The sequence below is a fragment of the Alligator mississippiensis genome, chromosome 11, assembly GCF_030867095.1.
Source record: "Alligator mississippiensis isolate rAllMis1 chromosome 11, rAllMis1, whole genome shotgun sequence".
NCBI classification, from domain to species: domain Eukaryota; kingdom Metazoa; phylum Chordata; order Crocodylia; family Alligatoridae; genus Alligator; species Alligator mississippiensis.
This window is the reverse complement of record NC_081834.1, coordinates 66949151-67019158: the sequence shown is the minus strand read 5'-3', so window position 1 is coordinate 67019158 and position 70008 is coordinate 66949151. Positions and strand designations below refer to the sequence as shown.

Sequence of the window (70008 nt, the reverse complement as noted above, 5' to 3'; positions counted from 1 at the left end):
ATTCATTAGAACAAGGCGTGAAATATATTGAATCTCTCTGAAATGGTCCTTTCTTCTAGAACGCCCCAAAACCCCTGGGTCAGGACTCATTCATTTTCTACAGCGTTGATTCCTGTTATTCCCATCTTGCTTTAAGCTGCTAATAGAGTTCAGGAAAGGTTGTTTTCCTTGCCAATTCACAGACCCACAGACAACTTTTCTTACAGCCTCCTTGACTTCCTTGTTTCTCAGGCTGTAAATGAGAGGGTTGACCAATGGAGTCAGTACAGTGTAGGAGAGAGAGAATATTTTGTTCAGGTCTCTAAGGTTGTTGGTTCTTGGGAGCATATACACAGTGGCTAGGGTCCCATAGAACATTGTCACTACAGTAATATGGGAGGAACAGGTGGAAAAGGCCTTTTGTCTCCCAGTTGTGGAAGGGATTCTCATTATGGTGGTGATAATGCAGACGTAGGATATGAGAGTCAAAAGGAAAGGGGGCAAAACAAATATACAGGTAAGACTGTAGTCTAGAAGCTCAATCTCATAGGTGTCACTGCAGGAGAGTTTAATCACTTCAAGAAAGTCACAAAAGAAGTGGTCAAGTTGATTGGGTCCACAAAAGGTTAATCGTAACAAGAACAGGTATACAGTGGAGACAACTATAAAGCCAATGACCCATGAGCCAGTTGCGAGTTTGAAACTAAATCTGTCAGTCATAAGAGCTGCATAATGCAGTGGTTTACATATGGCTAAGTACCGATCATAAGACATCACAGATAACAGACAACACTCTGTAACTATCAAGATACCGAAGAAAAATAATTGGATGAAGCAGCCAGAGAATGAAATAGTTCTGTTTCCAGTGAGGAAGCTGGCCAGCATCCTGGGCAGGAGGGTGCAGGTATAGCAGGTCTCCAAGCAGGATAAGTTCCCCAGGAAGAAGTACATGGGGGTGTGCAGATGTCCAACAGCTATGATGAGTGCAATGATGAGGAGATTTCCAGCCACAGTTGCAATGTAGAGCATGAGAAAGAGGAGGAAAAGAGGTATTTGCAACTCTGGAACAATGTCAAATCCCAGGAGGATAAATTTAGTGATGGAAGTATGATTTCCTACTTCTGCATCTGCCATGGCATCAGAGAAATTCATACAGCTCTGCAAAATAATCTAAAGAGAACAGAAAATTCTGAATGCCAAGAAATAGTCCATCTCCTGAGTTTTCAAGAGACTAATCTTGCCTGAAAATGACCTATCCAGAGTAGGATTTCCAAAGATCCACCCAGGAGGGGAATCTTTCAGCATATTCATTTCTAGATCATCTTCAATGAAGCCATTTTCCCACCTATGTCATTATAAGAAAAGTAAGGGGGCAATTCTCTTTGATACACGTTAAAAAAAAACAGTTTTACAGGATGCCCAAACACTGCATCATGTAGCCTTCATCCTCACCTCCTAACACTATAGGGCCGAACTATGATTCTTCTAATCAGGCAAGCTTCAGTTTATACATTTTGAAATCTATCTTTTCATTAACACAACTGACACCTGGTTGTGATCCAAAAGCTGGTTGTGATCTAGAAGCTGGTTCTAAGGAAAGTAATCAAAGGTTTATAGGGTTTTTAGTTTATATTTCAGAAACCTGTTCAACATCTTCAAATCGCACTGTTCAACATCTTCATCAGTGACTTGGACAAGGGGGTGAAAAGCACCCTGTTCATATTCATAGATGACACTAAGATGTGGGGAGAGGTGGGCACAATATAAGGGAGGGACAGGCTACAACTTGATCTGGACAGGTTACAGGGGTGGGCAAATGAGACTAGGATGGGATTCAACACTGACAAGTGCGAGGTGCTGCACCTGGGCAGGAAGAACCAGCAGCAGACCTACAGCCTGGGGAACTCCCTTCTTGTCAGTGCAGAGGCAGAAAAGGATCTTGGAGTCATTACTGATTCCAAGATGAACATGGGCCACCAATGTGAGGACACGGTCAGGAAGGCTAACTGCACCTTGTCATGCATCCACAGATGCATCACGGACAGGTCCAAGGAGGTGATCCTCCCCCTCTATGCAACACTGGTCAGGCTGCAGGTGGATTACTGCATCCAGTTCTGGGCGCTGCACTTCATGAAGGATGTGGACAACATGGAGAGGGTCCAGAGGAGGCCACTCACATGATCGGGGGCAGCAGGGCAGGGCCTATGAGAAGGGGCTATGGGACCTGAACCTGTTCAGCCTCCACAAGAGAAGACTGAGAGGTGATCTGGTGGCCCTCTATAAAGTTACCGGGGGGACTAGCGGGGAACAGGGGAGTCCCTGTTCCCCCGAGCACTACCAGGAGTAACAAGGAATAACAGCCACAAGTTGATTGAGAGTAGATTCAGACTAGACATGAGGAGGTGCTACTTCACTGTCAAGGCGGCTAGGATCTGGAACCAACTTCCAAGAGAAGTGGTGCTCGCTCCTACCCTGGGGGTCTTCAAAAGGAGGCTGGATAACCACCTGGGATGAGAATATTCCTTCAGGTATCCTGTGCATCTCTGCAAGGCAGAGCCTTTTAAATTTTGCCCCTTATAAGAACGTGCCTGGTTTCCCCAGCATCCTTTTAGGAATCAGTAAGACACTCTTTATCTGGCTACCTGGCCTCTGTTTCCCTGCAGGACAATGCCTACAACGTGTGAAATCCTGATCCTGTCCTGTGAAGTGTCTGTTGCCCAACCCTGCTTGGTGTCATCTGCAGATATAATTAGTGCATATGGTTCAAGTAACCTGGAAAACTCTTAGCGAGTTCCTTGAAGTGGGATTCAAGAGAGACTAAGAATTTTACACGTATTAAAGCTCTAATCAAAGCCTATTGAAATGATCAGCAATCTCTCTACTGGCTCCAGTATACGTTATATCAAGACCTGTGTCTTTGGTGTGAGAGTAAATACAAATGTGTGTGGGATAGAGGGAGGGAGGACATGTAGGCGTAGCATTCCTGCATTTTGCAGGCAGTTGGATCACAACTTTTGAGGTCCCTCCCAATCCTGTGAGCATATCACATGCCCATCTTGATTAAGTGGAAATTTTATGAAGGCCATTTTCTGTTAGAAATTGATGAAATGGAGAAGCTTTCATCCAGCTCTTTTCAAAGTTCAGCATCTAAAAATCATTTGTACTATTATCGTCAATCCTGTACGTCTGACAGATCTCAGACTAAAGGGACTGAAGATGCACTAAGGAGACATAATTCAATATTGGAAGCCACACCGTGTCCAACAAGAGATCATTAGGATTATTCTAACGTTATCATGAGAGCTTGGTTTATTCTGAGTTGCTTTTTTTTCTTAACTCACATTTTAATCTAACGTGAAATATTTATTCCTTGAAACACTTAAAATGCTATCATATAATTATATTTCTTTTTCTGTCTGAGATTACATTTTTGACACACCTATATTCTTAAAAACTGTCATACCTTTGTAAGAGTTATTTATCCTGTATCGCATTTTACATGATTAAAGTGTTCTGAGTCTAAGAAACTGGTTTAAGAAAACAGAAATTGAAGGATGAATATTTTCATGCAGATAGAATACATCTGTAAGTTTTTTTATGTGCTTGTCTATATAGATATTTAAATAATTTATTTAATTTAGTCATCTTCTCTGAGTCCTGGGGTATGGGTTAAATTTGAAAAAAAAAATTGAAAAGATAAAAACGTTATATAATATGTACAAATGTCCAAATGCCTATGATAAATTTTAATACTGATTATATTTTGGTATAACAAAAGATAATCTAAAGATGCTGTAGCACAAAGAGCTATTCAGAATATTGTTTTTATGGAACAGGTTTGATTATAGGATTTCCATTCATGGGGGGTCAAATTAGTTGTATTTCTCTAGCTACCCATCTGTTTACATACCTATCCAGTGACCCATCCTGAATCTGGTATTATATTATTTGAAGAAAAGAAGAGAAAAATGGTTCTTTACCTTACGAAAGTGAAGGAAAGCCTAAATTATCTGATGTGATGCCTTCCCTCTTCATTCTGGGAACCAAAGAATTGCTTCTATAGTCAATCTACTCTCCTGATGCATTTCAGATGCATCATTTCTCCCAGCTGAGAGACCTACACGTTCTCAGAAAGAAGCTGTGTTGTCCATCTGTATGTTAGAGGCATTACACCATGTCAGGCTCTCCCTGGAATCACTATTTATCCTGCCCTTGACAAAGTGATAATACTCCAGACACTTCTGCAGGTGGGAACGTCAAATAATTATTGTACAGGCTAAGCCACAATTCTTACAAAGTACACACCCTCAAAAAAAAAAAAAAAAAAAAAGAGAGGGAGGGAGGGTTGGCAGCTTGAAATAGCAGGGTGAAATGAATAACAAATAAAAGGAAAAAAACCTCAAACAAACAAACCTCTATTCTCATTAAGACCAGCATAGTGTCACTGATTATGAAGTAATCATCACCTTTTCCAGACCCAGTTAACATCCCTTAAGGGCAGAAATCTCCCATGGGCTATTTTTACAGTTTCAGACTTGCTCAGGAAGGACAGTGGGAGAACTAACAAAGGCAAGGAATTAATACATTTTAACATACAAACACGCTTCATTTAATTAAATCTGAGACTAATTCACTGTTTTGGAAAGAACATCCCAAATGATCAAAGAATAATGCTGGGTATGGACAACTGTACACGTGAATCAATTAAATCCTCCTTTAAAATGAAGTGCTTTTGTACCATACACTCTCATCCCAACTGAAGAGCTTTGTCTTGTGCTGGAGGTAATGCTACTGAGGTGTTCCACAGATAAGGGTCCAGAAAGTAGGTATCCAAGTCCTCTTGACCACTATCCTCCAGAGGCTCACAGGGACCACTGAGTGGCAACATCATAGCAGGGGTGTAGGTTGTAGCCGTGTTGGTCTAAGGACATAGGTAGACAAGGTTCCTTGGGTGAATCTGATATCTTTTATATCAGATTCACCCAAGGAACCTCATCTGCCAACATTATAGCAGACGCTTAGAACAGGTTTTGGTCTGCTTGATTGTATTGAAGTCAGCAGATCCTAATGAGCTGCATCTCTGGATGCTGAAAAGTCGGAGAGGAAGGATTTGAGAGTCCTTGGCAATCATATCTCTGAAGTCGTGAGAGGCAGACAAGGTCCCAGAGGTCTAGAAAAGGGCTGACATAGTGCCCTCTTTAGAAAAGGCAACAAGTCAGGCAATGACTGCAAGGGCTTTCTCCACACACAGGTTATTGCTAGTATGGATAACACAAGTGTTATGTCATGATGTAGGCCAGACAGCTAATTAATGGCCTGGATAAATGTCTGGCCTGTGCATATCATTTCCAGCATGAATGAGAGAGCGCTCCTGAGGTCTGCATGTTCCTACCTGCTACCCCCTGTACTGGCCCTACATTTTGTGCAATGTTCCTCAGGCTATAAATAAAAATGGTGGACCAATGGAGTCAGCATTGTGTAGGAAAGAGAAAATGCTTTGTTTAGGGCTATAAGGGTGTGGGTTCTTGTGAGCATATACAAAATTGCTAGGATCCCAAAGAAAATTGTTAACACAATAATATAAGAGGAACAGGTGGAAAAGGCCTTTTGTTTCCCAGTAGTGGAAGGGATTCTCAGTCTGGTGGTTATCATGCAGATATAGGACATGAGAATCAAAAGGAATGGGGGCAAAAGGAATATGCTGCCAAGACTGAAAACTGCAAGTTCAACTTCATAGGTGGCACGGCAGGAGAGTTTAATCACTGGAACAGAGTCACAAAAGGAACGCTTGATATGATTGAGTCCACAGAAGGTTAATCATAACAAAAAGAGAGATGCAATGAAGCCAACTATAAATCCACTGACTCATGAGCCAGCTCTTGGGTTGAAACAGAATCTGTCACTCATAAGGGGTACATAACGTATGGCTAAGTAATGATTATAAGCCATCAAAGATAAGAGACAACATGCTATAATTAACAACATACCAAAGAAAAATAGTTGGATGAAGCAGCTGGAGAAAAAATGGCTCTGTCTCCAGTGAGGAAGCTAGACACCATGGTGGGCTGGATGGTGCAGGTATAGCAGGTCTGCAAGCAGGACGATGCTCCTGCTCTGGGGCCTCAGTCTGTGTGTTTCTTCTCCCAGGAGCACTGGATGCAACTACTGCATCCAGTGATCCTTACTCCATCTCTATCTCTCTGTCAAATAGTTTGCTTGTTTTTTGTAAATATGAGTTTCACTTACTGCACAGATGAAAATGTGTGAGTTTACACTGTGCCTGGTGAATGAATTAACACTATTGGAATATAATGGCTGCCTGCTTGCCTTCCACCCCCCTTCTGGCTTCTGGACCTTCCCCTGGAGAAACCTTGGTGCTTTCTCTGAAAAGACTTTCTTTTTTGAACTTTACCCTTCTTCCTGCCCCCACAAGGGCTGCTTGGGCATCCACCTGGGGACTCTTTGCTGCGCTCAAATCCCTCTTTTTGTATTCTTTCTTTCCTAGGATGACACTTCATCTCTGGGCATCATTGATTGGTTTGATTGTGGCCATTATACTGTCCACCTTCTGTCCTATCAGCATATTCCTTTTTCCACAAATCCATCACATGCATTTATCTTAATTTGGTTATATACAGAGACTCCTAACTGGTCTGTTCACAAAAACTGGAAATCCCACGGGCTGTGCAGTTGCGCACTGTCCTGGTGCCAATGCTACAGAGTGCCTGATCTCTGTTATGGAACAGTGTTCATGTCTTCAGTTTCCCAGCCTGTGTGTCTGCTGGCTTCAGACACAGTTGGCCTCGAAGGAAACTTTGTTGCAAGCAGGCTTGTAGAAATCAGCTAACCCTTACCATTTCCCTGGACCAGTTTGTAATGCAAAGTCTACTTTTCCTACAAGCCAATTTCCAAAAGCAAACCTCTAAATATCATATTCTAGCTATCATTCCCCCTTCTTCAGCATGTTGAAAAATTGCAGCCAGGACATGTTCCCATCGTTACCATGTCCCCTCTCCTGCTGCCATGTTCCAAAGTTCCATGAGGACAGATTGGGGCTGGGTCATACTCCCTCCATTATACCAGTTTTATTTATGAGACTCTCACCACACTAGATAAATCAGCTTCATAATTTCCCTGATTTGTTCAGCAGTATAATCCCCATGTTCACGCAGGGAAAACAAGGTACAGTCAGACAAAAAAATATATAAGACTAGTGTGTTATTCCTGGAAAGTGGTTACATGAGTTGTAATGTCCTAGCTGTCACTGTTTATTCCCAAGGCCTCCATTATGGTAGTTCTGTCTTTTGTTCACAAGGGCACAGTGCAAACTGGCACAGGTTCAGATCTGAATGATGTGAAACATATTTATAAATGAACTATTGGTCAGTGAGACAGAGGTAGATCAAGGTTCTTGTAGACTATGTTCAAGTGAGTTTGGGACATTTTTCTGACAAACTAAACTATTTGAGGGTTAAGATACAATCGTGTGAAGAATGGTTCAGAGGTTAGGTTTTTACTATATCAGCCACTCCTTGATACCTGCCTGTGCACATGAGCACTGTGTGCAACTTAATGGGAGATTTACATCTCTGCCTAAGTGTAGGAAGCCTCCAGCTGAATTGATTGCATATGGCAAAATCTATTCCATATTCTTTTTGGGAACAATTTTAAAATGCGTACCTTGGTGTCAGGACAGTATATTCATTTACACAGGGTACGAAATGTATTGAATCTCTCTAAAGTTTCTCTTTTTTCTCAAATTCCCTAAAATCCTTGTGCTAGAATCCAGACATTTTCAACAGCTTGGATTCCTGTTATGTCCAATTTTGTTTAGCCTGCTGATAGAGTTCAGGAATGATTGCATTCTTTTCCAGTTCAGAAACATGCAGACAACTTTCCTTACAGCCTCCTTTACTTCCTTGTTTCTCAGGCTGTAAATGAGAGGGTTTACCAATGGAGTCAGCACAGTGTAGGAAAGAGATAATATTTTGTTCGGTGATGTTAGGGTGTTGGATGTTGGGGACATATAGACTATAGTTATGGACCCATAAAATATGGTCACCACAATAATATGAGAGGAACAGGTGGAGAAGGCCTTTTGTCTCCCAGTAGTGGAAGGGATTCTCAGTATGGTCCTGATAATCCAAACATAGGACATGAGAGTCAAAAGGAATGGGGGCAAGAGGAATATACAGCCAAAACTGAAAGCTACAAGTTCAATCTCATAGGTGTCACTGCAGGAGAGTTTAATCACTTCAAGAAAATCACAAAAAAAATGTTCAATTTGATTGGGTCCACAGAAGGTTAATTGTAAGAGGAAGAGATACCCAATGGAGACAACTATAAATCCACTGATCCATGAGCCAGCTGCAAGGGTGAAACAAAATCTGTCAGTCATAAGGGCTGCATAATACAATGGTTTACATATGGCTAAGTACCGATCATAAGACATCACGGATAAGAGACAGCATTCTGTAACTATCAAGATACCAAAGAAAAAAAATTGGATGAAGCATCCAGAGAATGAAATTGTTCTGTCTCCAGTCAGGAAGCTGGCCAGCATCCTGGGCAGGAGGGTGCAGGTATAGCAGGTCTCCAAGCAGGACAAGTTCCCCAGGAAGATGTACATGGGGGTGTGCAGATGCTGAACAGCTATGATGAGCACAATGATGAGGACATTCCCAGCCACAGTTGCAATGTAGAATATAAGAACGAGGATGAAGAGCAGTATTTGAAACTCTGGAAGAATTTCAAATCCCAGGAGGATAAATTCAGTGACAGAAGTTTGATTTCCTACCTCTGCACCTGCCATGGCATCAGGGAAATTCAGTACAGCTCTGCAAAATAATCTGAAACAAACAGACACTTTTGAATGCCATGAAATCAGTCCATCTCTTAAGTTTTCAAATGACTAATTTTGCTGGAAAATGACTTATTCAGGTAGGTGGTCCAATGTTCCAACTAAGAGGTGAATAGCACTGTCTATTAATTTTTAGGCCCCCTTCATCTAAGTTATTGCCTTACCTATGCCATTACAAGAAAAGAAAAGGCAAAGTTCTTTGATAGTGTCACGGGATATAGGGGTTGAATCCTTTCTTACCTGTTGAGTTACTCCCTTGTGATGTCAGAGTGAGACCCCAAATGGAATCACCAGCCCATTTTGTCAATTGTTCTTGTTCTCCTGCCACGTCTTGTCGTTTTTACTGGGAGAGAGTCCATGCTGTTTTTTTTTTATGGGATCTTTTCCCTCTGATTTCTTCATGGGGCTTCAACCTCCTTTATACCCCACCCTCACCACAACCCTGGCCCAAATGGGTATCATTGTTAGGGAGCCCTTTATGGATGATCTCTTCTTATCCATGCCTCTCACTGACATAGGAGAGTTGCTCCCATTTCAGTGGCTCTTCTTAAGCCACCTGAGATCTCGGCCCCATGTTCTCATGTCTGTGCTCATCACAGTGTAGCCTTAACAACGTTCATTAAACGTTAACTGAAAAACTCAACAGAAAGTTCTACTATCCAACCTTCCCTGAGATGAACTCCAAGTTAATGTATTCTTATCCCGTGCTGTGGTCTAGGGTTTTGCCTCTTAGGGGGAATCATTTCCCTTAGCCGGTCTGCCTCCCCTCTCTGGTCATCCACTGGACTGCTTCCAGGTCTCATGCCATCCATCCTTGTGTTGCCTCCCGGCTCTTCAGTCCCGAGCGGTAACTCCAAGTCCCAGTGTTGCCAATTCTGGTCTGGCTTTGAACTCTTCCACTGTTCTCCACTGGAAAGCTCTGTCCCCTTTTGTGGTCCAATCTTTACTGAGGTGCTAAGCGGGTTCAGCTTCTAGAGCAAGTCACACATGTCTTCCCATCCCCACCTCTGCCCGTGCTTCTCTCTAGGGGGTCTGTTCACTGCCAGCTGTAGCTCTTCCCAGCTGTGTGCCATCCCCGTCCTCTCACCCCTTTCTCCTGGGGTGTGTCTCCAGCTCTGTCCTCCTGTGAGCCGCTCCGCTCTGCTTCCCAGCTTCCCACCTTCTCTCAAGGCTTCTCACTGCTTCTCCCTCTCTCCTCCTCCCCTGCCCTTCCTGTTGATTGCTCCCTGGCCCTGCCCCTCTTTCCCCCTGACCTTGACGGTTCAGCAGCTACAGAACTGCTGTGCCGGGGCCTGTCATGCTGGTGCCTTTCCACCTGCTGGGGGAGGAGACAGAAGGGAAAACCCCCATTTGTTGTCTCTTCCCCTCTCACACATCCCCCATCTCAAGACACCATTAGGCACTCTTGACTGATTGCCTGGGTCCAAGTGTGGGAATGTCCCTAGAATAGCAATGAGATAAGAAGTCAGCCACTATGTTAACCTTGCCTGGTTTGTATTCTATATTAAATTGAAAAGGTTGTAATGCCAAGGCCCAGTGGGTGAGGAGGGCATTATCTGTTTGGGAGGATTTGAGCCATTTTAAAGGGGAATGGTTGGTGATGACCATGAAAGCTTGACCTAGCAAATAGCCATGGAAATACTGGATGCTAGGGCTGTGCGAAATGGAAGCATTTTGTTTCAACCAGCGTCTAGACATTTCAACAGAACAGTGTTTCATTTCAACTTTTGTTTGAAGTCAAAACAGCTGTTCCCTTTTTTTCCGTCGATATGTTTTGCCATTTCAACCCTGTTTCGAAGTTTTGCCCATAAGATATAATGGGGAAGGTCAAAACAGGCTATACCTTTGTTATTTCCAGCCAGATTTGGATGAAACTTGCAGGACTGGTAGCCACTTCTGAGGGCATGACGTGTACTGTAACATAAATAATGAAGTCTCTATTTTAGTTAAGACAGCTGACAACATTGAAACACAAGGAAGCCTATGAATGTGATTAAATTGAGTTGTGCTCTAAAAGTTGGTTCTAAGAATGGCAATCAAAGGTTTATACGGTTTTCAGTTTACAGTGTAAGGATCCAAATTTTTATCTGGAGTTTCTGAAATATAAAATGAAAATGTATCCATTTCTATCATTGCTAATCATTTGAACTTATTCTGGTCTCTTAGTGTCCAGGAATCTTTCTGATTCAAGAATCAGTACATTGTGAAGAGTATTGACTACATTCTGAGTCAGAATATAATCCCACTCTCTTCCCATAGGCAGATGGACAGCACTATTTTCTTCTGTTCTGAGTATTTGGATGCTCTGCTACTGCATTAGAAAAAATGTCCCATCACAGGTGCTGGGAAAACATTTGTCAGGCTCCAAAAATCATGACTTTGGTTGAATTGAAAGGGCCTTTTCTGTAACAAAAGAAATAACTCTTTCCTCTCTATAAACTTGTTATTTTAAAGAAATGTAAGTGGCTTAGTTGCAAAATATATACATGCACTCCATTTCTGAAGTTCACTCCAGATACTTTGAACAATGCTGAGAATTGAATGTAAAACATTCATTACATTGGTGCTTAACACTGGTGTGAAAGACAGAGATGCTGCGGGACCCTTGAGTGTCCTGACTGGCAGTGGCACACGGGACAGTATCTGTGGCTTCTGCATTAATGGGGGGGGGGGGGGCGTGGGGGTTGACTGACAATGGGGTCATCTGTGACAGTGCACCCCCTGGTCCATCCCACAGGACAGAAGTAATTGTGCCAAAAGTACAAAGTCACATGATACACTGATGGCATTGACCTGTAGGGTCTTACCAAGTACCAAGCTAAAGTTAAAAAAAAAAAAAAAAAAAAAGGGGAGGGGGGTTCTGGGATATTTTGAAACACAACAATTTGGTTGGGCCACAAAGTTTTCAGTGCAACCCACAACAGCCCTCTTGCATGCATGGATAACAATCTGGCCAGGGGAATTCCAGGGCAATGAGAAAATAATTCTTGCCATGGCTATACAGCCCACCACTGTAGAGCACCCAAAGGGGAAGGAAAGAAAAAAGGGTTGGCAGATTAGATTTGTAGCCAAAGGAGAAGGGCTGCTCTAATGATAATTTTGATTCTTTTTAAGTTGGGGCTTAATATAACAATAGAAATCTGAAGCAGAAATGGCCTTTCATGAGCAGACCCTTTGGGTCCATGGCCAAGACACAGGCAGACTCCACTGGTGAGCTGCATGTTACATCAAGAGGCTACAAAAATTTGCTAGTGATTCTTTCTCCTCCTGGATTGAAGGCTTTCCCACAAAACAGCTCTGAAAACAACTCAGTAACTAGCATGTGTGCTCAGTAGGTGGGGCTGACTGATGTGTACAGACTCAGACAATTTAATTGGAAATGCAATGAAAGAGGTCGGAGTCCTAGGAATTGATCATCAATTTATTTCACATAAAGACACCTTAGCTAGAAATATTACAGATAGAACCATAGTCTGTCAGAGAAGCTCATTAGTGGAGTTTATGCTCAAGGAACGACCTGTGATGTGAGGGTCCCTTTAGTTCTCCTGTGCAAGGGAGAGACGCTTCACAATTCTTGCCCCGTATAAAACGGTACCTGATTGCCCAGCATCCTCTTGAGAATCAGTAACAAACTTTTTACTTGGTCACCTGACCCTAGCTGCCCTGCCTGAACAATGCCTGCAACATGTGAAATCCTGATCCTTCCCTGCGAAGTGTCTGCTCCTCAGCCCTTTAGGATTATCCATTTAGGATTATCCTAATGCTTCCATGAGAGCCTGAGTTGCTCTGAGTTGCTGTTTTCCTAACTCAGATTATAACTTAATGTGTCAAATGTATTCCTTTATACACTAAAAATGTTATCATGTAATTATATTTCTTTTACTGCTTGGCATTACATATTTTTTCTTTATATTCCATTATGCTTAATAAATGCTGCAGCTTTATAAGAAGTATTTAACCTTATATTTGATCTAAGCATGAATAAAATATTCTGACATTAAGAAACAGGCTTCAAGAAAATAGAATTTGAAGGATGAAAACTTTCATATAATGTTTTTTATAAAATACCTTTGTTTTTCTGAATGTACTATATATATTAATATAAAAATATTCTGGGTCTGATTTAAAATATGCAGCATGAAGAGCTATTCAGAATATTTCTATATGGAACAGGCTTCAGCATAGCATTTCCATTCATGAATGGATAAATTGGTTCTATTTCTCTATCTACACTTCTATATACCTACCTCCTCACCAATCCATCCTAAATCTGATATCATATTATTTGCGGACATACAGAGAGAAATGTTGCTTTACCTTACAAAGGTTGGGAATAGCTTGAATCTGTTGTGGTCCCTTCCATTTTCATTCTGGAAACCAAAAAATTGCTTCCGCAGTCAATCTTCTATCCCAATGTATTTCAGATACATGTCTCCCAGTTGACAGACCTACCTATTCTCAGAAAGATGTTGCCATTCTACACCCATTTAATTGTCCATCTGTACGTGATAAGCATTACAAATTTCTGGCCCTCCTTGGAATTATTATTTATCCTGTCTTTGAGAAGGTGGTAATACTCCAGACATTTGTGCTGATGGGCACGTCATATCATTACTGTGCAGATAAAGCCATAATAATAACAGAACAAAGTAAACAACTGCAAAAAAAGGGGGAGGGGAGGAGGAGGGGGAGGGAGATGGTAGCTTGAAATATTGGGATGAAATGAATGACAAAGAAAAGGAATGAGAAAAACCATGTACTCTCATTAGGGCTTCTATAATGTCACTGATTGTGATGCAATTATCAGCTCAACAATTACCAAAATTACAGACCCAGTCTAACATCTCCTGAGGGCTGAAATCCCCCATGGGGTATGTTTACAGTGTCCAGCTTGCTCACGAAGCAGAGAGGAAGAACTAAGACATGGAAGAATTGAATACCTTTTAACATTCATTTAGTTAAATCACAGACAAATGCACTGCTCTGGCAAAGAACATTCCAAATAATCAAACGATCAAGTTGGGTATGGACAACCGTTCATGTCAATTGTTGTACATCCTGCACCAATTTTAAGTGTTTTATTATGCCACAGGCCCTTCCCAATTGAAGCACTGTGTTTTGTTCTGGAGGGGATGCTACTTAGGTGTTCCACGGATAGGGAACTAGAGTGCAGGTAGCCCAGCATCAGTGCCTTCGGGGTATGTGACCCCACCTGGCTTCTCCTTAGTGATGCCTGCCCTGGAATGGCAGGACCACAGTTTTAAGCTAAGGAATAGCACATGCTGGCAGTAAGTCTTGGAGGCCTGAGGTGATGGGCAGTGGTACCAGAATTCAGTTACAATGGGGACACCTACATGGAGATCTGTCCCAAGCTAGTCCCATCACTTTAGAACCATGCCCCCAACATAAGTTTGCTGATAACTTCCCAATAGACTTTCATCCGTCACCAAAGTATTAGGAAGTCCATAACCAGATCAGCTCTGTGGGAGGTGAGCTGTGCCATGCAGAAGGTACGGGCACTGCATTTCCTCCAAAGGATCATACCTGGGATTGTTCAGATGAACTTTCTGATCTGAAATGGAGCCACGACTGGCACCCACCCTCCCATCCTGTGCCCAGATAATTGTAGCTCAGAGTACATCAGTTTCAAGCATTCATTCTCCATCCTGCTTCAGGGCTTAGCAGATGCCTGGTGACAGTGTAATGAACCTTGCCTGAACACACTGTGGTTTTCTGAGTGAATTAAGTTCTCTCATGAAGTTGGTGCTCTTGCTCATGTGGAAAGTGTTTGCCTCTCCTGGTACCAGCACAGAACTGGAAGTAGTGAATGTTTCCTCACATGCAACACATGCTTCTTGAATACCCAAAATATTCAAAATATTTGCTTCTTGAATACCCAAAATATCCTCCTGTGGCTCATGAAGTTCTATGGTAGACACCTGGAGTAATTCACCTATAATCTCAATGCCACTCTGTGAGCAGAAATTGCATGTTGGGCATCGCAAGGTGTAGTGGGGAGCACTGAAGGATACTCCTGGATGATCATGAGCACTTAAAACATATGTGAGACAAGGACAAAGAACTTCCTAGAGGATTGGGCTGTTAAGGCTCCCCACAGGCACCACAACCTAGACATCAAGGCTCTGGAGTATTGTGTTCTTGTGAGGAACAACAGGTATAGGCAGAAATGACAATTTTTGCCTGATCTGGCCACGGAAAGCCGTCCTATAACTGTGACCAAACACAAGTGCATGGTTGAAAACAGCTTTAAAATGGACAATCAGGTGAAAATCTGACTCCTCATTGCATGAGGTATCAGATACAGAAATTGCAAAATATCCCAGGTTGCACCCCTCGCCATTATGTGCAGTGCTGGGCCTATGTGGAGCCGCAAGCTGCTGGGCATCTGTGCCTGCACCAAGCATGCATGACCTGAACACTCCCACCTGCTGCTGAAGCACCATGGGGGGAGTGTAGGGGGGTTTCCACCCACCCAATGTCCCTCACACCACATAAACACCACACACCTGCACACTGCCCCCACAACTACCCATATAGATTCATAGATGCTAGGGGCGGAAGAAAAATCAACAGATCATTGAGTCTGACCCCCTACCATAGGCAGGAAAGAGTGCTGGGGTCAGATGACCCCAGCCAGATGCCTGTCCAGCCTTCTCTTGAAGATCGTCGAGGCAGGAGAGTGCACCACCTCCCTTGGAAGCCCATTCCAAATGTTGGCCACCCTTACCGTGAAGAAGTTTTTACTGATGTCTAGCCTAAATCTGCTTTCTGTCAGTTTGTGACCATTGCTTCTTGTTATGCCAGGAGGCACCCTGGTGAACAGAGAATCTTCAGTTCCTTGTTGTATCCCTATAATGAATTTGTAGGTGGCTACAAGATCACCTCTCAGCCTTCTCTTGTGGAGGCTGAAGTGGTCCAGGTCCCTTAGTCTCTCCTCATAGGGCTTGATTTGTAAACCCTTAACCATATGAGTGGCCCTGCTCTGGACCCTCCCACGGGTAACCACATCCTTCTTAAAGTATGGTGCCCAGAACTGGAGGTAGTACTCCAACTGTTGTTGGACCAGTGCCGCATACAGGGGAAGTATCACCTCTTTAACTATTTGTCATGTATCTGCAGGTGCTTGATAAAATGTGGTTAGCTTTGCTGATGATTTCATCACACTGATGACTCATGTTCATCTTAGAGTCCACTATGACTCTGAGATCCCTCTTTTCTTCTGTGCTGCTGCAAGGGTAATTCCCCAGCCAGTAGGTGTGCTAAATATTTTTGCACCCTAGGTGCAACACTGCATTTGTCCTTGTTGTACTGCATCCTATAGTATACCGCCCACTTTTCTAACCTGTCCAGGTCTGCCTGCAATCATTCCCTACCCTTCAGAGTGTGCACTTCTCCCCACAATTTAGTATCATCCACAGACTTGGACAGAGTACACTTCACGCCCATATCTAAGTCACCGATGAAGACATTGAAGAGTACAGGTCCAAGGACCAAGGCCTGCGGGTCCCCACTACCCACATCCTTCCTGGTCGATACCGACCCATCTACTACCACTCTTTGGGTGTGATCCCCAATCCAATTTGCCCTCCACTGAACCATGTAGGCATCTAAGTTACATCCCCTTAATTTATTTATGAGAATGGGATGAGATACTGTATCGAAGGTCTTCCTAAAAATCTAAGAAAATGACATCCACCTCCACTCCTTCATCTAAGTGTTTTGTGACCTGGTCATAAAATGAAACCAGATTAGTCAGGCATGATCTGCCTATTACAAATCCATGCTGGTTTCCCTGCTGCATTCCTCTTTTTTAACCCATAGGCTCCCCTGGATTTCTCTGTTTAGCCAAGGAAGTTTTTAGGCCCCTTTCCCCCTATTCCCTTGCACTGGGATCGTCTCCTGTCTCGCCAATACTCCTATTCTGCAGTGCTTCATTGACTAAACTCCTAAGCACACTGAAGTTAGCCTTCCTAAAGTCAAGCACTTCCACCCTACTAGTTATCTTACCCACTCTATGCTGTATTGTGAATTCTATTGACTGGTAGTCACTGTCTCCAAGGTGACCACAAATCTGCAGCTCCCCTACCGGGTCATCCCCCGTAGCCAGCATTAAGTCCAGTAGGGCATTCCCCCTAGGGGGACTGTATACCTCCTGCATTAGGTGAGAAGTAGTTGGCACTCATGTGTGGACTCACGTGATTGTTACATCACCATAGCACATCGGAGACCGATGAAGCACATTGCTACAGTGACATAGGGCAACATGTAGACACGCCTACAGAGAACTAGGAAGCACCAGCATGTCACGCCAATGATTTTATGATAAATCCCAGTCCTTGTTTTCTCATCATGCCATGTTGGGGCTCTTCCTGAAAGCTGGGACTTCTAAAGGCCTTTAAATTTGTTAAACATGAAAAGTCCAATAGAACTTGAGAGACATACTCTTAAAGGTGGGTTAAGATCTAAGTACAAATTTATTAGTCAAGGCTACAAAAAGAAAGCAAATAACACAGAGGATAATCACCATGGCTGCTAATGACCTCTTCCCAATTTTTAATGGATAGTTAGGCAGTCCCATCATTACCACGTTTCTTATGGGGATCTCAACACAACATCAGATAATTCTGATTCCTAAATTCCCCTATTTGTTTAGCAGTTTAATTCCCATGTTCAGGCAGGGAAGACAGGGTTTAGCCACAACAAAATATAAGACTAATATGTTATTCATTGAACAGCAATTACATCATTTACAAGTTCCTGATTTTCACTGTTTATACCTAAATCCTCTGTTCTCATAATTCTGTCATTTGTTCACCAGAGCACCGTGTAAAGCAACACAGGTTCATCTGTGAAGGGAAACACATATTTATAATGAAAATATTTGTCAGTGAGATAGAGATGGAGTAAAGTTTTTGTAGACTCTGTTCAAGTCTGTTCTGGACATTCACTGGATGAGCTAAACTGTTTGAGGGTTAGGATACAAGCATGCAAACAATGAGTCAAAGAGATTAGGATTTTACAAAATCAGCCCCTCCTTGATGACTGCCCATACACAGGCTCACTGGGCATGTCTACATAGGATATTTACTCTGCAGTAGATGAAAATAGCCATGCAGTAAATATTTTAGGGATACATGTGCCTCTATTAGGCTGGAGTAAAGTAATTTACTCCACAGCAGGATGGTACATATAAATACAAGTACTCTATCCCAGTCCTGCCTGAACACAAAACTGTCCTTGCTTTCTAATCACAAGTTGTTGGGACTCCCCCTGAAAGCTGGGACTTTTGGAGGCCCCTAAATTAGTTAGATATGAAAAGTCTGATAGGATTTGAGAACAACACACCTACGCCATGTCCACATGTGGTGTGGACATTTGTTTTTCCTGGGAACAACTAATGCGGGTGCATCTTGTGCCACTACTAGTTGTCTTTGGGGAATGCCCATGCCATGCATGCTTTGGCAGACAGTAAGTTAACTTGGATAGGGTAGGGGAGGCTGGGGCTGGGACTGGGCTGGTCCCAGAAGCCTTACCTGGGGCCCTGGGGGCCTCCCAGGGCTGCAGCCATGGCAATTCTAGCATGAGAAACATGGCTGGCAGCCACAGCGTGACTCTGGGAGGCCCGCCTCTACTTTTGAGTGGTACATGCTGCTCCTATAAGTGCTACTCAGCTTTTTTTTTCCATGAGTTTTTTGGCCCTTGGATATCCAGGGGTCCTCTGCTGCTGCCTTGCAGCATGGAGAACAACTGCATGTACAACATGTGGTGCTGCAGATGTGTCTATGGCACCACATACCGCATGTCCGCACTTGTCTGGACACGGCCCTAGAGGTGAGTTAAGATCTAACTACAAATTTATTAGTCAAGGCTACAAAAAGCAAGCAGATAACACAGAGGAGATTCACCATGCCTGCCAATGACCTCTTCCTAATGCCCAGTTAGGCATTTCCATCATTACCACTTTTCTTGTGAGGACCTCAATGCTACATAACATAATTCAGCTTCCTACATTCCACTTTTTGTTCAGCAGTATAATTCCCATGTTTGAGTAGGGAAGACACGGTTCAGCAAAAATGTATATAAGACTAGCATGTTATCCATGGAGCAGCAGTGACATCAGTTAGCAGTTTCAGTTGTCACTGTTTATACCCAAAGTCTCCCTTCTGCTAATTCTGGCATTCATTCACCAGGGCATAGTGTGAATTGACACAGGTTCATCTGTGAAGTAAGTGAAACACATATTTACACTCAAAGGATTTGTCAGTGAGATAGAGATGGAGTAAGGTACTTTAAACTCTGTTCAAGTGTGTTCCAAAATTGTCCTGGAAAAAAAACAAAACAAAACTGTTTGAGAGTTAGCATACAAGCATATGAACAATAAGTAAAAGGCGTTAGGTTTTTCAACCTCAGCCTCTCCTCAATAACAGCCCATGCACATGCTCACTGTGTGCAACCTGGGCCTAAGTGTAGGAAGCCTCCAGTTGAAGAAAATGGGTGTATACTGGCTTGAAGCACAAGAGTTCATTTGTCAAAACCCATTCAGTATTCTTAGTGGGAACAATTTTAAAATGAACACTGTGGTGTCAGGACAATCTGTTCATTAGAACAGGGTGTGAAATATATTGAATCGCTCTAAAGCTTCTCTTTCTTCTAGAATTCCCCAAAACACCTGGGCCAGGACCCATTCGTTTTCTACAGCTCAGATTTCTGTTATTTCCATTTTGCTTTAACCTGCTAATGAAGTCTGAGAATATTTAAACTTTTTTCAGATCTATAAAGACAGACAACTTTTCTTACAGCCTCCTTGACTTCCTTGTTTCTCAGGCTGTAAATAAGAGGGTTGGCCAAAGGAGTCAGCGCGGTGTAGGAAAGAGAGAATATTTTATTTAGTACTCTAAGGGTGTTGGTTTGTGGGAACATATAGACTATAGTTATGGACCCATAGTAAATTGTCAACACAATAATATGAGAGGAACACGTGGAAAAGGCCTTTCATCTCCCAGTAGTGGAAGAGATTCTCAGTATGGTGGTGATAATGTAGACATAGGACGTTAGAGTCAAAAGGAATGGGGGCAAAAGGAAAATAAAGCTAAGACTAAAAACTGTAAGATCAATCTCATAAGTGTCACTGCAGGAGAGTTTAATCAATGGAATGTAGTCACAAAAGAAATGATCAACTTGATTGGGCCCACAGAAGGTTAATTGTAACAACAAGAGAGATAAAATGGAGGCAACTATAAATCCACTGATCCATGAGCCAGCAGCAAGGCTGAAACAAAATCTGTCACTCATTAGGGCTGCATAATGCAATAGTCTCCATTGGTTTACAATGGTTTACATCTCTCTGTTAGAGAGACAGCATGCCAGTTTTGTTCCTGTGTAAGCTTAATCATTGTGGAGGGTGTTGAGTTAAGATGTGAACCTGCCGCTCTGTCTCTTGTATGACCAGTGGTTTGGGTTGGGATAAAAGGGCAGGACAAGGTCCCAGTGTTGCCCAGAGCAGGGGGGAGACTGGGCCCAGTACAGAACAGGGCAGAGATGGAGGCCAAAGAGGGACACAGACCAGAGGCTGGGGGTCCACGGCACTAAAGGACGAGACAGGGCTTGTGTCCTAAGGTTGGGAAGGACAAGGCAAGGGCTGGTGCCCAAATAAGCCAAGGTCCGGTGCAATGGACCTGAGCAAAAGGGGCCAGGTAGAGTGGTGGGGATCCCAACTAGGGAAAAGGACCGAACAGTAACACCTGGGCGGCATGGACATGGCTGTAGAGGCAGTTCGAGGCCATGGACGCAGCCTGCTGCTCTGGAGATCTCCCAGAGGCTCCTGGCACTGGCATCTGATCTCTCGTCTGATCTGCAGCCAATCTCCTGGTCACATCTGTCATGGCAGGGCCAAACCCACTGTGCTCAGCAATAACCTCACCCATTAAAAGAGCCAGTTCCTGCCTTGAGGAGCTGGCATGGTGGGGGGCTTTTGGCAAGGAAGGGTCTTTGGAGCTGCGCAGGGTATGAGAGAGTAGTGGGAGGGTTGTGAGAGGGGAAGGGCAAGAGGGAGTAGTCATCCTTGTCCCTTGTTGGCTCCAACCAGGTACTTGGAGCTAATCTAAGGAAGCCATGTCTCCAAGAGATGCCTGCCCTGCCCTGCTGCTCCTCCTGCTGACCCTGCGGTCAGCCTGGCCAGCTGTGGACAGCAGGGAAACACCAAACCAGAAGTTTGAGAGGCAGCACGTCGACCCGTTTACTAGGCAGCCGTATAATGATGCCTACTGCAATCGGAGGATGAAGGCTCAGGGAATGACCTTGGGCACCTGCAAGAGCAAGAACACCTTCATCCATGCGCCTTCATCATTAATAAATAGCATCTGCACTGGGGCTGGGAGAAACAAACCACGAACCAATTATTACTATAGCAACAACAGCTTCCTTTTCACTGAGTGCACATTTGTAAGCGGCTCCCCACCGAATGGCTGTAAGTACAAGGCTAGGTCCTATAACCAGAAGATTTGCATTGCCTGCACTGGCAACTTGCCTGTGCGCTACAGCCCAGTGAGAGACTGCTTGCCATGAATCCCGCACTGCTCCACAGCTTTTGCTCGCAGCGGGTCCCCAGGGCCAAAGCCTCTCAGCCTGGCCTTCTCCCTGCTCCCTTCTGCACCATGAAGCCAGATCATTTGGTGCCAAATCTTAGTGTCCCCATTCCAGCTCTTCTGCTGCCATCAGGGTCTGTTGTGCGCTACACCCACCCCTTCCACCTCCTGCACCCACAGGAGGGGCCGGATCCTGGTGCAGAGCAAGTGCCCTCCTGCTGCTGAGTCCTCAGTGCTGTTACTGAGCTGAATTTCTTGCTGCTTTCTGCAATAAACTTTGGCAACTGCAAACTGACCCAGAGTGTTTGTGGGGGCTCGGGGCAGAACTAATACCCACTTGGTCTCCAGGAGCTTGTGGGGAGCATGAATCATGGGGTAGTATCAGGGCCCTTTCCTATTCAGCATGGCATTCCCCTTCCCTGCTGCCCCAAGGGGAAGGAGGGGAAGAAGGAAGATCTCTTCTTGTCTTGGGAGCCATCTCCACAGGCATCTTTCTCTTCTTCTGCATGGAGCCTAGGCCCTGGGCAGATGCAGCATTTGCTTCAAAAGCAACAAATGCTTCAAAAGGTGATTAAGCAGACAGCAAGCCCTAAGAAGCCCTCCAGAAAGGGCCACAGTGCTCCAGAAAATGAGCCCGGCTCAAGAAACTATTGTTAGCCTTTGGTTGTTGAAGCACTTCCAGTCATATCTGCATGCTGCACAAGGCGCGCTGGGAGGTTGCTCAGGTCTCGGGCATCCCACAGAGAGTGGCTCTCCCCAACCTCCGCAGGGCAGTGGGGCAGGATAGGGGGAAGACTGGGGTGGGCAGCAAAGCAGGGCACTCCAGGGTGCCTGGCAGTTTTGCAGCTGGAGAGCAGGAATAGCTACGTGCATCTCTGACTTGGGTCCCTGGCCCCCCAGGGTGGGGTGCTCAATAATCCCCAGGGTTTTCTGACCTGACACTTCTGCTTCATCACACTTGGAAGGCAGCTCCTAGGTCCACGGTAAAGCCCCGATAGCTCTCAGCCCACAGCTTTGCCTATGGCAGGGGAGGGGGCTTTGGGAGTTTGGTGGCATGATGCCGTTGCCTTGTAGTTGTGCAACAAGGTTCATTGTGTAATTTTTGGAATATGTTAGCTAAGGAGTTACATATAAGGGGTGCAGTACTGCCCACCGCAGTAGGTAAGGGGGGAAGAGGAAGGAGAATGGGGGTGCAGATCAAGGCCCCCATGCTGAGGGTGGGTGTGGAGCAGAGAAAGGGGTGGGCGCTGGGATGAATGGTGTCCCCGGGGCAGGTCGCGGGATGCTCGAAGCCCGGGAGGTTTGCCCAGGGGTGCAGGGGGCGCACACCTCAGCACAGCCCCGGGGGGGCACGTGCCCCCAGATCTGTGCACGGGGCAGAGACAGGCTGCTGCTGCGGGCTGTACAGGACTTCAGTTAGATCAGTCTTGTCAGGCCTGATCTGTTAACCTTATTTGTGTTGTGGGCTAACTTTGGTCTATAAATGGGCAACCTGATCCACCAAACTTCCTGAACTTCTGTAAAGTTCATACTTAGATCCCTAGTTGGGTCAATCAAGTTGAAGGTCCGCACCCGAGTGAACTAAGTTAGATTGGGTGGCCATTTTTAACCCGATCTAACCTCCCTGAACATCTGTACCTAGCCTGTGTGTCTGGGAGAGCCCCAGCTCCTGGTTAACACGTGGTAGCACCTATGCCCTGACTTCAGCAGCAATGCCCACCTCACTGCCCACACAACCCCCCCAAAAGGCAGGACGCCCCAACCAAGCAGACACACACTCCCCAAGCTACCAGGCTTCGCCCCCCCTCTCTCTCTGCCCTGTTCAGGGCAGAAGCCACAACAGCCAGAGGAACCAGGAACAGAATTTATTTACAGAAATCGTGCGTTTGCACACACATGCACATGTAGCAGCTTGCTCTCAGTTTGTGCCGGGCCTCAGGCACCCAAAGCAAAATATAGAAAATATACGGGGCAGAGTACGCCCATGGGTTGCGTCTGGAGATTGTAACCTTCCCCAAGGGCTTTTCGAGATTGCCTCCAGGACCTGGGTGGCCACGACTTGGACTGGTGGTGATGAGTCCTTTTCCAGAGACCTCAGAGCTGGAAGGAGAGAGGAGACATTCATGAACAGACCACTCACGCTAGCAGCGCCACAGGCAGGTCATCCCTGGGCATTGGGGCTCAGAAGTGATGTGGGGTGGGCAGTGCACAATGCATGCAGACGTGCGGTCTCTCAGGGTCCTGCAGCCTCTCGGCTCCTTCTGGGCTCCAGAAGGGAAGGGCAGGGGCTGGATTTCTGACTTACAGCTCTGCAAGTGGGCGATGTTCAGCCACCTGGTAGTCCCTGGGCTGCTGTACTCCAGCATGATGCCTAAACACACAGCAGGGACAACCGATCAGCTTCCCCCGGTCAGGGTGCAAGGAGAACTCAGCCCCGAGGCAGGTCGCTGGTTCCCCTGTGCCGTGTGCAGTTACGACCAACACACTCCCTGCACGCTGCGGCCCAGTAGGTCCCTGCCCCATCCCATTTGCCTCCCCTATGAAGTGGTGCCGAGCAATCCTCAGCCGTGCCAGGTGACCACGTCCCAGACACATCTCCATCACTCAGGATGACTGAACCACGGCCCAGGGCTTCTCTGCCATCACCCCCAGCCCTGCTGTCTGGTTCAGTCCCCCTTCACACCAGCCGTGCAACACTGGGAGCATCATGCTTTCCCAATGCTTTCTGGGGAGCCTGAGGCACGGGCTGATTTGCAGCTTGACCATTCCTCGTGGGGGTGGGGGAAACGCACAGGGACCAGGCATCCTCTCTCACCGGTAAATTTTATTGCCGCTGCCCGGATCTCTGGCCAGGAGCTGGTGTAGTACCTCCTGGTCCTGTAGCACAGACCCTCCAGGAGTGCCGTTTTTTCTTTGACCTGGAGGGACCAAGGACACGTGAGCTCCCGGTGGTGAGAAGACCTCCCGCACCACATGCTGGTGCAGATCAGGAGGAAACAGGAGCACCAAGGAGCAATCTTGGCCTGTCCCATGCCCTGTGGTCCTGGACCTGGACCTTGCAGGCATTGGCACTGCGCCCCGGTTCCCCCCCTCCATCCTACAAAGAGCCCTCCCCTCCCTCACCTCCTGCTGCTCACAAACTCACTCACCAAGTGCCTGCAAAGGTCTCGCAGCAGGGCGTTGACCCGCACCTCTCCTGACCCCTGCACATAAAAGGCCAGGACTCCCTGAACCCTCCTGAGCCCCAGGTAAGGGCAGCAGGGGCCCACAGCTCTTCTGCACTCCTGAAAAACACGGTCATACCAGGTTTGGACTCCCTGCTGACTGCTGAGCAGAGCCCAAGGTTTGCCTCTTGACCCACGACTGTGCCCAGGCCAGGAAAACAAGGGGCTGGCCAGGAGGAGCCTGGCACGAGGCACAGAGGAGAGGCGGTGGGCAAAGGGAGGACTTCTCCTGCCTTTCAGGTGCCACCTGCAGCTGACCCCCATCTCCCGCTCAGTAAACCATGCGGGGAGACTTCCTGCATGCACAGGGGGTCGGATGTGCAACCTGCCCTGGACCTGGGAGGCAGCCCCAAGCTCAAGGAGGTGCCTGCATGGAGCCGCCCCAGTGGGAAGGGGATGGCCACCACAGGATGCAGGAATGGCAGAGCTGCCCTGGGGCTGGACGGGGGAGACCTGGGGGGGCTGAGGACACCAGTGTCACCAGTCCTTACCTTGGCCACCTCCTTGTTTGGGTCCTGCAGGTGCAGCAGCAGCGCTGCCCAGCTCTGCCTCACCTGGGTTTTATACCAAGTGTGCCATCTTTTTCTTAGGCACAACTGCCAAGGTGGTGAACAGGGCAAATGAGGCTTTGCGCAGGGCATCATCCTTCTGTGGACAAGAAACCCCAGTGGGGTCACAACCAAACCTCTATCTCATGGGCTTGCTTTTCTTCCTGAGAACTCATTTCTTCCACAACAGTTAAAATCTTCCAGTTTGGACTGGAGCAAGGGGCAGCAAGTGCATCCCTTCCCCGACAGGGCCCACAACGAAGAACATTCGAATGGGGATGGGGAATGGTGCTCACTCACGTGGTCGAAAAAGGCCCTGACGTGCGTCCCCACAGCCAAAATGACGGGCCCTGTACTGGTCCCTAACTGGCTGAGGACCTTGGCCAGAGATATCATGCCCTTTGTCATTAGCTTATCTGAAGCTGGCACGAAGGAGGCTTGGACCAGGGTGTCCAGGATGAGGGTCCGGTGGTGTTTCAGCTGGACAAACAGAAGACGTGACACACGGATCAGTGCCTACGCTCCTCACCTCTGGGGGCCCCATTATTCCCAGAGCATTCAGGACTTCATCTGTCCAAGCAAGCCCCCGCGGCTACATTCCCGTATGCCTGTGAGATGCAAAGCACCCACTTCTGCACCAAAAGTACACTCGTCACCCCAACGGTCCCTAGAGACACCGTAGGGGCGAGAGAACAACACTGGATATATGTCGGGGAGTTGTGCACCCTTTCAGCCCTGCCTCATTGTCCAGTCTCTACGGTAAAGCTCCAGTCCAGAGAGGGCAGAGGGATTTTGACCTCACCTGCTCAGGGGCACCATGTGCCACTTTCCCAAGGCCCTGGCTGCCATCTGCCGAACGGCATAATTGCCGTCCTTGGCTCGTTCCGCCAGCAGAAGAAGGGCTGGGTTCAGCAGCTCCTCATCCTGGATGGACGGGTCACTCATAAGCTAAAAGAAACCAATACATGCATTAGATCCAGCACAGTCATTGCAAGAGCCCAGCCCTGCAGCAGAAAGGTATCCCGTGCCAGAGCAGAGTCCCACAAAACACCACGAGGAAGAGCCTTAGCCCGTGGTGCTCTCCTGTTGGATGTGGGCATGCTTGTCTGCTTAGATCCAGGGCAAGCATCAAGACAGGGGCCTAGTGTGAGCGGGAGAGGTGGTGCAGATGCGAGTAGATGGGGGCACTGCTTGGTTGAGAGCAGCATCTTCCTGGGATGCTGGGTGCTTATAGAGGATGCACTAGTTAGGACCAAGCTCGGAGCTGCTGGCTAGAATGAGGGCTCGGTAAGGAAATCCCTCTCCTTGTCACGTGGCAGAAGTGGTGAGGCATGGGCAAGGGCAGAAGAGAAACCTCTCAAGTTATTCCAGTGATCCTCCCTCCTAGGAAGGGGCTGGGGCACTGCCCAGGGAAAGAGCACAGCAACCAGCGACCTTTCCATCGAACTGCTCATTCTCTACGGGGCCTTACCTGACTGAGGAAAGCTGTCCCTGTGAGCCTCAGCTTTGGTGACGCAGCCCGCACCCATTTGAGGATCTCCTTGATGAAATTTGGCGTTACCATGCCCGACGGCAGCAGAGCCCTGCAAGAGAAGACCCCTGGCTGTGGGACCGGCTGGGCACTGCCAGCGCTCGGTTGCTCGGAGGAGGCAGCTCTCATCTCTTGGGGCACAAGCTCCCTGTCCCCAGCCCCACGCGACCCTGCAGCTTCAGCACGGAAAGTGCCCCCTCCGCTGCTCTCCCCTCTGCCTAGAGCACAGATGCAAGGCAGCCTGCCTCTTACCTGGCCAGCTGGCACACCCCCTCGTGGTGTGTCTCTGGGCACTCGAGCAAGGGCCACGTTCCCTCCTTGCACAGGGATGCAGCCACACTTTCCCCTATGCCCTTCGAAATGGCGCAGGCCAGGGCCTCCATGGAAAGCCTGGGGAAAGAGAAGGTCACGAGGACAGGCTGTAAGGAGGTGCTGCAGCCGGAGCAGGACCAAAACTCCCTGTCACTCGGGAGGTGCGTTACTCAGACACTTATACACACCCAGCCAAGTGCGGTGTGATACCCATGTGCCTGGCCCCCCAAAGGGAGAAAAGGCCCTGTCTGCCCACAGCTGCAGCTGTAGGGATGACAAAGGTCTCCAAACTGGTTGCTACTTCTGCTCTCCAAGCCTTCCCGATGGCTAAGGCAAACAGCTCAGATCAAACCGATGCTGCCATTGTTTCTCATGCCTTTGTCCCCTGGCAGGGACAGGGCGGGCTGGGCTTTGTACACATCAATGCTGGAAGCCAGAAGGCAAGCATGGAGGCTCTCCCAAGCCCAGAGGAGGTCAGATGGGAGGATCAAACAGCCGTAACATGTCAGACTCGGCCCTTGGCAGACAAGCCCTTGTCTTTCAGCTGCCAGGACCAAGACAGCTCAGCACAGCCCTTGGCAAAGAGGCATCACCCTGCAGGCAGCGGGCCTGAATTGAAGCCAAACCTGTGACAGCAGTCTGAGCCTGCCCCTCACCTGCAAGGGTTGCCCACTACGTGGACTTGGCCCTCCGTTATGCCGCTCAGGCTCCCGCTGGGCGCTGGCATTTTTTGCCCCACGGTGTGGCTTGTTTGCTCCACAAGAGCACGCAGCATGGCTGGGAGCATGTCCCTCAGCACTTGGCCACACTGCAGGGTGCTGATGATTTCCAAAGCAGCACAGGTTGCCTGAAGGGAGAGAGAGGACCAGAGTCAGCCCGGGGAAGACATCTGGAAATCCACAACTCCAAGTCCAAAGGTCTCTTCCTCACATCCAGGAGAGTGCAGGACAGCCCGGGGAGCACCTCCCTTAGCAATTAGCTCTCCTCCCAGTCACATCCCTTCCCAGTCAATCCCTTCCCAGTCACATCCGTGCACACCTGGGGCTGGGCTCTCACTTACTGCCAGTGGCTCAAATGCTGCGGTGAGTGAGCTGCTCTCTGTCTCAGCCCAATGGTCCAGCTTGGCGAGGAGCAAATGCAGCACGTGGATGGAGAAATCATCGCCTCCACCCATCGCCCACCACAATTCAGAGGTGTCACTGCAAGTTAATCCGAATTACATATGAGCTGTGGATACTCTGGTGATGTCATGAAGCAATAGGGCATTGGAGCACAGGCCAAAGGCGCTGCTGGGGTAGGACAGGGTTGGGTCGCAGTGATTCCTCTGCCAATGCCATTAGGCACAAGCCTGGCATTTCCTACACAAACCCACCAGGACATGGCTCTCCAGAAGTCATCCCAAGGGATCTGCACCTGGCTTGACCCTCTACAGGCTTTTCCAGGCTGTGGGATCTGTGTGTCCCTCGGTACAGGAGGTGGGGAGTGGCAAGTACCTGTCCATGGGCAGAGGTCTACAAAGCAGGCTGCTGGTGACGGCCTCTACGTGGAAGCCTGCTAGACTGGCCACAGCTTCCAGCAGGCAGCTCTTCATGCACCCTTCCTGCATAGCGGGCATGTGCATCATTATGGTGCCCAGGATGTCCGGCACCTGCAGGGAAAAGAAGAACAAGGGCCCTTGCTCACTCACCAGCACAAGACAAACCAATCCCTCCCACGCTTGGAAAGCACCAACAAGCACCACCAACTTCACACCCCCTGATTCGCTCATCCCCATCTCAGGCTAGCAAAGGAAATGGCCCTTGCTTCATGCCCAGGGATCAGCGGTAAGATCACTGTCCACATCGTATGAAAGCAGCATTTGAAAAGCATGAAGCAAATGCAGAAATCCTCCTCAGCTTCAACTTTACCTCCTCCAGCAGGGCCTCTCCATGCTCCTCGATGATTCTGAGGAGCCAATGTCCTCCTGCTGTGGCACATGTGGGGCTGGCTCTCAGCATGCCATTCAGCAGGGTCTCCATAAACTCATGGGTCTGGCTTGATGGAAAATATTTTCCAAGGACCTGGAGACAAATTGAAAGAAGGGAAACTGCGCTGAAGTTCTTCTCCAGGTGAGACAACTGGAGAAGACCTAAGAGCTGCTGAACAACGGTTCATGAGCAGGTGCTGCAGGAGGGATCTAGCTCCTCATTGGGAATGGCAGCTACCCCAGAGCTCAAGGCTGATGTTAAAGAGTCGTGCTGTGCAGAAGCCTCTGCCCTATGGTGGCATGGTGTACATGCAAGAGGCAAACTCTGTGCTTGAATGTTGCTTCCGTCTTCAATGGAGAGAGCCTCATTTGACAACACCAAATGATCCCAGCCAAGCTGCGCCCCAGGATATGTCGAAGCAGACACTGAAGGTGACCGAGTCCTGGTTATAGCTCTCATTTGGGTGCTGTACTGACACAGGTTTCTTCTTGTGTGCAAGGACAGAAGTATCTATAAAACTTTCTAATCTAGCTCTGACTTCTTCTTTCTACCATGCACATGGGGAAACAGCAGCAGGCAGTGGATGAACAATAATTGCCCCCAATGCCTCGCCCATGCACTCCACAGAAAGAGGTAAACCATGTGTGAGCAAAGGAGTGGACAGTGAAGGACGCCCAGTCCCCAGAATCCCCACACCAGCCTCTTGAGACACTCACCTTGGCCATGCGGGAGGATGCTGCAAGCACAACCTCAGGGGTGGAGGCTTTCAGCTCCTCCCTGATACCCCTCAGCTCCTCCTCCGCTGCATCCATGCCCATGGACTGATCTGGAATAAAAATAAGGAGGAAAGAGGGCCGTAATGACGTCTGATACAGTACCTTGGCTCCATGGAGGACCCACGTGCAATGTCATGGGCAGTGCGGTCCAAGGGTGACGTCTGAGGTCTGAGCGGCTTCAGGGGAGTGGAGGTGCGGTGGGATCAGAGCTGCTACAAGCCTCTCCCCACGCAACTCTTCTCTCCCAGGAGGTCATCCCAGGGCCAGTCATGGGGCTTTTGAGATATCTTTAAACTAGCAGGGAGTGGACAGAGGAGAGGAGCAGCATTTCCAGAGGGAGAAAAGGGGCAGAGTTACTTGCACCTACTCCGAGTGCCCTCACCTTGTATGGGGAGGAGGCAGGCAATGCAGTCAGCAGCCCACAGCCGGGATGTGCCCAGAGAGGCGCAGGTGTAGGGCGCCAGCAGCCCCAGCAGGAACCCGGTTTTCCTGAAGGGCTCTTGCAGCTGAGAAAGGAGGAGAAAGACCTGAATGAAATGTGCCTGGGTCTGCCTGGAGTGACATTCAAGTTTCTGGTCCTGGGAAGGTGAGAACAGGAATGCATCCCTGTCTGCTAGGCAAGGTGTCTGGGTCTTGGGGGCAGGCTGCCACAACGACACCAAGGCAAGAGAGAGTTAGCCCATACTTACTCTGCAGTAGACAGCATCTCGACAGGCGGCAAGCAGCTGGGCACTGCCCTGCAAGGCCCTGTCCCTCTCCCACTCCTTGTCAACTGAAAGCCATGGCTCAAGAAGCTGTTGGGAGAGCAGACTACTGTCAGAGGCACCTCCAAAACAGCTCAGATGAACCATTTCAACCACAGACATCACCATCGCCCCTGACATCCCTCCAAGCAACCTGATCCTTTCACCCTCTGGACACATCCCAGGGGGACCGTCATTGCCCTGAAGTCGCAGGACCTGTGCAGTGACCCTGGCACATCATGGGGCAGCTATGAGGCATGTCAATGGCATGCCAGCCCATACCCCCAAGGACACCTCTCATTTGCCCTGCTGAAGGAAACCTTCCTCCCTGTCTCTTGGGCCCATCCCCGCCTTCCCCAGAAAAGAGAGCTCTGCATGCTCCTGCTAGCTACTCACATGGAACATCTCCATGCACCAGCTCTCAGCGGGGTCTTCTTCAAGGAGGCCCCTCATGAGCTCGCCCGAGGCCTGCATGGACAATTCGTGCAATGACTGCAAGCGGGAGACAGAAGAGGGAAGCTGGAGCGTGTTCACAAACCCCAGACCCATTTGGGGAGGTCGGGGGTGACTGCCAGGCCCAGGGCCGGCTGGGGATCATGCTGGTGGTCCCAGCAGGTGATGCCACAAATCGGCTCTTTAGGTGTACCTGTATTTGCAACGAGTCCTGAGCTGTCTCCCCCTCCTGTCTCAGGTGCTGCACAGCTGGGAGAGGTACCAGGCACCTGAGGCAGGTTTCAAGCAGGCTTCTGTTTGCATCCCGATTCAGGGAGGGTTTCACCTTGCTGGCAGGAGACAGAGAGGAAGAAAAGCCCTCCGTCACACTGGAAAGTGGGTCTAGTGCTCAGATACGATCTGAACCTGGAACCCGAAATCCAGACACCCCTGGGCATGGCGGCTGAGAAGCTCTTGCACTGCCCACCACTCCTACTTGTCCCACCACCACCTCCAGGTCTTTCCATCCAACTCCCCAAGCGGACCAAACACATTGCAACCCCCCTGAACCCCGCTGCAGGCAGGGCCGCCTGTGTCCGGAGCCCTGCATGTGTCTCTCAGCTCCACATCTGGCAGGAAGAGCACCCCAGGGTGAAGCAAGGAGCTCATCTCTGAGCAGGGCATCCCAGCGCCGAGAGCCAGGGCACGAATCGCCTACCTCAGGTGCTTAATGGCAAGCATGGCCGTGAGGCGAACAGGAGAGGCCAGGGAATCCATCGGTTCCTCTTTTATGAAGTCCTAAAAGGCATTAGCAGAGATGTGACTCAGGGGAAGACGGATGTGGAAAGCAGTCTGCCCCCACAAAAGAGCCACTCCCAGGAAAACCAGTCCCGCTACGTTCCCCCCAGGTCCTTTGCAGTTTGGGCCCCCGGCCTCCTCCCCACTCACCAGCATGTACCCCAGCAGCTCCTCTTTGTACGTGAACTGGAAGCTCTGGGAGCCGTCAGCGTCCTGGATGGCACGGCTGATCTCAGTGACTGACCGGATGAGGGTCAGCTTTAAGTCCAGGTCCTGAATTTCATGGGGGAACGACAAAGAGATGGGGATGAGGAGCGGAGAAGAACCGAGGTCCAGAAGGCAGCCTCCTTTGCACCCCTGAGAGATGTCTACAAGCCCCAGAAAGCCCCAGATCCACCCCCGTCTCAGACAAGGTGCATGGCAGTGTTGGGGCTTCTGCCTGGGGTAGGTGATCGTGCCTCAGTGACGCAGGGAGTTAGGGGCTGGGCAGTGCATGAGCAGAGGTGGGCTCGTTGAACATTTACCTTATTGAGGATGGTGATGCCAAGCACCTGGGAAATAAAATGCAAAACTACCGTCAGCGCCTGGGATGGCCCCAGAGCGCAGCACACTGCTGGGTCCAAACAGCAGCCGGGCTGGTGAGCGCAGAGCAGCGCAGGGGCATGAATGCACAACCCCTGCCGGAGCAGGATGAGAGGAGCATCTAGCCCAGCACTCTCCATACATGGGTCCCTCCCACTGCCCATCGCCCCAGGAGCATGAACGCGGATGCTCCTCACAGGCAGGAGTTCAGGGTCATCAGAGCATCCGAGCCGTCCAGGCATCCCGGTGCAGAGCAGACCTCAGTGCCACGGCAGGCCTGTTCCCACCACGCTGCACTCCCAGGCTCCTACCTGGCAGCTGCTCATGTAGTGCTGCAGGACCCTCCTGGTGATGTCACGCTCCACGCGGGGGAGCAGCTGTGTTTGGGGGGCATGCACAGCAATTTGGCTGTAGGCCAAGATCAAGGCCCTGTGGGTCCTGCCTCTTCTCCCCTGGTGAAAGTCCTGCAGGGGTGACACGACACTCACACCATGCCCTCTGCCCCCAAGCAGGAATCCCTGCTGACCAAGGAGCTGCCCCAGCAGCGATACCAGCTCTCCTTGCCAGCCCCACAAGACCCGCAGCTCTCACAGCACCATCCCCAGCGCTTTGTTTCAGATGCTCCCAAGCCTCATCATGTCCGTCCTGCACCTGGGCGGCTTGGCAGAGAGAGCTGCCGTGCCACACTGAGCCACGGAGGTGCGGACAGGGGCAGGCGAGAGTTGGGGACCTCCAGGAACTGGGGCAGCAGGCCTGGCGGTGGGGCAGGGGGTGGGAGTGCAGTCCTGGGTCCCAGCCCCTGCTCCAGGGCCGCCTCGGGCATTTGGCCATAACGAGTCCCTGCACACAATGCATTGGGAGGGCCGGTGTGGAGGAGGTGGCCCTGCCTGCTGTGCTCGGTGCAGAAGCTGAGCCCCATTTTCCAGCAAGCACGTAGGTGCCTTTCGGCTCCCCAGCACCTGCCCAGGGAGCTGGGTGTGCACGCGGACTATGCACTTGGAGCTGGTACTTTCAGGCTGGGCAGTAGGGCTTGTGTCTCCTCTCCCACAGCTAACGGAAAGAGGTGAAAACTACACAATCTCTTTCTCTGGGTGAACAAGAGATGTAGTTGCCTCCAGGCCCAAAAGGGGCTCTTTGAATGCTGACACATTAACCTGAGGCATAAAAAGTGTGACTAGTGCAAACTGCACTACAATGCGCACCCGACCTGGAGCAAGCGAGGGGGCTGTGCGAGGGGAAGGCCAAGGGAAAGCCGTGTAGCAAACCGGCAAGAGAGAGGTGAGGACACGAGGGGAGTCAGGGAAGACCTGGCCGTGTCTGGACAGAACAGGGCCCTCACCTCTTTCTCCGAAGCGTCCGTGTAATCTGTGTCCTTCAGAAATTTCTGGAGCTGGGATTTCACGTAGGCAACATCCTGGCAAGAGGCCAGCGTGGTACCAAGTGCCTTATATAGGAAAGTCTGAAAGAAGGAGACCAACATCACCAAAGAGCTGGGAACACAGCAGCCTGCTACTTGGGACAAGAGCAGCCCAGAAACACCCCGTCCCCAGGAAGGACCAAGAGAGCCCAGCCCCAGCACCCACGCACCCAGCAACTGCCCCACTCTGTGCAGGGAACTGGCAACTAAAGGCAGGGACAGCCCCTCTGAGCAGCTCCCTTTGGGGCAGTCAAGTGGGTAGAGAACCAAGGACCATGCCTTGGATCAAGAAAATAGATTGGAAAAGCACAAACTCTGGAGAGAAAGTTTCTGCAGCCTTCTTGCCCCAGCACTGCGAAATAGGTGCAGCAACCCAGGCTTCGCCAAGAGCACGCACCTTCTCCGGGGAGGAGCAGGCATAGCTGGCTGTCTGCAGCTGCAGCTCCAGGATCAGCTCTCTGCTCCAGGCATCGTCGTCAATGGTCTGCAGTGTCCTGTTCAGGAACTGAGGGCCCGAGTGAAGGAAAGCAAAGGGACGGGTGCATGGGCTGAGTCATCGTCCTCCTCCTCTGCTGTGCCCTTTCTAACACCCAAGAGGCCCCGAGCAAGGCCTCATCCCCTTCCACTTGAGCTCAAAGACACTATGGAAAGGCTGGACGATCCCAAATGACAACTCTGGACGTCAAGCCAGACTCAAGGAGACTGGCAAACCTTCCAAGTTGGACTCCTCCTGCCTTATTAACACTCAGCACCTCATTTCCCTGAGGTTTGAGGGAACACCCCCTTCCCAGACAGCCCTCCGCGGTTTGCCTGGCTGCCGTAACAGCTCTGTGAGCTGTCCTGTACCTTCAGCAGCAGGTGCTCCCACCACACGTTGTCCTGGCAGGTCTGAGCAGTTCCTGAAAGTGGGAGGCAAACAAGAAGGATGTCACTGCTGTCGGCACTGAAGAAGAGTCCCAGGTGCCTCCCTGGGCATCCCTTCTGTGGAAGCTCCTGCATCCACACCCTGGCACCTCCTGGGTCCCAAAGTCACGGGCCTTGCCCCCCATGCTCAATGGGTCCAGCACACATCATGCTGACAGGCCTGGGAGTTGTGCACAGCCAGACCCTGCAGAAGTGGCCGTAAGAGGAATGGAGGGTGCTCAGCACCTGGCGGACATGCTCAGAACAGCTCGGCACAGGGCTGGGATTTGCAGAAGGGCAAAGCGCACAGAGTTTGCACTGGGGGAGCCCTTCAAGGGCAAAACCTCCCCTGAGTCCCATCAGCCTCAATGCTGTCTGGCCCCTGGGTTCATCCCCTGCGACAAAGAGCAGAAGCTTTCAAGCATGTGGTGCTGTGGCAGGGGAATGACACCACGGGGCGCTCCACCCGGGACGTTACCTTCCAGAGTCATGAGCAGGATGGGGATCTTGATCCTCCACTGCTCCCCAACAGCAGGGTGGATCGTGCGGTGCAGAGCCCACAGTCCCCGCAGCGCACGATGCGCACGGGTCCTGTCGCCCAGGGCTGAGGCGACCACCTGACAGCAAGAGAGAAACGGGCTCAGCTCTGGAGCGGGGCTGCACGCCTTTCCTTAGCAGGGAAACCGGCCTCCGGCACACATGGCCAGAGCCTTCAGCCATCAGACACAGGCCTCGTGCTGTGCTTGGCCTCTCCACAGGCTGCAAGGCGGGGGCCAAGCCTGGCTGTGCTCCGCGAAGGGCAGGGAGCTCTGCCGGCAAAGGGCAGCTCGCGTGCGGGAAGAGGCAGAGCGTGCTCCTCCAGCCAAGGCGACGGACATGTGTCTCCCACCCCACTGCCCTTCCCCACTCCTCTGGCAGGGACCTTTCCAGGGTACTCACCAGGAGTCGTGCCAGCAGCCCCTGGGCACTGGGAAGTTTGGCTGGAGAGAGAAAGAGGGCATGGCCATGCGTGACTGCTTTGCAACAGGGTGATGCTGCTACAACCCCGTGCATCCCCAATGTGCCCACCCATGTACGCTCTGGGCCGTGGGCACATCTGGCACTTCCATGGCACCGCCCGTGTCTAGATTGCAAGCAACTTGCCCAGGGAGCTTGCCCCCTGCCCCTCTGTGAGACAGGCGCTGCTCAGGCACCCCTGGATGAGTGGGGAAGCTGAGGCAGAAATGCCCTGGGATTCCCCTATGGCACAGCATACGTCTGGGGTAGCCCTGGGTTTGGGGGACCCACACCTCCCGGGTTGTAATGACCCAACTGAGAGCCCCAACGTTGGGCCTCGCATTATGGACACAAGAGGTCAAGAGGCCCTTGGAGCTGGTTGAATGCACAGGGATCCGGATTGTAAACCTCCTTTGCTGGGGGGTGTGCCAGGCGCCGCTTCTCCCTCCCACTGCTGCTGTTCGGCCAGGTCCCCAAGGCATCGGCACAGCGGGCTCAGAGTGCAGCTGTACTGAGCCGGCACGATGTACTCCAGCAGCCGGGGCCATAAGACCTGGAGAGAAGAGCCAGACAGCTCCGACTCAGCTCCCACTTCTCCTGCACCCGGGAGATGCCTTGATAATGCAAGGGCACCAACTGGTCACCTACTTGGCTCATGCCACGCACTGAGACATCCACATTTTCCAGCAGCTCTACACAGGTGGCGCGGACGCTGTGTTCCTCCTCAGCATCCGGACTGCAAAGGTTTGTGGACGACTGCACAAGACACAGAGAGAAAGCTCAGGAGTAGTGCAGAGACACTAGCAGGGCACTCAGTCTCCATCTCTTCTGCAGCCAGCGTGGGTTACGTCTTGACAACTGCCACATTTGTCCTTCCCTTGTCCGCCCAAGAAAACCTTTCACATTCAGTGCAGCGCACACCAATGTGCAGGCGTCACCCCTCCGCTCCGTCTGCCCCGGGGGCCAGCCAGCTCAATCCTCTGTGTCCCCTCAATGTGACTGTCACTAGCCAAGCCACGTCCTGGGCACCGAGACAGGTCCTCGGGGTCTATTTTTACTCGAGAGCATTTCTGTTCTCAAGTGACTCTGCCTGGCTGCCCTGGGGCGCCCCGTGCTCCTGCTCCAGCCAGTGCCAGGCTTCCCCCTGCTCGGACATCAGCACCAAGCGCCCACCCTTCATTTCTCTTACCATTTGGTTGCTAGATGAGCTGGCCTGCTTGAAAATATAGGCCACCAGCTCCCAGACCCACTCCTCCAGGCCGTGCACAGTAAGCACTGTCCTGCTGAAATGGAGCACAGCCTTCTTCACCTGGGAGGGAGGAGAGGACAGGTGGGAATGAGGACCGCCCTTGTGCCCAAAGGGTGGAGCAGCCGGCCATGGCATGAGCCCTCCCTCAGCCCTTGCACAGGGTGGCAGGGAGGAAGGAGGGTCCTCAGACCTCCAATTTGACTTCAAGGTTTATAAAGAGGAGCCCACTCACACGGGCAAGACAGCAATGTGTCCTTGCCTTGCAACAGCCCCATTATGGCTGCTCAGGGAAAGCAGATGCCCTCCCCACCCACCAGCAATGAGAGGGATAACACTTCCCTGGCCCCCGGCTCTCCCCAACTATGGATGCAGAGGGGCAAACTCCCTGCAATGCTTGCCCTGGAGATGCTGGGAGGGAGGAAAGGTTTTCCCTACACGAGATGCAAGGATCTGGGGTGGGAATATTGTGCCAGGCCCACGTGCCATCCCTGGCACAGCCACTGCTCACACACCACCTCACCTCAATGCTCTCATCACTGAGCATGCCCCTCATGGCCTGCACCATGTCACATTTTTTCTCCCGCATCTCCGGCACTGGAAGGAGAAGGAGGGCATGGTGTGGGCTTCCTTTGGGCACCCACCTCCACAGTGGGATGCACCCCGGTTTCAGAAGACCTGCTTGTGGCGACCCGCACGGCCCCCTGTCTCTACTCTGCAACCAGCTCTTGGGCCAGAACAAGGTCTCATTCAACCTCTTCACTTGGGAGTGTGGCCAGGAAAGGTGCCCCAGCAGGATTTGGCCCCAGCACTCCTGCATCATCCTGCAGGACGCAGGGTGCTCCCGGCCCTCTGAGACCGAGCAGCAGAGAACGGAGGTCTGGCTCTAGCTCTCGGCAGCCAGCGCTCTTGCGCGCAGCTGGAGCGGGACAGGTTATTAGTCCTGGCCAGTCCTAACGCAGGGCCTGACGGGTCAGCCGAGACGGCAGCCGACACGTTTGCTCTGCTCATACTTACGGTCAGCAGCAAGGATGCCACTGAAGATGGAGAGGGATGCCACACGGCTTGCCTCCTTGTCGGCCTGGAGCCAGGAGCCCACAAAGGAAATAAATTGGTCTGGGGAGAGACAGGCTGTGGGGAGAAGAGCACAACCCTGGTGAGCTCAGCGCTCCTCGTTCCCGTTCCCCCCCAGGGTTCGGCCCGGTGCAGGGAGATCTGAAGGAAACCCCCGTGGCACCTGGACTCTCTCATCCTTACCAAGCAGACCAAGACAGTACAACACCTTGGCGTGGTTCTCTGGTCTCGGCAGCTGTGCGTGATCACACACCTGTGGGAGGAAGGGAAGGGAAGGGAAGGGAAGGGAAGGGAAGGGAAGGGAAGGGATGCTCCACAGTCCCATCTGCATGGGGATGAAAGTGTGGCATGGATCCGCAAGTCCCACTTTCCATGACTTGAACCACGGTCTTCCTGAGCCCCAGGAGACATCACTGCCACCACAGCAAGAGCCAACAACACAAAGGTCCAGACCATAAACCAGAGGGGATCCTGGCTTCCAAGTCCCTTCAGCAGCACGGCTGCTCTTGGCTGGACTCGTGCCACGGGGGGATCGTTCTGGGTCTGACTCGCAAGGAAAAGGGATTTGCATGCACCTGCTCCAGGGATTTGAACCGGACTGAGGGGAGACTAGGAGGCCACAGCCTGTTTTCTTGGGCAAGCAGAGAGCTCACCAGCAGAGTGGGGCTTTGCACGGCCATCAGCTGGCTCTATCGGGTTCACGGGACTTGGACCTGCTGAACCCAGGATGAGCGGTACAGGACCGGCCGTGCCTTACCTGGTCGTGCAGGGCGAGGCAGACGATCCCGAGTGTCCCATCAGGGAGAGGGACCTGAAAATCATAGGCCACCTCCAAGACCTGGCTCAGACTCTGCAGCAGAAGGTGGCCGTCAAAGGGAGGGTCAGCGAGGGCAACCAAGGACCTCTCCTCACCCCCACCCATACCCGTGCAGACCGGCACAGGCCAGGGCTGCTTTCCCAGGTGGTGTCTCACCACAGTGACATGAAGGTTGTCAACCCCTGCCCCGTACTGCTGCAGGAGACAGGGCAGGCTCTCAAAAACAGTATCACGATGCCCCTCGTGATGGAGGAAGAGACCCATGGCAGGTCCCAGCGCCTGGACCGCAGCCTGCTGCAGCTGCAGAGAGGGAAGGCAGGACTGAGTCCCTCGCACAGACTTGCTGGGAGGTTGCCCTGGACCAGGCTAGTGTGCAGAGGAAGCAAACTCCTCCTTGCTGCCACCCCCTGGACACCACAAGACACACCTGGAAGGCCCTGCCCCTACCCCAGTGCTCACTGCCACCCATTAGCGCACACAACTGCACGCCGCCTGCGGGCAGAGCATTTCTCACGCACGTGGGATCACCCCGGACACGGGGTGTCCCTGGCACGACTGCACAGACATGCACGCATAGTGACACATGACGGATGTGCTGCAGGTTTAGAAAGACAGCAGCTCTCACCTCTGGGTCCTCGCTGCTCAGCCAGCTGCTGCTCATGAGACTGAAAAAAGGGAGCATGTGGAAACAGTAGTCGGCCACCTGATTGATGGGGAACGGGACCTCGTCCCTGACCCGGAACTTCATGTTGGCAGCGTGAGCAAAGCCTTGCACCACTGCGGAGGGGAGGAAAGACAGGGTGTTTGTAGTGGAGGTCCCCTGGCCAGTGCGGCACGCTCCGGCGGGGTCCAGGCTCGAGGTTCGGCCCTGGGTGCCTACCGGGGCACCTGCAGGAGGGACTTGCACTCACCTGCACACAGTGCCTGCTTCATCTGGCTGGTCTCCACCAGCCACAGCACGCAACGCAGTTTGCTGAGCGTCAGCACCAGAAAGGGCTCAGACTTCAGGGCTGCAGAAGGGATGGGAGGACACACTGTGCTGTTGGAGACGTTCCTGTCCACCTTCATCCCTCACACTCAGCACCGGGGCTGGGCTGGGCTGGGCTGGGCTGGGCTGGGCTGCCTGCTGTGGCCTCCCCAGCCTGGCCAGCACACAGGGGCTTTGTGGATGTCCAGGAAACCCCCCAGCGACCTCCCCTACATAGGGCAATTCAGTGTCTGCTGCCCCGGCCATGCCCAGATGCAGGAGAGGAGCAGGGGTGCAGGGGCATGTTGGGGAATGGCACCTGGTCTCCACTCCTTCCCATCCCAAATGCTTTTCCAGCTGTGATGGGAGTTAGTGCCATCCCCTTAGAGCCAGGAGGCAGACTCCTTGGGCCCCAAATCCAGGTCAGCTGTGGTGGCCCCATTGGGCAGAGGTGGTATTCATCCCCTCCCTCCGCAATCCCTGAGCAGAGCCCGGAAGTGAGGGAACAATGCTGTACCATAGGCTGAGACCAGGTCACCCAGCGTGATCAGGAAGGACAGGGGTGGGAGCTCCATGATGTCCACGTGTCTCTGCAGCTCGTGCATCACCTCATTGTAAAAGGTGTCAGCAAGTGCCACGAGGGTTTTTCCTGCCGCCAACTGCACTTCCTCACTTTCTTGCTAGAATAAAAACAGAAAACTGAAGCAGGCGCCTGGCGCACACTTGATACCGCCCTAAGTCAGGCTGGGGATCAAGATCCCTCCTCTGAAAGGGAGGCAGAGCGGTGCATTAGCCTCAGTATCTCCACTGTCTGCCCACTCCCTTAAGCCCGTGTCATCCTTGGCTCCAAGCAAACTGCCTCCCCCACCACCTACCAGCCACACACTGGCAAAGCTGCTCCTGAATTCACCAAATCCCCCTAATAACTCCTTGCATGAGAGCCCTCACCCATGAACGCCAATGGAAACCCTTGGGTGAACAATATTTCGGCTCTAGTTGTCTGCTCAAGTGCAGAATTCACCTGGGCTGCAGCGCGCAGCTCCAGCATGGACCAGGATATGTCTTGGGCAATGCATGCTGGTGCTGTCCCCAGTAAAGCACCTCTGCGCTCTGGGCTGTCCCAGCACCGGAGCTGGCCCAGGTTTCAGAGGAGCTCAGCACTGGGCTGGATCCTGTCTGTGCTGTGCAGAAACATCTGGAGATCGGTCTTGAGCGAGGCTGCAGCCTCTAACCAGGGTCCGTGCAGGAGACGCACCGTCGGCTCAGGCTGCACCGGACCAAACAAACTGGGCACAGACTAAGGCTTTGCGTGGAGCAACTGGGCCGAGCTCACTCACCTGGGTCTCCCTCAAGTCTTTGGAGGCCAAGTGAATGATCCTCCCAACAAGGCTCCTATCCAGGCCCTTGATGTCCCCCTGCAAGACTTGCTCCAGGCTGGAGTAAACGTTTACTCTTGTCTCCTGGGAACACAACAAGAGAGAGAACCACGAATGGGGTAGGCTTTGCTTTGGGACCAGCGCCTGACCATCCAGGACTATCGTGTTGAACATCAGCCACCCAGGATCACAGCAGCTTTGACGGGGAACTTGCTCCCTGGACAGGAACACAACCCCGGCCCTGGCATGCAGATGTTGACAGCTGGCACTAGCAAGGGAGGCGTGTCAGGCACTGGGAGGGCAGGATGCACCAGGGTGGTGGGAGACGCAGAAATACAATCAGAAAAGCAGCCAGATGCATCACAGGCACCGTCCCCCGCGTGCACTGGGGAGGTGTCCCTGACTGACACATGTTTCCTTCAGGCAGGGGCACACTTGGGGAGTAATAAGGGGCTGCCGGGTGACCCCAAGCAGCAAATTTAGCATTGGGTTGCCAAGCAAATTGCTGCCTTAAACCATTGTGTGATTGGGTGTTTTGCTGAATGCAGAAAGGAGCGGAAATACTTGTGTGCTTGGTTCCCCTGACACAGTGGGGTCATCCGTGGATGAGAGCACATGAGGTGGGGCAGGGGTGCTGCCGGGGTCTAGACAGAGACTCAGCACCCTTGGCTGGATGCCCAACTCTTTTCCTGACTTGCTGTGGGCCATGGGCACCCCACTTCACCTCCCGGGACACAACGCTGAGGCTTTCCAGGCTCACGAGGTTGCTGGGAAACTATAGTTTATGTCAGCTCAATGCTGCACGATACTTGGAGGAAGACGCTCAAGAGGCTCACGGCATTATGTGCAGGGTGAGGGCTTGTCTGAATGTGGCTTATACCACACCCACCATGCACTGGGAGCGGGGAGATGATGCCCATGTGAGCGTGCCCTGATGTCATAGTGACATCACAATAGACCGAGGGCATGTTGTATTGGGACCTTGTTTTGGGGGAGAAGGAATGGGAAAGACACAGCGGATGGAATGGGCAAGGACCAGCCCTACCTCCTCCCGCTGGAGTCTCTCCAGCACAAGGCTCACAGCAATGGCCAGCTCCACGTCCGATGCCTGGCCGGACCCTCTCCCTGCAGAGGCATCACTGGTGGAAAGACCTGAAATGGAGGGAAAGGTCTCTGCTGATCTCCATGTGAGATGTCACATTGGTCTCTCTCTTCACCCCCCGCTAGCAGCTCTGCCAGAGCCGAACCCTGTGGCTTGGCTCCAAAGCAAAAATTTCCTAGCACAGCATCCACAGGACAGCTCTCCAGGCCGCCCTCCTGGGGCACTTTCCTTACAGCAACTTAGTTCTGCCAAAAAGCCCCTCGTTGTCAGTGGATGGAGATGATGCTCTGGCGTTGGCCAGCTTCAAAGTGTTACAAGCTATAATCATCAGTCCCGTGTGCGATGGCCATGGCTGGACCAGCCACAGGGACCTGGTCAGGGAGAGGAAGATGCATCTTCCCCTTGCTCCTCTTCCGACTCTGTTATGCTGGAAGATTTGCTTGCAATGTTTTGGCACTTGAATACCCAGGCACTTGAAAGGGGAAATTACAATTTTCCCCTTTGCAAAATATTGCTTGCAATATTTTGGCACGGCAATACCCAGGCACTTGAAAGGGGAAATTACTGTGCCATTTGTTTTCAGGAAAATAAGGGCCATCATGTAGACAGTGACAAGTCTTTTCTCCTTGGCAATTAGTTGGAGAATTGGGAGCACACCCCATGATTGCTTAGGGCCAAAGTTTTCAAAAGTTAAGGTGCCTCTACACGTTCTGGTGGTGCGGAGGGGCTGTTTAAGTTAGAGTGGTTCCTCAACAGCCACTCGAATGAAAACGGCTCATCCTCACATGTATTAAGTCTTCCACATTTTAAAATGGCCACGAGATCCCTTGCAATCAAGCTTATTCAATACGCTTTAGTGAAAGGACCTGATGTAGCTGATCAGGCTATATGAGGCACGGAGAACAGCCCGGGCATCTTACCGCTGCCGTGTAGGGTCAGGCCCATGTCTTCCATTATTCAGAAATGGCTTCAGCAAGCTTTCTGTCTCTCGCTCGCTGAGCAACTCCTATCGCGAAGGCATCCGGAGCCACTCAAGCGCCAGGTCCAGGACGCAGGGAAGAGGTGAGCCAACAGCCTTTGTGATGTAAGCACCACCATGACAACGAGGTGACCATGTCTGACCTCATAGAGGGCTGCTGACCAATGAGGGGCTGCGTATCGTGTCAGCTCTCACGTGGCTGCACAAGGCTCCACATCCAAGTATCCCCCGAGGAGGCTCAGTTTGTTTAATGTAGGAGATCCCCGGCCCTGAGATCACCTGGGAGTTCTTCTGTCGTCTCAAGCAGCGCGGTACCGTCCAACACCGAGTTAGTATTTCGATCTGCCCACGGTTGGATTTGTAAGAGATAAAAACAGGGCAGGACTGGGAGAAGCTTCCTCTGAGCTGCTACTTGCTTGGCCTCCTTTGGTTTGTCATCTTGTTGTCCAAAAGGGCTTGTTGAAGCCCTCAGATGCTACAGGACTGGGCTGCAACCGTCTTGTCCAGACTGAGGTTTGGTGCAGTTCATGTTGAAGTTATGTGTACTCATCATGGCCAAGGCCCACAGTGCGTCTGAATGATTAAGTGTCCTTCTTTAGCGTGACTGGGGGACATGATTTAGGGGGAAAGACTGAGGGAAATGGGCTTATTTAGTCTGGAGAAGAGGAGACAGAGGGGGATTTGATAGCAGTCTTCAGCTACCTGATTTGGGTTTGGATAGAAGAGGGAGCTAGACTGCTCTCAGTGGTGGCAGGTGACAGCACAAGGAGCAACGGGCTCAACATGCAGCAATGGAGGTTTAGATTAGATATTAAGAAGCCTTTTCTCACCAGGAGGGTAGTAAAACACGGGAACAGGTTACCCAGAGATACGGTGGCAGCTTCATCCTTCATCCTGCCCTCCCTCCTGGGGAAGTCTCCCCTGCACCCTTTCTTCCCTCCCCTCTCCTGCCTCAGCACCCATCCCAAACATGCACGTGCTCTTGTAAGCAACCACTTTCTGCAACTTTTGGCAAACTTTCTCACTCCGCCGTTGCAGGTATCCTGAGCCCTGCTGCAAATCCACACCAGGTACGCCTAGATTATTGCTGCCCAGAGCAGGGAGGAGTTGGACTCCATGAACCTCAGGGTCCCTTCCAGACCTAATGTCTACAATTTCTATGACCAGGGGTTGTCCAACCCCTTTTGAACACCTCTAGTGATGGAGAGTCCGCAACTCCCCTAGGCAGCCTATCCCACTGCCTCCCTGTCCTAACCATGAGGAAGGCTTTCGTGCTATGCAATCACAACCTACTTGGCTGAAGCATCAAGGCATTGGTCCATGTCCTACTTTCCACAGCAAGAGAGAAAAGGTGTTTTCCCTCTCCTTCATAACAGCCTTCATTTCTTTGAAGACTGTGTTCCTGTTCCCCTTGAAGTGCCTTTTCTGCCAGCTGAACATGCCTGTTTCCTTCAGCCTCTCCTTGCATGACTTGCCTTGCAAGCCCTTTCCTCGTGTCTGTCACCCAAGTACATTGAATCCCTCGGGAAATGAAGGCTCATTTCCACTGGCCCTGCTGCTAGAGTGACCAAAACCCATTTCCAACATCACAAGTGGAAAATACATTTTTCTCACGGGTCATCTTTTCACTCAAATCCTGATATGAGGCTATGATAGGCGCTAATAAGGGTATGCATTTATTAAGAACTCTGAGATCCAGCACGAATCTCCAAGAATTTCTTAATAATTCCCTGTTTTTTCCCCAAATCCATTGTGATCTTCCCACCACTCCTGCTCCATGGACTATCTCTCCATCCTCCCAACCTCGACCGCCCACAGCTGAGCAGGGAGCAAGCGGCACAGCTGTCCATAGCTCCATGCTCCCTCCACGTCCTGGTTTCTGACTCAGTTTGGCTCTGTTCCTGACCGCTGACTTACGAGCTGTCCCCTTGGATGTAATAACCTAGTAGCTGACTCCTGAACCCTAACCCTGCCTGTGTTTTGGGCTCTGCCTCTGGATTTGATGAACTGGTCTCTAACTCCTGGCCCCTGGTGCAGCCTATGGTTTGACTTCTGCCCTCCTGCAGTTGTAGCCTAACTGCCAGGCAAGGTCACCTGCCACCCAGTCCCTGACATTAGGCCCCAGTCTGGAGCAAGGTGGTCATAGAGCTGGGGTATTTATGGGGATGGAGGTTTGGCGTGAAGCCTGCTAAGCGGAGTTGCCTCCTGGTCTCCCAGTGGCAGCAGGTAACACTGGAGTCATCCTTCCTCAACGTCTTCAGGGAAGCTGAAACCTATAATGATACAAAGCCAACCATTTCCATCCCTGGAGCAGGGAAAAAGAATAAAACAAGTTATTATGTACAACGGGCCCTTTCCCTCCCTCTGCCCCTCCTCCTCGCCTCCATTCCCTGGTTAGAGCAACACACACACAGTCCCAGACAGTTTGCACTTGCAGCTGTTCATCGCACAAAGCAGGGGGTTGTGGTGCTGGAAGTGCTCAAGTGCATGGTGGACAGCCCCAAGGTTACAAGTTGGAGGCCACAGCAAAAGTGCTCGTGGTGCGGCCCCACCAGATTCCAAGAAACATGTGAATTCTGCTAAATACCTCGTCACCACGACATGTAAAAGGAAAGGAAATGCAAACAGCAGCAAGAAGGCTCCTCTCCACACCTATCCTGTATAATGGTTAAGTGGATTTTGAACTGAGATGGGGCCGCAGTGCTCGAGCCAAGGTGCAGTTTTGTGGTGGGGCATAGTGCGCTGGCATATTTCTAATACAAGCAATGCAAATCTGCCCTCTCCTGACACATCTAGTGTATTGACAATCACTTTGTCACAGGGCACCTCAGTGCCTGCTCCTAGGGAGTAGAAACTGCCAGGGAGAAAGAGAGAGAGCCCTGGCAGCACATAACCACAGCTGCAGGGTGCTGGGGCAGCTAAGGAGAGCCAGCTGCCTGTAGGAGGCAGGGCCTGGCCCTTATAAAGTCCAGGGCTGAGGCCGGGCTGGCAGTCCCCTGCCAGCAGCCGGAGAGGCAGGAGCTCCTGGAGCTAGGAGGCAAGCAATGCAGGAACCGCTCTAGCTGAGGGAAGGAGGGCAGCTCTGAGAGGATTGAGCACTATGGTTTAGCCAGGTGGCTTGGAGTTACGTTGTTACAGCCAGAGAGCGTTATGTTTGAGTTATAGCCAGGAGGCTCGAGCTTGTGTTCAGACTTTGATATTACACCGGTGGTTTGGGTGAGGCTATAGGGGTTGGAGGAGGCCCAGTGGGTTGCGGGCGGGGAACATAGACCCTGGGTTGTGTGTTGGGTATGCAGACCCCAGCCCCAGAGAGGGGCAGCTCTGAGATGCCCTAGCACGGGCACGATGAGCCCCAGAAAGGGGGCGATATTATTAGGAAGCCCAGTGCGGGCACGGTGAGCCTCTGCAGAAGGGCTAGTGCTGCGGAAAACCCCAGAGCAGGGTGAAGTGCTGCGGTTGCCCCCGGCGAGAGGGGGTAGTGGTGCGGTGAGCCCTGGGAGAAGGGGCAGCAGCGCGGTGGGCCCGAGAGTCAGGAGGCATCGCTGAGAAGTCCCCAGAGGGGGCGCAGAGACCCCAGAGAGCGGGCGATATTATTGAGAAGCCCAGCGCGGGCATGCAAGGTCCCAGAGAAGGGGGACTATTGAGAAGCCCGAGACGGGCGTAGCGAGCCCAGCTGTAGGCTAGTGCAGCAACACCCCTCGGGCAGAGGCAAGGTGCTGTGGTTGTCCCTGAGGAGAGGGGATAGCAGTGCGGTGAGCCAGGATCAGAGAGGGTAGCTGTGCGGTTGGCCTAAAGGACTGGAGACCCACCAGAGGGTCCCTGAGCGGGACAACACTTTTAGAGAAGGCCCAGCGTGGGCTCAACAAGAGTCCCAGTGAGGGGCTGTGTATTAGAGAGCCCAGAGTGGGCTAGACCATAGAGGAGGCCCCAGAGAGCGGGCGAGAGTACATAGAGGAGGCCCGAGAGACGGGCTGTGTACATGGGATAGACGCTGGTATGTCTCTCTCTATCAGCAAGGCTTGGGGCATGGTATTAGGGGTTGGTAGGAGCCACGCGTAGCCCATAAGGCTGGGGTGCCCCAAGGCACCCATGGGTGCAGGATAAGACCCGCGAGGGGTCCAGGAGTTTACGTGCCCAAGGAGACACAAGGCAGCCTCCCAACTATACATAAACATCAAAGATGTGGCGGGCGAGAATTTGAGGGTGCCCTTGGGCCGACTTGGCACGGGGAGGGGGTCGTAAGGAGATCACGGCCCTCCTATAGGACCCCGCCGTGACAGGTTCCTACCCTGGAGCGGCAGGAACAGTGGTTTAAACTGAGGAAAAGCAACTGGTGAACATGGATAGTGCTGGAGGCCTGGGGTGAGTTGTGGGACTTGGGGTCTCAAGCAGAGTGGAGTATATGCAATATTAATTTCCTAGGTCTAATTAGACAGCAAGAGATGAAAGAGGAATTGGTTCTTCTTTGTGTCCTGGTGAAAGCAAGGTTTTTCCTCATGGCTGAAATGAGTAGAAGCTATTAGTTTCCTAGGAATAAGGTCAGCAAAAAGCAGCTGCCACAGGGAAGCTCCAAAATTATGCATATGACTTGATCTGGCCAGGACTTCATGGTTGTATTTATTCTTCTGTGACCATGGGGTGAAATCAGATGAAGGCATGGTTGTATTTCCAGAGTGCTGTAGTTGTCTGCCCTGGGGTCTGCCAACAGAAAAGAGGGGTGTGCTATTAAAGAGAAGCTGTGAGTGACACAGTCTCACTTTTTTTGGCTAATAGGACTTCATGTCATAGGCTGTGTCCAAGAGAGACCGAGTCTGTAGCCTGATGGTTTGAGCACTCCCATCAGCCTTAATAGAGGATAAAGATTTGATTTGGCAACTTTGGCAGAACCACATCTGGATTAGTAAACAGCTGTAAACACTGTAACTAACACCATACAAGAGAAAAAAAATTGGATGAAGCAGTCAGAGAACGAGATGGTTCTGTCTGCAGTGAGGAAGCTGGCCAGCATCCAGGGCAGGAGGGTGCAGGTGTAGCAGGTGTCTAAGCAGGACAAGTTTCCCAAGAAGAAGTACATGGGGGTGTGCAGATGATGAACAGCTATAATGAGTACAGTGATGAGGACATTCCCAGCCACGGTTGCAATGTAGAGTAGGAGAAACATCAGGAAGAAAAGTATTTGTAACTCTGGAAGAATTTCAAAGCCCATGAGGATAAATTCAGTGATGGAAGTTTGATTTCCTACTTCTGCATCTGCCATGGCATCAGAGAAATTCCATACAGCTCTGCAAAATAATCCAAAGGAAACAAACACCTTTGAATGCTATTGAATCAGTCCATATCCTGACTTTTCAAGAGACTAATCTTGCTTGAACGTGACGGATCCAGGGAGGTGTTCCAAAGCTCCACTCTGCAGGTGAATACTGCTGCATATTCATTTCTACAACACCTTCATGTAAGCCAGTGCCTCACGTGTACCATTATGAGATAAGAAAGGGCAATATTTGGTAGATATGCAAGAACTGTTTTACAAAGATGTCTAATCACTGCACCATGTAGCCTTCACCCTCACGTCCTAACTTCATAGGGCAGAACAAAGATTCTTCTAATCTGAGAAACTTCAGGTTACAAAATCTGCAATGCAAAAAGAAAATGGACAAATATTGCATGTTCTATATTTGGCTGCTTTGTAACATGAATTATGACTTCCATCTTTTAATTAAGACAGCTGACATCATAAATCCTACTCATACTACTCTTCCTTGTGTTTCAAATATACCTGTGCTCCAAAACCTGGTTCTAGGAATAGCAGTCAAAGCTTTATAGGTTTTACAGTTAATATTTCTCAAATTCCAGATAAATATTCTGTTCTGTCCTTACATTATAAAATGGAAGAATAGGTACATTCATGAAGAACAATGAAAATCTATTTTCAGTCAGAAAATCCCCCACTGCCTTTCCATAGGCAGATGGATGGCATGATTTTCTTCTGTCCTGATTGTTAAGATGCTCTGTTACCGCATTAGAAAATAGTGCCACTTGCAAGTGTTGGGAAGACATTTGTCAGGCTCCAAAAGCATGAGCTTGGTTTGACTGAGAACGTGTTGCATGTGACAAAAGAAATTACTTCTTTTCCTCTCCACAAACACATGATATTAAAAAATGTAAGTGATTGAGATGCCATATATGTCCATGTGTCACTACTGAAAATCACCCTAGATGCTTAGGAACAATTCTAAGAATGGAGTGTAGAGCATTGATTGCATTGCTTCTTCACACTAGTGTAAACAGCAGAGATGGCAGTGGCATCCTGAATGGCTGTGACACACGGGGCACTATCAGTGGCTGTTGCTTCAATGGTAAAGTGGATTGAGAATGGGTTTTCAATTCTGTTTTCACCCCTTATGAGAGAGAAAGTTGCCCAAAAAGAACAAAAACATATGATACACTGATGGCATTCCCCAGTAGGCTGTTACCAAGTGCCAAGCTAAAGTGATTAAAGGTTACTGGGCTACCTTGAAATACCACTGTTTAGTTGAACCAAAATGTTTATAGTAAAACCATGACAGCCCTTTAGCATGCACAGGTAATTATATGGTTGGGGCAATTCCCAGAGTAATGAGAAAATAATTCTTGTCATGGGTACCCAATCCACAACTGTACAGCACCCAAAGCTGAAGGAAAGGAAGAAGGGATGGTGAATGAGACTTGTAGCCAAAGGGGACAATGGTCTTAAAATTAATTTTGATTCTTTTAATTTGGGATTAAACATAACCCTAAAAATATGAAGCAGGAATGTTCTCTCGTGAGATGGAGCCTCTGGGCCTCTGGAAAATTAACCAGTGGGGACTTATCTCTAATCTCAAGAGGTTCTGAACATATCCTCATAGTTGTAGATAGTTTCTCCTCCTGGGTTGAAGCCTTTCCCACAAAATATCTCAGAAAACAACTCAGTAACTAATAATTATACTTGGTAGATGGGAATTCTGAAGGTTACAGACTCAGACAGAGGTGGCCATTTCACTGGAGATGGGGTGAAGGCAGTCTGTAGACTAGGAATTAACTAGCAATTATTGTAACATAAAGACACCTAACCTAGACATATTACCAACAGGAACATAGTTTATCACAGAAGCACATTACTGGAGTTAATGCACTAGGAACCACCTGGGATGGGAGTGTTCCCTCAGGTTTCTTGTGTGTGTGTGCAAGGGAGAGCCTCTTAACCAGTTTGCCCCATATAAGATACTTTGCCTGGTTGCACAGCATCCTTTCAGATTCAAAGTTCAGTCTCTAAAAATCATTTGCGCTATTATTGCCAATCCTGTAAGTCTGACAGACCTACAACTTAGGCAACTGAAGATGTTCTATGGAGATTTAATTCAATATTTGAATCCGCAACATGCCCAAAAAGAGATCATTAGAATCATTTCAACATTAATTCAGAATAAAACAAGCTTTCATGATACTTTTTTCTTAGATCTGATATTACCATAATGTGTAAAATTTATTCTTTTATTTCTTTAAACACTTAAAATGCTATTACCCTTTGTTTTTCTAATTTCTACCTATTTATATTTTCACTGACATCCTGTCACACTTTTAGCTTCTCTCATTCCTGTTTTCCTGACCTCCAACTCTCTTTTATAACAGACAGCCTCTTTTCTACCTTGTTTCTTATCATTTCATGTCTCCCTTTCACCATTTTTCCCACCTGCCTTTCCCTCCCCCTGCTTTACCTTCTGTCTTTCTAATTTCTACCTACTGTATTTACATTCGTGCTGACATCCTGCCACACTTTTAGCTTCTCTCTGTCCTTGGAGTCTTAGACCGGCAGAGACTGAAGAAGGGTGACTGTGCCTGAAACCTTGCCAAGAACTTTTTTCCAACTACTCAGTTGGTCTAATCAAAGATATCAAATCTACTCAAAGAACCTTGCCTGCCATGACATAATTATATTTCTTTTATTGCCTAGAATTACGTATCTATCTTGACATTTTTGTGTACTTAATAAATGTCACACTTTTATAAGCATTATTTAACCTTATATTTCATATTAACCTGGCTAAAATGTTTGCAGCTAAGAAATAGACTTCAGAAAGTAGAAACTGAAGGATGAGTACGTCCATGTAGACAGAAAATGTCTGTGTTTTTTGTATGTACAACTCTATATTAATATGGAAATATTCAGGTTATTTCACTTATTCATCTTCTCTGAGTTTTGGAATAAGGGCCAGATTGGGAAAAAAAAAAATCTTTATCTGTTCAAATAAATAATGTATATAAACATGTCTGAATACCTATGTTATATTTCAATATTGATTATATTTTGGTATATCAAAACATAATACAATGCAGCTCTAGCACAAAGAGCTACTCAGAATGAGGAGGAACAGGTTGACTATAGTATTTCCATTCACAAGTGGACAAATTAGTTATGTTTTTCTATCTTTCCATCTATTTACCTACTTCCTCACCAATCCGACCTTAATCTGTAACTAGGTTGCACACTAAAACAATAATTTCATGAGTTAATTCTAAAATAAATGTAAGTAAAGCAAAGTCATAAAACAAAGATGTGCATATTGTTTTTGGAGAGGATCAGCCTGTGGAGCAGCTGCTTGAGGGCAGCTTGGATCTCCCTGTTCCTCATGCTGTAGATGACTGGATTAACCAACGGAGGCACCACACAATACAGAACAGTTGCCAAGAGATCCAAAAGTGATGGGGAGTCAGAGATGGGTTTCATATAGGCAATGACGGCTGTGGAAAGAAACAGGAAGACCACGATAAGGTGAGGAATGCAGGTGGAGAAGGCTTTCTGCCGGCCCTGCTCCGAGAGGATTCTCCACACCGCGGTGAAGATCTGAACATACGACACAACGATGAAAGCAAAACAGCCTAAAGATAAAAACACACTGAAGGCAAGAGTTGCCAGCTCTCTGTGGTATGTGTCAGAGCTGGAGAGCTTGAGCAGCTGGGGCACTTCACAGAAGAACTGGTTGATGATATTTGAGTGGCAGAAGGGGAGACTAAAGGTGCTCCCAGTGTGCACTGCAGAGTTGATGACACCAGCAGCCCAAGCACCGGCAGCCATCTGGATGCAAGCTCTCCTGTTCATTATCATCTCATAATGCAGTGGTTTGCAGATGGCAATGTACCGGTCATATGCCATGATAGTTAGGACTGCAAAATCAGCTGAATGAAAAAGGAAGAAGAAAAAGACCTGGAACACACATCCAGCATAGGAAATTGTCCTGGTGTTTAAGAGAGAATTGGCCATGGACTTGGGGACAATGACAGAGATGAATCCAAGGTCAAGAATGGACAAATCTGCCAAAAGGTAGTACATGGGGCTGTGCAGGTGGTGGTCCGTAGTAATAACAGTGATGACAAGGAGGTTCCCCACCAGAGCTGCCAGGTACGCTGCCAGAAAGATGACAAAGTGCAAGATCTGCAGCTCCCAAGTGTCCGAGAAGCCCAGGAGGAGGAACTCGGTTACAGTGGTCCAGTTGGACATCTTCCTTCCCAGGGCACCCTGCAAGTCCTGGGTATAATAGAAGAAGGACAGTGGTAAGGAGGTGAGTAACAAACTCAGTAGCTTTGATATTCCCATCAATAATGTGTCTAGATTTCATGCTAAGAATGTAGATCTTCCATGTATTGCCCTATGGATAATTTGATTTTAATAAATTACTTCTCCCTGACAAGACCTTATATAAAAGAAAATATTTTGATATTCCATTTAGAAAGTGAAGAAAATGTTATCCCTGCCACAACTCCGGATTTTAATTTTTTTATTTTTATTTATTTAAATCCAATAGCCTATAATTTATCCAACTCACCTAGAAAATGTATGCTGGAAACAAATACATACGAAATAAAAGATTTATAAAATGTGACTTCCTTAGAGGTCTTATTCCCACACCACCTTACATCCCACTCCCAATAAGCTGTATAACTTTATGTGAATTAACAGCAAAAACATTGAATATGTCTTCATTCACTCTTGTAGCTTTGAATCTATTATACATAAGATGCAGTATGATTTGTGTAACCAGATTTTCCAACTTTAATGTTTTTAATTGTCCTCTGCATCTTACTAAGACAGGACACTCCATTGATGCAGAAAACGTACTGGAATTGTTTTTGTGGAAATGTCCTGATCTTCTGTCACATTCAGGCTTCCCCTGCCGAGATCCTTTGCTCTTGTCCAGTTGATCTCTCAGCTCTCCTCTGCACCAACCACTAGTCTAGATCCCCAGAAGCACAGCTAACTCAGAGGTCTTTCTCTGCTCCTTATGTCACTGAATGACTGGAGTGAATCCAACCAGGTTTCTGAGTGTGCAGCTGACCTCAACCCTGCCTTGTAGAAAAGGAGTGAAGCAAGACGGCAATTTTGCAGTAATTTTCTTCTGAAGGCTCCTGGGACTCATTCCCTGGACTCCTGCACAGCTCGGAAGGAAAAGCCCAGATTTAAACAGTCCAAGCTGTACAGATGTTAGCAGAACAGCACAGCTGTGCTCTGGTTTAATCTCCCTCACAACACAAGTTATGGGATCTCCGAGAAGGCCCTGAGCTTCTTTGTCTGGCTCTGTTTTCCCAGCGAGTCAGACTGGGCACCTTAGGATGCAGGGAGGCAACAGATTGCAATTGGGTTAGTTGCTATGCAGTTTTGCATGAGAACATAACATTGTTCACCAGAGCGCCCCAAGGGATGACAAGGGGAAGTGGTTATAAACTACTGCAAGACCTTTTCAGGCTGGACATAAGGAAGAATTTCTTTGCTGTCTGAGCCCCCAAGGTCTGGAGTAGCCTGCCATCGGAGGTGGTTCAAGCACCTACATTGAACACCTTCAAGAGAAATGTGAATGCTTATCTTGCTGGGATCTTTTGACCCCAGATGGCTTCCTGCCTCTTGGGCAGGGGGCTCAACTCGAAGATCTTCTAAGGCCCCTTCCTGCCCGAATGTCTATGAATCTATGAAATATGACAGCCCCTCAGACCACTTTCCCCTGACTCATATACACACAGGGTCCCAGCTCCCCTTAAACCCAGGGATCTCACACACAGATGGCCCCCCTCTGCCAGATCAAGCCAAGGCGTGGCCTAGTGGAGACACTGCATGCAGCTTGCGTTCTGGATTGTCTACATGTGCAGCTTGCAGCATTTGTACAGCTCTATCCCTGCACGCCGCATGCAACACAAACCAGCCCTAGCATCACGCACAGCATAAGAGGCTTGGGGCCAGCCTGGAAGCCATGCAATTTTTCAGTAGTTTTCCTCTGAAGGCTCTTAGGATGCAGGGAGGCAACAGATTGCAATTGGGTTACTTCCTATGCAGTTTTGCATGAGAACAGAACATGAGAATAAAAGTCAGGTTGTAAGGTGCAAAAAACAAATAATTCCCCATTGCAATGCCCCATTGCAAGGCATCATGTTGACAAAATATTAGCTCAGTAATCATTAATAGGGTCCTGGTTCTGAATCTACTGTCATGAGAGCCCAGAGAAGAGCCACGCGTATGATCGGAGGGCAGAAAAACAGACCTTATGATGACAGGCTGAGAGCCATGGGGCTCTTTAGGCTGGAAAAGCGCAGGCTCAGGGGTGATCTGATGGCCACCTATAGGTTTATCAGGGGTGACCACCAGGATTTGGGGGAACGATTGTTCACCAGAGCACCCCTTGGGATGACAAGGGCAACCGGTTATAAACTACTGCAAGACCGTTTCAGACTGGACATAAGAAAGAATTTCTTTACTGTCGGAGCCCCCAAGGCCTGGAATAGCCTGCCATCGGAGAATGTCTTGGGTTTAGTCACTGAAACTCTCCTGCCTGGAACACTAACCCACACATACACACACCTCCTACGTTAGGTAAGGATCCTAGGACTCCTGATGCACAATCCCCTGCTCTAACTATCTTCTCCTAGAGCTGGGACTAGACGTCGAGAGGCCTGGCTACCAGCCCCAACCTGTTCTCACTCACTCAACCTTATTCTTCCAGGGGCTGGAGCTCAGTTGGAGGGGCCATGTGCAAGCTCCACCACACGGTGAAGCCGATAGAAATGCTTGGCTGCTACCATTTTCACTTGCTCTCTGGCCTGTTTGATGGTCTTGAGCCGAGAGGGATGATGCCCTTTCTTTCCTAGAAGCGGTGTCACTGAGCTGGTAGAGCATTGACTGCCCAGTTTGAAGTTCCTTGATTGAAGTCCTTCCTCTGGCAAGGTGTGTGGCCTTGTTACCTGGTGTGGTGTGTGAAGAGGAGAAGAGGGAAGGAGAAGAGGAGAAGCTTGTGAGTTCGGCAAGGAGGCAGGAGGACACAGCTTCTGCAGCCCGGCTCCCCGCTGCTGCCTGCCTGCTGTGGGCTTGGGCACGGGAGGCTGGTTCTCCGTTGCTGCATGCACACCCAGGGGGCAGGGGGAACCCGTGCCCGCCAGATCTGAGCGCAGGGCAGGTTGTGTCCTTGGGCGGAGGGGGTGGCAGCTCTCTGGCTCTGCACGCACTCCCCGGGAGGCAGGGGGGACCTGCACCCCCCAGATCTATCCACATTGTGGGCACAGCCTGCGGGCTCAGGCTCCCACCCTGCTCCCCTACCCTGGGACCGCCGCAGCCCAGTGGGCACGACCCAGCATGGCAGGGAACAGTGGGGCAGCCCCAGCCCCCGCCTTCCCCAACTACCCCTATCTCCCTTCCCTCCCTATGGGGGCTCAATACCGCCCCTTCCTACACCCCACATCAGGACCTGCTTTCTGGGCTGCCTGGGGCCATGTGCTTGTATCGCCCTCCTTCAGCTCCCTGCCAGCTCCTGGCAAATATGAACTGTGCCAGCCTGCAGGAAGCTCATGGCAAAACCGCAAAATTCACGGGCTTCCCCGGTAAAACGAGAAATCCACATTTGCCTCCGGTAAAAGGTAAATTCACAATTTACTCCATTTTTTTTTTCCAAGGGAAATGGAAAACCCTGATCATCAGGCTCCTGTAGGGACACAAATGAGCTAAACTGATGTCTTGACATAAACCCTGAATGACACTGCTGAAATTCCCATGATTTTTCCCCAAGAAGAGGAGGCCCTGTGGCTTAGTTGGCTAAAGCACCTGTCTAGTAAACAGGAGATCCTGGGTTCAAATCCCAGCAGGGCCTAAGTCTTGCACTTGGCATGGCTCTGTAGCTCAGGGTGTAGAGGCTGGGGAGTTCAAATCTCCCTGTTTCCTTGCTTTAAGGCAGTTCGTGGGATAAATTTTGGAACTCTGGACTCTAAAACCAATCATTATTCAAACCTTTTCGGATCATTGTACTCAGTCACAAGTCGTCCCTCATAAGTCACAGGGTCTGCCTACACATGCAATTAATGCTATTTGGGTTTACTGCTCAGTAATGTCCTGTGCAATGAGCCAGCCCTGGGATGTTGTCTACACATGCATCCATTTGGAAGAGATTTCCTCCTTATGGAAGCAGCCTGCTCCAGGCCTCCTCTGGCCCTGCTCTGCCTCCCTGCCGTAGCTAGCAGGAGGTGGAGGCTCCAGCCACAGCTGCGTGTGTGCTAGGATCACTCTTTAAAAGGTAGTCCCACATGATGCTCCCTGGCCACCTGCTTTCCTGCCTCACAGCAGTCTGCAGCATGCTGGTGCAGCCCTCTATGACTCTGTCTGCAGATCCTGTGCCCACCGTGGGAGGGCTGCTCCACCCCCAGGCCCCAGCAGTGAGGGTGGCTGCTGCTCCCCCTGCACTGTCTGCTCCCCCTTCTGCAGCATGAGGCCAAGGCCAGCAGGGCCTGCCTGTGGTGCAGCTGCTGCTCAGGTGCTCAGGGGTCACATAGACTCTTGCAGGGTAAAGGTGAGCAATGATAGGCATGTGACTTGTTGGTCTAGGGGCATGATTCCTACTTAGGATGTGAGAGATCCTGGGTTTAACTCCCAGATGAGCCCTGGTTGGTGCTGTGCCTGGGCAGCCTGGCCCTGGAGCTTGGTGTGCTGAGCATCCCCTTTTATCCAGCTCCAGAGGCAGCTGGCGCCATTTCCCTGGTGCAGCTGGTGTATGTCCCAGAGCAGGGAGGATTAGGCACCTCCTTGCCCCTGTCTCCTTGGTCCCCCAAGCCAAGGGTCCTTTTCACCCTTGCTGTGTTCTCTTTTAACCGTGGCCTGCCACAGCTATCGCCTTGTCTCCTCTGCCTTTTCTCCTGATCTCTGCCACAGCTATCGCCTTGTCTCCACTGCCTTTTCTCCTGACCTCTGCTACTGCTATCGCCTTGTGTCTACTGCCTTTTCCCCTGAACTCTGCCACTGCTATAGCCTGATCTCCATTGCCTTTTCTCATGACCTCTGCTACTGCTATCACCTTGTCTCCCCTGCCTTTTCTCCTGATCTCTGCCACGCTATCGCCTGATTGCCACTGCCTTTTCTCCTGATCTCTGCTACTGCTCTCGCCTTGTGTCTACTGCCTTTTCCTCTGATCTCTGCCACTGCTATCACCTTGTCTCCACTGCCTTTTCTCCTGATAAGGTGATAGCTGTGGCAGAGATCAGGAGAAAAGGCAGCTGCCAGAAGGACATGCGGCAGGCAAATCACGAGAGGCCAAAAGCCAGCAAAGCGGGACGCAAAGGAAAGGGACTCTGGATGGAACGGCCTCCCTGCCTTTAGGTCTCCATCATGTATTGGCCAAATTTTGGGCACGTGAGCTTTTGGGAGAACTCCTTATAACCCAGAAATGGGTCTCTGCCCTTGATGGTGTTGCATTTGTGCAGCAGTCAGGTGGCAGATGGGCAGCCCTGTAAGCAAGGCGTGTGTCGCCACCACCTTGTTCGTAAAGCTGTAGATCTGGTTGGCGGTCTTGCGCAGCGCAGCTGCCCTGTAAGCGGGGTCCAGGCCAGCTGCCAGACACGGCTGCCGATGGCGCAGGCTCCCTCCCGTAAGCAGGGTGTGTGCTGCCTACTATCACAGGAGAAGGACAGGGGGTTTGGACGTGCGTGGCGCTGGACGTCCCGTAACTGGGAGATCAGATCCGCTGCCATAGCCAGCCAGTCGGAGAGGTGCCCCTGTGAGCAGGGTGGACATAACCTCCTTGTGCTGGCGTGAGCGAGCCGGAGCAGTCTGCAGCGCGGTGCCGCAGGGCGGCCTTGCAGACAGGAGCCGAGTCTCGTGGGGTGACAGCAAACTCCTTAGACCCCAGAGCTGGACGACCCTCCTGTGGCTGGGTTGAAGCTAGTGGCCTCCTCTCCGATCCCTGTGTCCAGGCACCGGTCCTCCTTCCTGCATCTATGCCTGGCACTCCACATCCGGACGGCTGGGCCGCCCTGTAATGAGGGTGTGAGTCCCGTGCCCCTGGTGGAGGGATGGGGTCTGCAGAGCTGTGGGCCACCCTGTAAGCAGGGTGCAGGTCTCACTGTGCCTCTGTGGACACCTCTGTCCTTTGGCTGGCTATCGACTCTCCCTGTAAGCAGGCTCTGGGCATTTCTCTTTTGCCCCCCATGGGCAGTGTGACTAGTCAGGCGGGCCGGGCCCTGTAAGGAGGGTGCTGGTCTCAGCCTTCTCACCCCCTGGGAGCGGAGGAGGATTTTCCCGCAGAAGGCTGGAGGGCAAGCGGTTTGCAGCATGGAGCTCCTTTCCAGCCTGGGAGCAGTCTTTTTACCCGTGTGAGAGTGTGGATGGCGAGAGAGAGGAGTGCCTGGGTGTGAAAGCATGTGTTATTTTCTTTTTGTTCTTAAAATCGCTGCAGCGTACTTTGTTTTCTTCCCAGTGCTGGAAAAGGGGCAAGATGCGTCCTCGTTGCCTTCTCCTCCCAGCTCCTCACCTAGGGGGTTAAGCACTGCTTTAATTCTTGTGCCTTCTGGTCTGGGGGTGCATTAGGCCACCCCTAATCATTTTGGCAAAAAGACCTCAGCGTATCTCAGGGTAGGGGCCCCCTCTTGTTGGGTGACTAGCATGTTCTTGTGGTCACTCGGTAGCTCACTTGAAGGGTTACTGCTGTCATTTTTTGAGAGAAGGCTATGTACTCCATCCCCAAGTCCTTGGCGAGATGAGCGGCCTGGCACTTGGCCAGCCGTTTTTCGGCACCCCCACGCCCGGCCTGCAGCCTGTAAGCAGGGTGCAGGTCCCCTTGATTCTCTGCTTCTCGTTCCACTTGGAGAGGCCGGCCAGAGACGATACCCACAGGTTGCAGGGAAAATTGCAGGCTTCTGGAAGATACTGAGTGTGTTGGGACCCCAAGGCTTCCTGACCCTCCTGTAACTTGGATCCAGGTCTCTGCTCCTCTGCTCTGCTGCACCGGGCACTATTGAGAAGGCCTCCCCCGGCGCCCTGTAAGCAGGGCTGTGCCCCCACCCCTTCTGGCCGTGGGGGGAAGAGACGTTGTTTAGACCTTTGGGCTCTGTTGGTTCTGTGACGGGAGCCTGAAGTTGTGGCCCTCTTGTGCTCTGGACACACGGGGCAGCTTTGACCCCTGATCGAGACCTCCCGATGCAGCTGTCAGCTGGCATTCGGGGCTTTGCAGGTTGTCTCGGGGCTTCATGCCCCAGCAGCCAGCTGTGTGGAGGGAGCACCGCCCTGTAAGCAGGGTTGCCGGTGCTTGCGGTCACCGTTCATGGTGCCGCCCGAGCAGTCTTGTCCAGAGTCCTGGCCCATCGTGCTCTGCTCCTGGCTGGATGTCAGAGGCCGAACCTGCAGACGTCTGCTTTTCTCACTTTGCACGGACTGACGATGGAGTGGCAGCAGGTCCATTTACAGGTAAGAGGAGAAGAGAAGTTGGGGCCTGTAGTATCGTCCTCTGTCGTGCTGACTTAAATCCAATGCCTATCTGTTTTCTAAGGCCCCAGAAGGAGAAGCAGGGAAATCGCAGTCGAGCAGGAGTTAGCCACCAAGGAGGGAAGAGACCCACGCCAGCCCACCCGGAGGGAAGGTAAAGGAGTTTGGACACGGTGTCTGTTCTCTCTGCAAGTGGCATCCCCAAGTTGTCGACCTTGTGATGAACATGTCATGGAAGGTTTGGAGCAGTGGGACCCCCTTATACACAGGATTCGTGCCTGAGGTCCTCCTGTTGTCATACACGGGTGAGTGCTAGCGGGGTACTCCTCATTTAGGAAACCGGACGTATGTCACACACCCCTTGTTTTGAAAGGACACCAAGCTTCAGAGTACAGTAGGCGGCGTGAGCTACGTTATTTTATATGCTATGAGGGTGTGCAATTCATTGCCAGTCAGCTGGACTTCTGTCTTGTGTACTATTGCAGGTCCCTGAAGGGCGGCTGGACAAGAGCGAACGGAAGCAGGAAAAGAAGCTGGGGAACAAATAGTGTGGGTTGGGGTGGGCGGGAGGGGAATTGTTAATGCAGGCTTAGAGGAGTCCTGATGGAGATGGTGTGCATCTCTCCACTTTCAAACACCCATTAGAAGCAAGCAGCCCCACGCTTCAAGTTGCGCCGTGCATTCGGTCTTGGGTTGGCCCCAATTGTGCGTGGCGAGGTTGAGGCATTGTGCCGGTTGAAGCATACTGATATGCGGCATTCGAGCGTTTTGCGGGTTGTTTGGCTTTGCTAGTTAAGCGGTTGATCCAAATAGATGCGACTGAAGGCAGCGTGTAGGTTTTTTCTTGTTGAGCGATTCTCGGTGGTAGCGTAGAAACGCAGGTTTGTGCTCGGTTCTGTTCGTGGCTTGGCTGTAGCTGCTTCGGCTGGAGGTTGCGGGGCCGATTTGAGACTGTTTGTGGTGCAGTTTGTTTGCGTCTGGAAGTGAAGGCTCCATGGGTGCTTGAAAGTGTTAATCTCTAGCTCCACAGGGACGAAGATCTTGTCCCGTTTCCAAACGATTGTAAAGTTAGTTGATGTCAAGGCGGTAGGAACAAGCGGGCCTAAGATGCACACAGTCGAACGATAAACAGTATAAAAAACTTGTCACCTTGTGGCTGGTGCGTTTCTGCACTGAGACGATTGGGTCATTATCCTTCCTACTGAGGCTGGCTGAAGGAACAAACCTTTTCATTCTATCTACCGATCCGACCTGTGTTCCTGCTCATTTCCTGCAGCTATTTCCTGTTGTGACTTACAAGTGGGAAAAGACTGTAACAGATGGTGCCTAGTCATCAGTTCACAATTGTTAATGCCCAGTAGGAAATCAGTCCCGATTCTGTGAGGAACTGAAAATAAGGTACAGTGAAGGAGTGATGCTTTGGTATGATCTGTGGAAGTCCAGCCGATCCTTGTCTAAAAAGAAAAACTGGTCCCAATAAAAATTAAATAATCAGGAAACTTGTCAGCTTCTTGGTGTTTTTTAGTTCCAGTGTTTCAGACCGTAGTCTCTGAATGGCTCTGGTACAAGTCTTGCTTCTTCTACTAGCACGGTGGGTGCTCTTTCTGTACCGGGCTGGGTCATGGCAGGGGGAAGATGCACTTGTCCCCTTGCGAGAAGGAGAATGCCTGTGTCCATCCCCAGTCGCCTCCAGGTTTTCGCGAGTCCCTGAAGTCCAGCCGTGGTCCCCCCCCCCCATGCCTATTCAATGTAATGTCCACGGGCTTTCAGCCATGTCCCCCGATTTTCATCCCTGAGGGGCTACTGAGTTGGGAGGGAGCCAGATACATTTTCTCACTGCCATTAGATTTTTAAAATATATAATTTTTTAATTCATTTTGAATTTATTTTCAGCCATATTATTTTAATTATTGGGGAAATGGTGAGTCAGTGACAGTCAGCACATTTCCCAGCACATTTGGCTGGAGGGAGGGAATGAATATTTTTCCCCGCAGGGGAAGCTGGGGAAAGCCAACCGTGCTCGGGGCAGGGCTGAGCCGGGAGCCAAGGGCTTGGCGGAGGTGGCGGGCCCGGCCTGCGGGACGTGGTGTTTGCAGGGCAGAGGTGTGGGGCGGTGTGAGCCTTCACTGAGACGCAGCTGTTGGCATCGGGGAAGCCTTAAGGTCCAAGATAGAGGAGGTCTGGGTTTGGCACTCCAAATGTACATGTCCAGTGTACAGTTGTCCACTTCCGCGTTACTGGTTACATATATGCCTTTTAGTCTCAAAAAACCAGGAGTCTCAAAACCAGACTAGTAGTACTTCTACGTTCACTTGGACAACTGTACACTGGACATGTACACTGGGAGTGCCAAAACTGGATGCCCCCAGAAGGTCCTGTGACAACAGTAAGCAGCAGCCTAAGTCATGCTGAGAAGCAGCATGGAGCCAACCCCAGCTGCTGTGCACTCAAACAGCACAGCTAGGGGGGCACCCAGGCCATGGGACTTGGGCTCACTCAGGATCACTCACCAGGCCCAGACACACACAGGACTAGAACCCATACCACCAGTGTCTCAAGGCAGCGCCTCACCCACAAGGCCAGCAAGCTCTCCTTCCTGTCGAGTGCGCCTCTTGACTCGGCACCTCTGGCTGCAGCAGTGAAAGAGTCAGGGGCCCTGGGAGTAAAGAAATGGCTCTAGAGTCTAGCTTATCCAAGCCAGGGTGGGATTTGAATCCATGATACCAACTCTCTAGACAAGCACTCTGCCCACCAGGCCAGGAAGCTCTGCTAAATGTGAAGCTGTCGGGTGCGCCTCTTGACCCCAGTGCCTCCGGCCCCAGCAATGAAAGAGTGAGGAGGCCACAAGAGCAAAGAAGTCACCCAGGAAACCACCTTACCAGCTAGGCTGGGATTCAAACCCAGGACACTGATATTCTAGGCCAGCGCTCTCCCCACCAGGCTAGCAAGCACCTCTAGATACAGAGCTCTGCGCTGCGCCCCTTGACTCGGTGCCTCTGAGGTGGAACGAGAGCATTAAAGACGGGGGGTTTGGTGTCTTTGAACGGGGTGCTGTGTTAATCAAGATGAACAGTTGCACTGCTCACACCCAAAGACCCACTGTTCCCGTATCAGGACTTGACCTCCAGTCTCGCTGATGGAGCAGCGTGGGACTTAGCCCCGAAAACACGCTGCCCCCCCAGGCTCCTGGAAACGCTGGCTAATATGTGTCTTTTGTTGAGCACGTTCCTCCTTGTAGGCACTAAGTGCCCCCAGCTGAGAGCCTCAAAAAGCACAGTGGTGACAGCCCCAGCCTGACTGTTGGTTTTAGTCCCAGGCCTGAGCCTCTATGTTTCACTTCCCGTCAGGGGAATGGGTCCAGCTAGGTGAGAGCAGGCAGGAGCACCTCACCCAGGAGCCCAGCAGCATGGCAGACAGCTCGGCTGCTGAAACTTAGACTGACCTGACCTGGAGCAGAGCCGTGATCCCAGGCCTCCAGTCTATCGGGTGTACATCTACCCTGACTTTGGGGAGATGTGGTGAAGTGCTACACCCAGGTCAGGCAGCCTGGGAGGCGAGCCAGACTCCGGGGTGGGCACAGGCACTGCCTGCCCTCGGCCTCTTGCATGAGCCCGCCTCAGGAAGCTCCTGCAAGCCGCAGCCATCGCCTAGTTTACTCCCGGCACTGCCTCCCCGGCTGTGCCCAGTCTCTCCGTGCCCGACTTACCTGGAGCACAGCAGGGCCTGTGGCTGCCCACGGGCACATCCATCTGCGGGGCTGTGCCTGGAGGCACGGTGCAAGGAGGCTGCAGAGGCTGCGGGTCCCGGCTGCCAGCGCCCCAGCTGTGGCACTTGGGGGGCCAGGGCCAGCTGCACTGCGTGGTCAGGAGTGCTCGCCGCGCTCACGCCACATGTTGCTTGTGAGTGGCGAGTTATGCTCCGCTCGGTTACCTTCCGCCTATATTAGATGATATATGGGGCGGCAGGGGCAGTGGCCAGGGACTTGCACCAAAGCTGCAGAGAGCTGGGAGCTGCGGGTCCCTGGGGGAGCGGTGGGACAAGTGCTGATCATGGGCAGTCACGCCTGATGGGCGCTCCCGAGGCTCCTTCCCAGGACAAGTCACCTGTGGCTCAAGCAGCCCCTGGGTAGGGTAGGCGGGGGGGGGGACGGACTGCTGGGCCAGCTGCTCACGCTTGGGACCCGGTAGGGACTCAGAGCTGCTGCACCTCTAGAATACATTTTTATTTATATATATATGCTTATATCTGTACATTTATATCTATATATTTATGTTTATATCTCTATATATTTATATTTATACGTGTGTTTGGGTGCATGTAAGAAATTACAGTACCTCTATGGGCCCTCCCACACTTTACATTGTTAACCAGAGCTTGGGAAAACAGAACAAGGATCTCTTCAGTTCATCGAGGGCACTCAGAGTAGCCAGGGTAGATCTGCACCCGTGAGTATATCATCATAGCCTCCTGCACACATTACATATCGTACACAATTAACAGGTGAAACGCACAATAAATGTAGACTGGGCACATGTGCAGAGTCAGACAGGAGACACTTGCAAACTAATTATCACTATGAATTTCTCATTCATCCAATAAACTCACATCAGCCACCCGTGCAAAGTAATTCTAATGCCACGGACTGCTCCACCATGCCATTTATTCACACCAGCCGCATGTATAAAGAAATGACCGTGATAGAAAAATAGCCGTCCAGTTACAAAAGATTTAGCCAGCTACAACGTTGGTGCTTGAAACAACTCTATAGCTGGTTTCTAGCCATCTTTCATGGGAAAGGCAAGCTGCTTGGTTACTCATTGCATAGCGTACAGCTGCAACTCACGTCATTCGCTGCTCAGGCATGTGCTGGCTTGGCCGCCTGTGTGGTCAGTCACCGGCCACGTCTGCAGCCTCCAGCATCTCTGTCCAAGGTGGGCTATCGCAGCTGCATGGCTTCGATGGAGATCAGGTCTGGGATGGGGGACAGACCGTCAGGGAGTGATGTCTCCTACTCAGCCACCCATCCGTCCGTCCAATCGTCTCATCCACCCATCCACCGATCTAATCTATCAGTCTTATCCATCCATTATCCATTGATCCAATCCATTGACCTCATCCATCCATCCATTAGTCTAATTCATTGACCTCATCCATCCATCCATTGATCTAATCCATCCATTCATCCACTGGTTTAATTCATTGATCTAATTCATCCATCCACTGATCTCATCCATCCTTCCCTCTAGCCACTGATCATATGCATCCATCCGTCCATCCATTGATTTAATCCACTGAATTTATGTATTCATCATCCGCCCACTGATGTAATCCACCCATTTTATCCAGCCACCCTTCCCTCCACCGTATCCATCCATTATCCATCAATCTAATCCAGGGGTGGGCAATTACTCGGGCTGCAGGAACACTTAACGAGTTTTGGTGAGCTGTTGAGGGCTGCACACACAAACGTGCCCCCCCACCTGGAGCCAGCACCCGTTGGCTGCATCCGCAACTGGGAAAGCAGGGGCTGGAGGCTGGCCGCAGGCCTCCGCACTGTCCCACCGGCCATCAGGGCTGCTGGCACACATGCACCTCCTCTACCTTGCAGCTCCCATCCATCCCCCGACTGACCATTTCCATCCTCCCCCACTTCCTCCCTACCCTCTTAGCCCCTTCCCCCGTCCCTGCTCTGGTGCATCCGCACCCCTGCCCGACACCCCCATGTTTCCCGGCCTCCCAGCCAGCTGACCGGGGGGTGGGCAGACCCCCGCTGCTGTCCCTGCACCAGCTCACGCCCCATCTTACCATGGGCCTGCCGCAGCGTCGAATCCAGGTCCTTCTTGTTGATGAGAGCCATGATGTCGGCAGCCACCTGCAAGGCGTAGGGCTCCAGGAAGTGGCTGCGCAGCACCCGGACGATGTCCAGAGCGTCGGCGCTCTCCAGCTCGCTCCACAGCACCGGCTGGAAGCCTCCCTGGGGCTTATACTTGTTCAGTTTGACCTTGAACTCCTTCAGCTCTGCCTTGCCCAGGTGCTTCAGGCTGGACTCCAGGTCTGCGCACCTCCTGTCCATGCTGTGGGGGAGGAGATGGGGTGAGAGGCTGCAGGGTACAGGGCCTCCCCTGCCCAACACCGCCCTCCCCTGCCCTGGCAGCTCTTGCCTGCCTCGCGCCCCGCACAGCCCTGCTGGCTCCGTGGGCCCTAAGATGCTGGGCAGGAAGCGCACTTTGACCAGGGTGGTTTGCGCAATGGCTTCGAGCCCGGGAAAGAACAAGCTGCATCCTGTGCTGAGCTGCAAGAGGAAGTTTCGGCCCCAGGGGCCTTGCCCAGGACCAGCGGACCTGAGCACCCAGGCCCCCGCGCACCCAGGGCCTATGGGACTCTGACCTCTCACCTAGGGACCCCCAGTCACTGGGACCTCATGAATATGGATTAGCAATGGGGCCAGCCTGGGCAGCTGCCTCATGTCCATTAATAGCTTCATGGTGGTGCAGCTCATGAATATTCATTAGATCAGGGAGCCTTTTCCATGTGCCCCCACACCCATAGACTTAATGGTCTCTCCCACATGGCCCCTACAATAGACCTAATGGTCTCTCCCATATTCCCTTCCAATGGTCTCTCCCATTGGTCCCCTGGCACTGGGGTAATGGTCTCTCCCAAGCCCCCCTCCCCATAGAACTAATGGTCTCAACCGCATGCCCATCCCCCCGCACTGGAGAATGGTGTCTCCCATATCCCCTACATTTAATAGTCTCTCCCAAGTTCCCCCCATAAAAGTCTCAACCGGATGCCCATGCCACCCCTCTAACTGTCCTTCCCATGTGCCCCCCCTGAACTGACGAATGGTCTTTCCCAAGCCCCACCACCCCATAGAACTAGCGGTCTCAATCGTGTCCTCCTCTTCCCCCATAGAGGTAATGGTCTCTCCCACGTGCTCCCAGGGCCCCCGAAGTCTGCCTCGCTCCTCTTAGGCCGCAGAGACCTCGCCCCCGCCGTGGGGCAGAGGGTGGTGCCGAGAACCCAGTTCTGCACTGCGCATGTGCACCCTCGGGCTCTTAGGGCGGGACCTGGGGGGGCGGGGCAGCTGCTCTCAGCGCGGATTGACTGAGAGGAAAGCCGGCGGGTCGTGCCTATTGGACTGATGAACCCCCTCCCCTTCCACTGAGCCCTTAAACACGCAGCGACACTCACCAACCTCATCACCAGCAGGAAACTTCCTGTGGCACAGAGCACACCGACCAGATCCTGACCACGCCGGGGCAAGACACATAAAACTGTCTAGGTCCGCCTGTATCTGCACCCTGTCTTCAAGCGTGACCGCGCTTCCCCATAACTCGGTGTCGTCCATGAACGTGGCCAGTGATCTCTTCAGCCCCACGTCCAAATCGTTAAAAAAGATGTAGAAAAGCACTGGACCAAGCACCGACCCCTGCGGGACACCGCTGCCCACTTCTCACCAGGACGACACAGATCTGTTTGCTGCGACGCTCTGGGTCCTGCCCCGCAGCCCGTTTCTCACCCCCCGACTGTCTCAGATTGGCCGCAATCCTCCAATGCTGTCGCGAGGACGTGGTGGGATACCACAGCAAAGGCCTTTTGGAAGTCGAGGTACACAATGCCAGCCTGCTCTCTCGTGTCCAGGTGGCGAGTTACCTGGTCGCAGAAGGAGGTGAGGCTGGTAAGGCAAGACCTGCCCATGGTGAAGCCACGCTGGCTGTCGTTCAGGATCCAGCCTTCTGCAAGCTGATCGCAGACAGACTGCTTGATGGACTTTTCTGGGATTTTCCCCACAGGGCCACGTCCGGGGGATGCTGCCGCAGCAGCACAACGCTCCGGACCGCTGGGGAGAGAGAAAAGGCGTGTCCAGGAAGGAGAGACGGCCTGCCAGGCACGGGGAGAGGGGCAGCGCAGGAGGAACCACCCCATGAGAGGATCTGCCTGGGCTGCAGAACCGTTCCTCCCAGGTCCGGCCTGGCGGTGCAATAGCACGGGAGGAGGGCACTTTCCCCAAGGATTTCTCTCCTACTCACTTGTGAAGACAGCGCCCAGGAGCAGGAGGAAGCAGCCCCTGTCCATCTCCTCCCCGGCCCCCGGCCCGCAGGTCCTCACTCAGTCTCTGGCCCCAGGCCCTTCCCCCGCACGAGCTGCCCGGCACTGGCACGTCCTGGCTCGCTGGGGCCGCGTGTACCGACATGAACCGCGGCGGGGCTGAGTGCGCTGCGTGCAGGCTGCAGAGACCCGGCGCTGTGCGGCTCTGCTCCGCTCCGGGGAGGCGGGTCCCAACCCTACATGGGGCTGTGGAGGTGGTGGTCCGTAGTTACAGCAGTGATAACAAGGAGGTTCCCCACCAGAGCTGCCAGGTACGCTGCCAGAAAGATGACAAAGTGTAAGATCTGCAGCTCCCGAGTGTCCGAGAAGCCCAGGAGGAGGAACTCGGTTACAGTGGTCCAGTTGGACATCTTCCCTCCGAGGGCACTGTGCAAGTCCTGGGTTTAATAGAAGAAGGGCAGTGGTAAGGAGGAGAGTAACAAACTCAGTGGCTTTGATATTCCCATCAATAATAATTCCTTAGAGGTCCTATTCCCACCCCACCTTCCACCCCACTCTCAATAAGCTGTATAACTTTATCTGAATTAACAGCAAAAACATTGAATATGTCTTCATTCACTCTTGTAGCTTTGAATCTATTATACATAAAATGCAGTATGATTTCCGTAGCCAGGTTTTCCATTTTTTAATGTTTTATAATCTCTGCATCTTAGTTCACTGATGCATCAAACTTACTGAAATTGTTTTTGTGGAAGTTTTCTCTTCTCTTGTGTCACATTCGGGCTTTACCTGCTGAGATCCTTTGCTCTTGTCCAGTTGATCTCTCAGCTCTCCTCTGCACCAACCACTAGTCTAGGTCCCCAGAAGCACAGCTAACTCAGAGGTCTTTCTCTGCTCCCTCTGTCACTGAACAACTGAAGTAAATCCAACCAGGTTTCTGAGTGTGCAGCTGACCTCAACCCTGCCTTGTAGAAAAGGGGTGAAGCACTACAGCAATTTTGCAGTAGTTTTCTTCCAAAGGCTCCTGGGACTCGTTCCCTGGAGTCCTGCACAGCTCAGAAGGAAAAGCCCAGATGTAAACAGTCCGAGCTGTACAGATGTTAGCAGAACAGCACAGCTGTGCTCTGGTTTAATCTCCCTCACAACACAAGTCATGGGATCTTTGAGAAGGCCCTGAGCTTCTTTATCTGGCTCTGCTGTGCCAATTAGCTAGACTGGGCACCTTAAGATGCAGGGAGGCACCAAGTTGCAATTCGGTTAGTTCCTACATAGTGTTGCATGAGAACATAACATGAGAATAAAAGTCAGATTTGTAAGGTGCATTAATTTTTTTTCAATATAATGAATATATTCCATAACTCAGACAAACAAGCTCCATTGCAAGGCATCACATTGACAACACATGCAACCCACAAAAGGTCCCTGGGGGTGCATATAACGTGTGGCATTGGCAATGCATAGGGGGTGTGGGAGCATGTGCACCCCCTGAGATTGGTGGTGTCCCCCCCTGAAAGAAGCACCGCCAGTGCCTCTGGGCAGTTGACACTTCCCAGTGCCCCCTTCCCCACCACCCTGACTGCCAATACTGTTGACAGTATCTGCGGACGGTCGCTGATTGCCTCTGGCCACTGCCAACGTGGCTGGTGTTGTCTGCGGGTGGTCGACGACCACCAGTCACCACTTGCCACTCCTCCCGCCCCCACCGCTGACACTACCACAGCTACCTGCAGGAGCTCCCCATTCGCTGCCACCACCACCACCTGCAGGCAGTTGCTGTTCCCCCCCAGCTTCCAGGGGGCACGTGGCATTCATGGCATGTGACCTTTGCACCAGGCTAGGTGTGTCTATACAAGATGCTAGGTTGCTGTAGCGATGAGCTACGGCTATGTCGTTCATCCCTGTGGCAACGTAGCATTGGTGGGCACTAACCATGATGCCACCACTACTGTACAGTAGCAATGACCTCCTGAGCATTACTTCATTG

The 70008-nt window shown here is 51.0% G+C and overlaps 3 protein-coding genes, 1 long non-coding RNA gene and 1 other non-coding gene across 5 annotated transcripts; 1 reads left to right on the top strand and 4 right to left on the bottom strand.

The window, feature by feature from the left end:
• Nucleotides 1-28888: 28888 nt before the first annotated feature.
• LOC132243790 (maestro heat-like repeat-containing protein family member 2B) lies at nucleotides 28889-30508 on the bottom strand. Its single transcript, XM_059714179.1, has 4 exons — nucleotides 30492-30508; nucleotides 30185-30354; nucleotides 29743-29852; nucleotides 28889-29119 (listed from the first exon to the last, which is right to left on the bottom strand). The coding sequence occupies exons 1-4, from the start codon at nucleotides 30506-30508 to the stop codon at nucleotides 28889-28891; spliced, it is 528 nt and encodes a 175-aa protein (XP_059570162.1).
• A 567-nt stretch (nucleotides 30509-31075) lies between these two features.
• Nucleotides 31076-32878, bottom strand: LOC132243789 (maestro heat-like repeat-containing protein family member 2B). Its single transcript, XM_059714178.1, has 6 exons — nucleotides 32669-32878; nucleotides 32300-32326; nucleotides 31926-32048; nucleotides 31696-31775; nucleotides 31192-31327; nucleotides 31076-31132 (listed from the first exon to the last, which is right to left on the bottom strand). Exons 1-6 carry the CDS (start codon nucleotides 32681-32683, stop codon nucleotides 31076-31078), a joined length of 438 nt encoding a protein of 145 aa, XP_059570161.1. The 5' UTR covers nucleotides 32684-32878.
• Nucleotides 32879-33702: 824 nt separating this feature from the next.
• LOC132243925 (uncharacterized) lies at nucleotides 33703-34724 on the bottom strand. The gene is made up of 3 exons (XR_009455484.1): nucleotides 34621-34724; nucleotides 34172-34279; nucleotides 33703-33816 (listed from the first exon to the last, which is right to left on the bottom strand). It is a non-coding gene; the product is annotated as an uncharacterized LOC132243925 (long non-coding RNA).
• Nucleotides 34725-56302: 21578 nt separating this feature from the next.
• Nucleotides 56303-56376, top strand: TRNAT-AGU (transfer RNA threonine (anticodon AGU)). Its single transcript has one exon. It is a non-coding gene; the product is annotated as a tRNA-Thr (tRNA).
• An 8171-nt stretch (nucleotides 56377-64547) lies between these two features.
• LOC132243924 (NACHT, LRR and PYD domains-containing protein 3-like) lies at nucleotides 64548-66068 on the bottom strand. Its single transcript, XM_059714413.1, has 2 exons — nucleotides 65778-66068; nucleotides 64548-64943 (listed from the first exon to the last, which is right to left on the bottom strand). Exons 1-2 carry the CDS (start codon nucleotides 66043-66045, stop codon nucleotides 64909-64911), a joined length of 303 nt encoding a protein of 100 aa, XP_059570396.1. The 5' UTR covers nucleotides 66046-66068; the 3' UTR covers nucleotides 64548-64908.
• Between the last annotated feature and the right edge of the window lie 3940 nt (nucleotides 66069-70008).

Excerpts from the sequence above, each read along its gene's own strand:
- LOC132243924 (XM_059714413.1), bottom strand. The coding sequence starts at position 66,045 with ATGGACAGGAGGTGCGCAGACCTGGAGTCCAGCCTGAAGCACCTGGGC. Across the intron at positions 64,944-65,777 it reads GACGCTGCGGCAGGCCCATG|ACCTGATCTCCATCGAAGCC; the intron begins GTAAGATGGGGC and ends CCCCCATCCCAG.
- LOC132243789 (XM_059714178.1), bottom strand. Across the intron at positions 32,049-32,299 it reads GCATCACCATCCTCAATAAG|GACCTGGACTTAAAGCTGAC; the intron begins GTAAATGTTCAA and ends CATGAAATTCAG. Across the intron at positions 31,328-31,695 it reads CTTGCCATTAAGCACCTGAG|CAAGGTGAAACCCTCCCTGA; the intron begins GTAGGCGATTCG and ends GTCTCCTGCCAG.
- LOC132243790 (XM_059714179.1), bottom strand. Across the intron at positions 29,853-30,184 it reads CTGCCTCCTCCCCATACAAG|ATCAGTCCATGGGCATGGAT; the intron begins GTGAGGGCACTC and ends TTTTTATTCCAG. Across the intron at positions 29,120-29,742 it reads CATCCTCCCGCATGGCCAAG|GTCCTTGGAAAATATTTTCC; the intron begins GTGAGTGTCTCA and ends ATTTGTCTCCAG.